Source organism: Ornithorhynchus anatinus, chromosome 3 (assembly GCF_004115215.2).
Source record: "Ornithorhynchus anatinus isolate Pmale09 chromosome 3, mOrnAna1.pri.v4, whole genome shotgun sequence".
NCBI lineage: Eukaryota > Metazoa > Chordata > Mammalia > Monotremata > Ornithorhynchidae > Ornithorhynchus > Ornithorhynchus anatinus.
The window spans coordinates 119142467-119206588 of NC_041730.1; the positions used below are offsets into that span (position 1 = coordinate 119142467).

General features: G+C 42.9%; 1 protein-coding gene across 2 annotated transcripts; it reads right to left on the reverse strand.

The window, feature by feature from the left end:
* Positions 1-11204: 11204 nt before the first annotated feature.
* SAMD8 (sterile alpha motif domain containing 8) lies at positions 11205-60728 on the reverse strand. 2 transcript variants are annotated; one of them, XM_029060234.2, is made up of 6 exons: positions 60619-60728; positions 27818-28410; positions 20263-20358; positions 17762-17879; positions 16355-16505; positions 11205-16196 (listed from the first exon to the last, which is right to left on the reverse strand). In XM_029060234.2, the coding sequence occupies exons 2-6, from the start codon at positions 28390-28392 to the stop codon at positions 15892-15894; spliced, it is 1245 nt and encodes a 414-aa protein (XP_028916067.1). In that variant the 5' UTR covers positions 28393-28410; positions 60619-60728; the 3' UTR covers positions 11205-15891. The 2 variants fall into 2 exon arrangements, with proteins under 2 accessions (XP_028916067.1, XP_001505871.1); XM_001505821.5 differs by lacking the exon at positions 60619-60728 and adding an exon at positions 30878-31000.
* Positions 60729-64122: the final 3394 nt, after the last annotated feature.

A 64122-nucleotide genomic window follows, 5' to 3' on the forward strand; every position in this document is an offset into this window, starting at 1 on the left:
TTCTACCAGGCTCAGAGAAAAAGATTCTGATATGCAAAGGGATCCCGCGGTCCTGGAATGCCCTCCCTCCTCACCTCCGCCAAACTAATTCTCTTCCCCTCTTCAAAACCCTACTTAAAGCTCACCTCCTCCAAGAGGCCTTCCCAGACTGAGCTCCCCTTTTCCCTCTGCTCCCCCTCTACCCTGCCCTCCCCTCCCCTCAGCTAAGCCCTCTTTTCCCCCCTTTCCCTCTGCTCCTCCTCCTCTCCCTTCCCCTCCCCTCAGCACTGTACTCTTCTGCTCAACTGTATATATTTACACTACCCTATTTATTTTGTCAATGAGATGTACATCACCTTGATTCTATTTATTTGCTATTGTTTTAATGAGATGTTCATCCCCTTGATTCTATTTATTGCTACTGTTCTTGTCTGTCCGTCTCTTCCGATTAGACTGTAAGCCCGTCGAAGGGCAGGGACTGTCTCTATCTGTTACCGATTTGTCCATTCCAAGCGCTTAGTACAGTGCTCTGCACATAGTAAGCGCTCAATAAATACTATTGAATGAATGAAAAAAGAAAGAGAAGTTATAAAACCCTGAACCCTATCCCAAACCGGCAGCCCTGTTTCCAAACCATCACCCTTAAGATAAGGTTCCTCCTCCTCTGATCCCTAAGGCTAGAGTAGATTTCTTTCCTACAACTGCTCATTCTACAAGGCTCGGAGAAAAAGGCTCTGATATGCAAAAAGAAAGAGAAGTTATAAAGCCCTGAACCCTATCCCAACCCGGTGGCCCAGCTTCCAAACCACCACCTTTAAGATAATAATAATAACAATGTTGGAATTTGTTAAGCACTTACTATATGCAGAGCACTGTTCAAAGCGCTGGGGTAGATACAAGGTCAGCAGATTGTCCCACGTGAAGCTCACAGTCTTCATCCTCATTTTGCAGATGAGGTAACTGAGGCACAGAAAAGTTAAGTGACTTGCCCACAGTCACACAGCGGACAAGTGGCAGAACCGGGATGTTTCCTCCTCTTCTGACCTCTGAGGCTAGAGTGAATTTCTTTCCTGCAACTGCTCATTCTACCAGGCTCTGAGAAAAAGGCTCAACGGGACCCCAAAAAGGGCTCCATTAGGCAAACATTCCAGGAACAGCAAATTCTCTCCCCCTACTCCTTCAGACTGTGGGCAGCCAGGGAAGACAGTCTGTTCTGACCGTGCAGTCTAGTGGAAAGAGCAGGGCTCTGATCTTGGTTCCAACTTCCTTGTTTCTCTGGCCTGTTGAATCAACCTCCCAGTATCTCAGCTTCCTAATTTGTAAAATGGTAATAACACTTGCTTCTCCCTCCCTTACTGGGATGTTGAGAAGACACCACCGATTGATTGATGTTAAAGCGCGTTGGAAAAATAAAAGTGCTTTACAATTTCCAGGCACAGCTCTCTCTAGTTATTGCCGCATCTCTCTCCTACCATTCTGGTCCAAACCCCTTGAGCTGGCTGTCCGCACCTGTGGCTTCCATTTTCTCTCCTCCAGTTCTCTTCTTGACCCTCTAGAATCTTGCTTCTACCCTCTTCACTGCACAGAAACAGCCTTCACAGCATGGCTCAGTGGAAAGAGCATGGGCTTGGGAGTCAGAGGTCATGAGTTTGAATCCCGACTCTGCCACTTGTCAGCTGTGTGACTGTGGGCAAGTCACTTAACTTCTCCGTGCCTCAGTTACCTCATCTGTAAAATGGGGATTACCTGTGAGCCTCACGTGGGACAACCTGATCACCCTGTATCTACCCCAGTGCTTAGAACAGTGCTCGGCACATAGTAGGCGCTTTACAAATACCAACATTATTAAAGGTCACCAGTGATCTCCTTCATGCTAAATCCAACAGCGTCTACTCCATCTGAACCCTTCTTGACCTCTCAACTATATTCAACTGAAGACCACCCCCTTCTCCTGGAAACATTATCCAATCCTGACGTCACAGACACTGTCCTCTCCTGGTTCTTCTATCTCTGTGGCTGCTCATTTTCAGTCTCTTTCGTGGGCTGTTCTACCTCCCACCCCTTAACCGTGCAAGTCCCTAAAGGTTCAGTTCTGGGACCCCTTCTATTCTCTATTTAATAATAATAATAACAATGTTGGTATTTGTTAAGCTCTATGTGACGAGCACTGTTCTAAGTGCTGGGGGAGATACAGGGTAATCAGGTTGTCCCTCGTGGGGCTCACAATCTTAATCCCCATTTTACAGATGAGGTAACTGGGCAAGTCACTTAACTTCTCGGTGCCTCAAAGTCACACCCAATTTTGGATTGGATTCACACCCAATCTCTTGGAGAAGTCACTAACTCCCATGGCTTCAACTCCCATCTCTATGCAGACGATGCCCAAACCTACATCTCCAGCCCTGATTTTTCTCCTTCTCTGCAGTCTCATATTTCCTCCTGCCTTCAGGACATCTCTACCTGGATGACCTGCCTACACCTCAAAGTTAACATGTCCAAAACAGAACTCCTCATTTTCCCATCCAAACCCTCTCCTCCACTTGACTTTCCCATCACTGTAGACAACACCATGGTGTAGTGGATAGATCATGGGCCTGGGAATCAGTGAGTTCTAATCTCTCCTCCGCCACTTGTCCGCTGTGTTACCTTGGGGAAGTCACTTCACTTCTCTGTGTTTCAGTAACCTTATAATAATAATAATAATGTTGGTATTTAAATGCTTACTACGTGCCGAGCACTGTTCTAAGCGCTGGGGTAGATACGGGTCATCAGGTTGTCCCACGTGAGGCTCACAGTTAATCCCCATTTTACAGATGAGGGAACTGAGGCACAGAGAAGTTAAGTGACTTGCCCACAGTCACACAGCTGACAAGTGGCAGAGCCGGGAGTCGAACCCATGATCTCTGACTCCGAAGCCCAGGCTCTTTCTACTAAGCCACGCTGCTCGAGACCCACAAGCCCCACGTGGCACAGGGATTGCTTCCAACCTTATGTGCTTGTATCCATCCCAGAGCTTAGTACAGTGCCTGGCACATAGTTAGCGCTTAACAAATACCATTATTATTATCCTATCTCACAAGCCAATAACCTTGATATTACCCTTGATTCATCTCTCTCATTCAACCCACATATTCAATCTAACACCAAATCCTGTCGATTCAATCTTCACATCACTAAAATCCACCCTTTCCTCTCCAACCAGTCCACCTCCACATTGTTCCAAGCATTCATTAAAACAATCCATCATTCGTATTTATTGAGTGCTTACCATGTGCAGAGCACTCTACTAAGCACTGGGGAGAGTACAATATAACAGAGTTTGGTAGATGTTCCCTGTCCACCAGGAGCTTACAGTCGGTCTAGAGGGGGAGAGATATATTAATATACATTAATTATGGATATATATGTGAGTGCTATGGGGCTGAGGGAAGGGTGAGTAAAGAATGAAAATCCAAATGCAAGGGAGATGCAGAAGGAAGGGGGAGAAAAGGAGATAAGGGCTTAATCAGAGAAGGCCCCTTAGAGGAGATATGCTTTTAATAAGGTTTTGAAGCTGGGGAGAGTTACCTGTCGCATGTGAAGAGGGATGGCATGCCAAGCTAGAGGCAGGTCGTGGGAGAGACGTCGGCAACGTGATAGAAGAGACGGAGGTACGTGAGTAAGTTGGCATCAGTGGAGATAAGTGTACCGGCTGGGTTGTAGTAGGAGAGTAGCAAGGTGAGGTGGGAGTGGGCAAGGTGATGGAGTGCTTTAAAGTCAAAGGTAAGGAGTTTCTGGTTTACGCAGAGATGGATGGACAACCACTGAAGGTTCTTGAGTGGGAAAATATGGACTGAATGGTTTGTAGAAAAATGATCCAGGCAGCAGAATGAAGAATGGACTGGAATGGAGAGACAGGAGGCAGGGAGGTCAGCAAGGAGGCTGATGCAGTGATCAAGGCGAGATAAGACAAATACGTGGATTAACAGGGTAGCAGTTGGGATGGAGAGGAAAAGGCAAATTTTAGTGGCATTGTGCAGGTTGAACTAACAGGATTTGGTGAGACTGAATACGTGGGAAGAATGAGAGAGATGAGTCAAAGATTAATTAATGTTGGTATTTGTTAAGCGCTTACTATGTGCAGAGCACTGTTCTAAGCGCTGGGGGAGATACACGGGGTAATCAGGATGTCCCACGGGAGGCTCACAGTTAATCCCCATTTTACAGATGAGGTAGCTGAGGCACAGAGCAGTGAAGTGACTTGCCCACAGTCACACAGCGGACAAGTGGCAGAGCCGGGATTCAAGCCCATGACCTCTGACTCCCAAGCCTGGGCTCTTTCCACTGAGCCACGCTGCTTCTCTGATAACACCAAGGTTATGGGCTCGTGAGTCAGGGTGGATGGTGATGTTGTCTACACTGATGGAAAAGTCAGGGGAGGACAGGGTTTGGATAGGGAGATAAGAAGTTCTGCTTTGGACATTTATTCCATTCTATCCCACCTTGACAGTCGCATCAGATTCCTTGCTGACTTCCTGTCTCTTCTCTTTCCCAACTGCAATCCCTTCTTCATTCTGCTGCCTGGATGATTTTTCTATGAAACCATTCAGGCCATGTTTCCCTGTTCCTCAAGAACCTCCAGTAGTTGCCTATCAGTGGGCAATTCAAGGCAGAATTTGGCCCCTCCTATCTTACGTCACTGATTTCTTTCTCCAACCCAGCCCACACACTTTGCTCCTCTAATGCCAACCTATTCGCTGTACCTCGATCTCATCTATCTCACTGGTGACCTCTCGCCCAAGTCCTGCCACTGGACTGTAATGCCCTCCCTCCTCATTCATTTATTCAATCGCATTTGAGTGCTTACTGTATGCCGAGCACTGTATTAAGCGCTTGGATTGTACAATCAGCAACAGAGAGAGACAATCCCTGCCCAACAACGGGCTTTATTCACTTGTCTCTCAGCCCTGCAGCACTTATGTACATATCCATAATTTATTAATTTATGTTAATGTCTGCCTCCCCATCTATACTGTAAGCTAATTTTGGGCACGGAACATGCCCACCAACTATGTTATATTGTACTCTCCTGAAGACTTAGTACAGTGTTCTGCACATGGTAAGCACTCAATAAATATAACGTTTAGGCTGCGAGCCCGTCATTGGGCAGGGATTGTCTCTATCTGTTGCCGAATTGTACATTCCAAGCACTTAGTACAGTGCTCTGCACACAGTAAGCGCTCAATAAATACTATTGAATAAATGACTGCATCAAATTCTTATTGCACTGGAGAACATATGCCTATGGAGGGTGTTCCCATATTTCAAGAGAACTTCTGCCATTTGCATTCAGTGGTATCTATTGAGGGTATTTATTGAAAAACACTGCATTAAGTATTGGGGAAGAACGCAGTTAAGAATAAAATTTGATTCCTGGGTCTCACAGGGCACTCAATCTAGGACAGGGTCTGTTTGGAAGATTTACAAAGTCTTAAGGAAGTTACAAACTTTTTGTGGACTAGTTATTCCTTTGTACTCCCCGCACGGCCCATTTACATGGAAGGATTAACTCTGGTTTTCCTCTTTCCCCCCCTCCCTTCTTTCTTTGCATCCATTCAACAACATCAATACTATTATTATTATTCCATTTCCAACATTAACGGGCCAAGGCGAGTAATTTGGGGCAGCACAGAGAATGAGCCAGTATTTCCTGGTCACATTTGGTATTAGCTTAACCCTGTTCACTATCACAAAATGAAAATCCAGGCTCCATCAAAACTTTAAAATAAAACAAATGGTGCCACCTGAATTAGATCAAAATCTGTCTCTCCCCACTCTAATCCTTACTTCACTTTGCTGCCTGGATCATTTTCCTAAAAAAAATTCCATCCACGTTTCTCCAATCTTCAAGAATCTCTATTAGTTGCCCAACCATCTCTGCATCAAAAAGAAACTCTTTACCATTGGCTTTGAAGCACTCAGTTTGTCCCCTCCTATGATTTTCTATTACAACCAGGTCCGCACACTTTGCTTGTCCAATGCCAACCTATTCGCAGTACTTCATTCTTACCTACCTCCCCGCTGACCCCTTGCCCAGTGTCTTCCTTCTGGTCTGAAACTTTCACTGGCTTTGTATTCAACAGACCACGACGCTCCCCACCTTTAAATCATTATTAAAACCACATCTTCTCCAAAAGACCTTCTCCAACTAAGCCTTCGTTTCTCCTACTCCCTCTCTTTTGTGTTGCCTATGCTCTTCGATCTGTACATTTTCAGCACTTGACATTCGCTAAAGCTTCAGCCCCACAGCACTTATGTATGTATCCGCAATGTATTAAGCTCGCTGTGGGCTGGGAGCATGTCTACCAACTCTATTGGACTGTACTGTTCCAAGCATTCAGTACAGGGCTCTGCACACAGTAAGCACTCAATAAATACGGCTGAATGATCAAATAATCCTTGGGGATAAGCCCCATGACTCTTTCTTGGCCACACAGTCCTCATAATAATAATAAAAATAATAATAATGGTATTTGTTAAGCAGTGTGGCTCAGTGGAAAGAGCACAGGCTTGGGACTGAGGTCATGGGTTCGAATCCCGACTCTGCCACTTGTCAGCTGTGTGACTGTGGGCAAGTCACTTAAGTTCTCTGTGCCTGTTACCTCATCTGTAAAATGGGGATGAAGACTGTGAGCCTCATATGAGACAACCTGATTACCCTGTATCTACCCCAGCACTTAGAACAGTGCTCTGCACATAGTAAGCGCTTAACAAATACCAACATTATTAAATACTAAAATCAATGAAAATTGCTAAGCCATGGAACAAGGGAACTGAGCGAATGATAGGCTACATTGAAAATAAAAACTGTTCAACCTTTGAAACCATTTTATTTTCTCACTGGTGTCCTTAGGAAATGAGTTTCCAAAAAGACATAATAGTGCTAATAGTAGCCGCAGTAGTATTTATTGAGCGCCTACTTGGAGCAGTGCTTGGGTGCTTGGGAAGTCCAGAAGATAGAATAATAATAATAATGATGGTATTTTGTTAAGCACTTACTATGTGCCAAGCACTGTTCTAAGCACTGGGGTAGATACAGGGTAATCAGGCTGTCCCACGTGGGGGTCACAGTCTTAATCCCCATTTTCCAGCTGAGGTAACTGAGGCACAGAGAAGTTAAGTGACTGGCCCAAGGTCCCACAGCAGGCAAGTGGCAGACCCGGGATTAGAACCTATGTCCTCTGACTCCCAAGCCCGGGCTCTTTCCACTAAGCCACGCTGCTTCTCAGAGAAGTGACATGTTCCCTTGCCCACATTTGTTAAATTTGAAAAAGAAATGATTCGATCATTGGAATCTGCACCTTAAGACCTCTAAAGCACATCACATTTAAGTAGCCTTTCCTACTAGAGTTCCAGGTTGTGACAATGTTTAAGAAAAAACCCTGGCATGTCCTTTGGAAATAGTCCAATGCCTCAGAAACAACTGGACGTGGACCATATATCAATGTTTAAGAAAAATCAAGATTTTGATTAGACTCCAAATTTTTTTATTTTCATTTTACTATATTTGCTAAGGGCTTACTATGTGCCGAGCACCATTCTAAATACTGGGATAGATACAAATTAATCAGGTTGGACACAGTCTGTACCACGTGGGGTTTACAGTCTAAGCAGGAGGGAGAACAGGTATACAATTCCCACTCTACAGCTAACAGGCACAGAGAATTTAAGTGACTTTTCCAAGGTGGCAGCAAGTAATTTGTGGAGGCAACATTAATAATGTGCCAAGCACTGTTTTAAGTGCTGGGGTAGATAAAAGTTAATCAGGTTGGATATTAGAACCCAGGAGAAGCAGCACGGCTTAGTGGAAAGAACACAGACTTGGGAGTCAGAAGACCTGAGTTCTAATTCATTCATTCATTCACTATTTATTGAGCGCTTACTATGTGCAGAGCACTGTACTAAGCACTTGGAATGGACAATTCGGCAACAGATAGAGACAATCCCTGCCCACTGACGGGCTCACAGTCTAATCGGGGAAGATAGATAAAAACAGTAGCAATAAATAGAATCAAGGGGATGTACATCTCATTAACAAAATAAATAGGGAAATAAAAATATATACAAATGAGATGAGCACAGTGCTGAGGGGAGGGGAAGAGAGAGGGGGAGGAGCAGAGGGAAACGGGGGGAAAGGGGATTTAGAATCCTAGTTCTGCCACATGGCTGCTGCAAAACTCTTAAATTTTGTGCCTCAATTACCTGACCTGTAAAATGGGGATTAACTCTTACTCTCTCCTGCTTAGACTATGAGGCCCATGTGAGGCCAGATTAATTTGTATCTACCCCAGTGCTTAGCACAAAGTAAGCACTGAAGTACCACAAGGATAATTATTGTCATAACTTGGTCCTCTGACTCCCAAATCTGTGCTTTTTTCCACTAAGCCACACTGCTTCTCTAGGAATTCATTCATTCAATAGTATTTATTGAGCACTTACTGTGTGCAGAGCACTGTACTAAGCGCTTGGAATGGACAATTCTGCAACAGATAGAAACAATCCCTGCCCACTAAAGGGCTCACTAGGAATCTTCAGATATCAATATCTGCTTCTCTAGGAATCTACAGAAAAACACCTTCTTTAGTTGTCAACTTTCTGAAGATGAGATTTGATCTCACCAAAGGCCCTCAGACTGCATTCCCAGTGCCAACAGCCTGCAGATGAAGATCCGGAATTGCTCCTTTCGGAAAATCTCGTCTTGAGTTTCATTTGATTAGCCCTCCTCTTAATGAAGGCTGCTGGAAGCACAGTGAAAAATAGAAACTGCAGTCTTGTGCCTTCAGAGTTGACTTTAAATTTGGGGAAGGGAATTGGACTTCGAGGCCCATAACTTATTACTCTTTTAGTGATCATCTGACATAGTAGAAAACAATTATTCTCATCTAGTACTAAGGCATTTTATTATTGCAAAAGGTTCTTAAACCATTTTCATTTTTTCTTCATCATCACACAGTGAGGTGTGCTTCTCTGAGAGACAGTAAGGCATTTTGTGATAAAGTTTTTCTGTCAGGGAAAGTTCTACACACAAGCGCTCATTTCTAAAATCCAGAAATGAGCTTAAAAACAGTTAACCACAGTAATTCAACACAAAGCATGGGTCAAAAGTGCTAAAAGCTAGATCTGTTTGGTGACTGGAATTGCTAAGGCAAGCAGGAATAACTTCAAGTACTGCTGCTCTCCTCTGAGCTTCTCTTTGGTCATTAGTCATTACAGAGAAGCAGCGTGGCTCAGTGGAAAGAGCACGGGCTTTGGAGTCAGAGGTCATAAGTTCGAATCCCAGCTCTGCCACTTGTCAGCTGTGTGACTGTGAGCAAGTCACTTAACTTCTCTGTGCCTCAGTTACCTCATCTGTAAAATGGGGATGAAGACTGTGAGCCCCACGTGGGACAACCTGATTCCCCTGTGTCTACCCCAGCGCTTAGAACAGTGCACTGCACATAGTAAGCGCTTAACAAATACCAACATTATTTATTATTAGTTTGCAGCTGAGTTTAGAAGATGACTTCCTCCAATGACTCCAACTTAAAACACATAAAACAAATTACCCAAATTTTCCTGTTCCTCCCCAAAGTATCAACACTCCTGAGGACTGGTCCCATCTTCTCTAGACTGTGAGCTTCTTATGGTGATAACAACAACAATAATAATAATGGCATTTGTTAAGCGCTTACCATGTGCCAGGCACTGCATCAAGCACTGGAGTGGATTCAAACAAATCGAGTCGGACACAGTCCCTGTCCCACATAGGACTCAGTCTCAATCCCCATTTTACAGATGAAGTAACTGAGGCACAGAGAAGTGAAATGACTTGCCCAAGATCACACAGCAAACAAGTGGCAAAGTGTGATCAGAACCCATGACCTTGTAGAGAAGTAGCATGGCTCAGTGGAAAGAGCACGGGTTTAGGAGTCAGAGGTCACGGGTTCTAATCCCAGCTCTGCCACCTGTCAGCTGCGTGACTTTGGGCACGTCACTTAACCTCTCCATGTCTCAGTTACCTCAACTGTAAAATGGGGATTAAGACTGTGAGCCCCACGTGGGGCGACCTGATTCCCTTGTATCTACCCCGGTGCTTACCACAGTGCTCGGTACACAGTAAGCGTTTAACAAACACCAAAAATAATAATATTACCATTATTATTCTGACTCCCAGGCCCATGCTCTATCCTTATGTTCTTGTGAGGGAATGTGTCTACCAACTCTGTTGTACTCTCCCAACCACTTTGTATGGTGTTCTGCACACAGTAAGCACTCAATAAATACGACTGATTTTCCAAAAAGAAAATATATTGGGTTTAAAAGCGTGCCACCGATAACTTGTCCCATTCTCTTCCCCCTTGTCCAGCAGAGAAAAATCTCCTGGAAACCCCTTCTGGGATTCTCCCTTTCAACTATGCTAATGCCTAGCTGAAAGAAGCATTTTGAAATCATGACTACCAACTCTGTTGCACTGTACTCTGACCAGAGTTCAACACAATTCTCTGCACACAGTTAAGTGCTCAATAAATCCCCTTGGTTGACTGATTGTTTGATGGCCTCTGCTGGAGCAGCACTAGGAAGATGTTGTGGAAGGCTGGGAATTAGCTCGGCCAAATCAGCTGATCTTTGGCCCATCTTGGTCTGGTGGAAAGAACTCGGGCCTGGGAGTCAGAAGACCCGGGTTCTAATCCCAGTTTTGCCCCTTGTCTGCTGTATGACCTTGGGTAAGTCATTTACCTTCTCTGTGCCTCAGTTACCTCATCTGTAAAATGGGGATTAATACTGTGGGGACTATGTGGGACAGGGACTGTGTTCAGCCCGATTATCTGGTATCTTCTTCAGGAGTTGTTGGGTAGGGACTGACTCTATTTGTTGCTGAGCTGTACTTTCCAAGTCCTTAGTATAGTGCTCTGCACACAGTAAGTGCTCAATAAATACGATTGAATGAATGAATGAATGAGTACAGTGCCTGGTGCAGAGTAAGCGCTTACACACACTTCCCCACACAAAAAGTTGTGTCTGTTTCCCACCTTTTAGTCCCATCTGGGCCAGTGATGGGAAAGAAGAAGCTGTGCCCAACATTCATCTTTGTGTAAATAGATAAAAGGATTCTAGCTACAGGTGCTCTATACTAGTCAGAACAGCTAGTATTCTTCTCAAAAGAACAGTAATGCAAGAGCTATTTCAGTAAAATAAAAGACTTTAACCAGACTTTCAAAGGTTTTATTTTTAGTGCTTTTAAATATTTGTTTTAATACAACAAAGATATAAAATAATATATTAATTAAATCTGGGTTTAATTTTAGAGTCAAGACAATATTTATTTATTTACAATACTGTGCTTCAAGGTACGCTGTCATGGGTATTTTTACACCTTCAAGTAACACTAGTTTCTCTGAGGAGTGGGAGGGAGGCATTCGGAACGAGTGCAACCTTCAAAATGAAATATTTACATTTTAGTTGAGAGTAGCTCCCGCAAACCCTTTTGAACACCAGCTTCCGTGTCCTTCGTTAGTACAACGTACATCGAATGACTCCAGAGTTCCAACATTTTACTTGAATGATGAATGGCTAGAAAACTGTTAAATGGCAATATTTTAACATTACTACCCACTCACCGAGCTAACGGTGGTTCAGTTCTTCAGCCTCCACCCGGCAGCGTTTTAAAAATAGACTAAGATTGGGAGGCATTGAGTTTGAAACATGAACACTGCATCCTAATCTCAGCATCTCTCCAAGCACCAACTATGAGCGCCGTGAAGCAATTTACACCGCGATACACAGTTCTCAGAAGAATGCTTCTTAGTGTTGTTCTGTTGGTTTCGGTCAGAAGGTGTGGTAAGGAGCAGCCTGTTAATGAGGGCCAGTGAAATACGATTTGGAAGAGTAAGCCTACGCTTCTTCTAGGCTCAGTGAAAAATAACCAATCATATTTCATTCACTAGAAATTGGTAGGCCTTGGAAACAATATACACAATGAACCTAATCTTTTCAAATCTTAAGAAACAACATAAAAGCATTATAATTTCTCACTGACCAGCTGAGTCACCTTGGCTCTTGATGCCCAATATCACATTCCAGTTTGCTCTGAGGTAATTCAATTTCCAAGCCTTTATCCAACACAAACTGCTACAGCTGCCTAGTAGAATTGGCATTATAACTGGCATATTTTGTTGGCTTTGAGAGTGTTCAAAAAAAACCAATACTGTTTAGAAAACATCAAGATATTGATCCTAACATTCCTTAAATAATTATCTTTTAGGACTGACAGATGACTGAAAACAATTATCTTCTTAAACTTCTTACAGGATGGAATAATTAATGAAAATAATTATTTTGTTAAGTGATACCTCAAGTCTATAAAGAGATCACTGAAGTATTAAATTTAGTTGATTAGCAAATTAAAAGAATTTGTTAGATGCTCAGGCATTTTCTAATTAGTGTCACAAAAAAGTAACTGTGATAGTTACTTTTTGTTAAAAACACAGTAGCGAGTTAGTGTTACAGATGCTACTTTAAACAGAAAATATCAACAGATTTCCTGAAAATCTATTCTGTTTAAAGTACAGAGATCTGTGCAATGAATCCACACGATACTCTGCTCTTCTCACGCCTCACTTTTTCAGGGCTCTTTTGAGCCACGCAACAACACATTTGCAGTCAGTGCTCACGCGTGCTGAAAGATTTTAAAATCTGCAAGCGTACCAACGATTATGGCAAGTTTCTGGTTGGCGGAGTTTCCTTTTTCAACCAATATTCCTTCAACTTTCTCTTCCCAAGGCAAAGTCTCTCACTGGTTTCAGTTTTTAAAAGACCAAAGTAGCCAGAGAGGCATGATATTTGCTTGGTTTCTGAATTCTGGTTCCCTCAATTTAGTTCTAGAGGTCCTGGCAGTGGGAAAGAGGAACATTTTCAGAGAGGCACAGTGGGGCTACCTTGAGGAATGGAAAAGGTTTTCCCCAAGCAAATATCATCCCAGTACTTGGCACTGATTTCCCTCACAGCTCCTCCTTCTCGGTCACTAAGTGTCCGTAGTGGTGAAAACACCATCCAGGCTGAGGCAGGCGGCACTGAGCCCCAAAACTGCACACACGAACTGCAGATGAGATGTAAAATCTCTCTTTTAAATCCCAAAAAGCAAAATCTTTTGCCTCTCCTTACATAACACCTCCTTGGAACTGTCACGAAGGAAGTGTGCAATAGGGAGGAATTCTTGGTGACCTAAGTCCCTTAAAGTCACAGTAGTAGAATAAAACGAAACAATGGTAACGACCTAGCTGTGCAGCTTTCCCTAGCGAGACCAAAATGTAAACATCAGTATGCAACCTTAACTTACGGTTTGGGTCTCAGCGAGAGAAAGGAAAATATCTCTTACAAAAGCAGGAAATTTCAGGACAAAAAAGTAACAAAAATTTAAATTTCACATTGAAAAAGCCAAAAGGGATTTTGCCTCAAAGTATTCCAGGAAAGAGACTTTGAGATGATCACTTTTGTTTATGTAAACAGTGTCTTGTAATAATTTTTTACAATAAATGAGAAGCCTTAGCTTATATTTTGCTTCGACAGTAGCAATGACTACATGCAAGACCAAAAACTGATTTCACAATTCTGACAGCTAATTAATCCAGCCAGCAGTCCGGGGCTCGGTGCTCTCAATGTCAATGGCTCTGCAAAGTTAATTGCATTTTTGATTTCTATTTCTTTCTATCCTAGAAAGCACACGAAAGAAATGTGGCCAACTTTTAGGAAAAATTTATCACACTTTCAACATAGCTGAATTAATGTGAGGGTTTTTTTTTTTTCCACAGTTGTCCAAAAGCAAGAATCTGGTCTTCCCTAAGTGACACTATTCCTATGTTCCCAAGGGGTACGTGCACATCTCCTCTGCCAGCCATAAAATAAAGCAAGATCACGACCACCCTCTGACCTCCAGGGTAGGAGTGGGTCCGGTTTAATATTAGCGAAAGGAGCCATCATTGTTCCCCCTCATCCTAAAGCTGACTCAATATTTTTGAATGAAATGCTAGCATTTTTGTCCCCAGCACATATTACGATTTGCAATCTAAGATGTTATAAGTGGAAGTGTCAGACAATGGAGCATAATAAAGCTTAAATTAGCTTGGTTCCACATACAATTTCTCACCCAGACAGTCATGCGTGAACTAACATGGCAGTTCCTAACTCAGAGTTCAAAGCAGACCCAAATTGAGGTCATGCAGTACTAGATGAAAACCTTGCAGATGAAAGAAACATTACCCTTTTCTTGCTATTCATTCTGGAAATTCGGAAGGTTATAAATAAAATGTAGTAAATTAAAGTGCTAAATGAAAAGATGTTCTAGTGCAGATCTAGTGGCCTCATTTGGGACCTCAAAAAATATATCAAATCCAGCACTGCCTCAAATTTCATGAGTTTAAAAAGGAGAATTCGATGGCACAATTAAGATTCGATGTGAAGAAGCTTGGTAGCTGGACAGGGGATGAGCCTGCCCCCAGAGGACTTCAAATTCTAGATTCAAATTCCAGTTCTCCAGTCCCAACCACAAATCAGGATTGTGGAAAAAAAAAAAAGTGGCTAATGGGTCACAGAAGCTACATGACTCAGAACACTTAACTTCTAGTGTTGTAAACAAGCAGCTTATTTTAATTTGCTGACTGCTAAAATAAGATTATGCAGGCAGAGTTTATATACAAGTTTGTAAAATAAAAAATCTGGTCCATGTTCATATAATATGGAGACTTGCTGATAATGAATAAATTGGTATTAGAAATTTCAGGGTCCTCCCCTTCCCCCAAATTAAAAAGCAAAACAATTTTTGAAATTTACTATTATTTCTTTTCTGGGGGGAGAGGGAGATGGGAGAAAGGAGGGGGGAAGGCAGGGGAAAAATACTACATGCACGCTTCCCCAGATAAACGGCACATAAAATATTTCACAATAGTACTAGAAAGCCCTATCTTGTTAATTAAATAACCTACCCAAATTATATATACATACATACGTATGTATACGTATATATATATATATAGGTTTGGGTTGCCAATTTTATGACAAAAGGATCAACACAAAGTTTCCAGGTGGCTGTACCACCAAAATTAGGCCAAATTAATTTTCAGTAACTGTGGCTATTCTTCCCTCAAACATCTACTGAAGTGCCACAAGAAGGCCACAAAATGGAAGGAGGAAGGAGGTTACTGTTTGATCCCTTTATGTAAGCTCTGGTTACAAATGCCAGTGCTGTCCCTGACAAAAATTGTACCTGTCAGAGGCAAGTGATTTCTTCTTGGCATTCTGTTTACCTTATTCATTGCTCCTCTTATTTCTCCTACTTTCAGAAATCCTGGTGCGCAGTTATATATTTTTCTTGGAGCTGGTGTTTCAGAAAGCACACATTTCTCAAAATGTTAGCCACTCTTAGGGGTTTCAAATTATAAAACATGCACAGATCATTTTAAAGGCTGAGTATTGCTCAATTTTTTCTTTGAAGAAAACCAGCATCTTCAAAAAAATATTAGGTGATGTTCTTGATAGAAGTGTACCAGGAATCAGCAGAGATCCCTTCAATCAGAAAAGCAGCTTAATGTTAAGTTTAGTGAACAGATATTAAACAGGCACTGGTTACATCCTGCCCTCAGGCCTAACATAAACCTGACTAAAGGATACAAACTACTTAAGTTTCTGTTCAACTGAGGGAACATCTACTTGAGGCCCTGGATAGTCTAGCCTTACTTATTACAATCACAAACTTATAAAGCACAGGAAGCAGCGCTTTGGGAATGTTCAAGCCAAGAAGCAAGGCATCTGGAGACAATGTGCGGAGAAAAAAAAATAATGGTACGCCTAATGTTTACTTCTTGAGGAGATTAAATCACGACTCTTTTACAGGGCCATTCTTCATCCAATTAACCGTTTCATTATTGCTGGTTTTGCGAAAGGCCAACAATACTCATTAGGAACTGTACCATTTACATTGCATTCAAAAAAGGAAAACATTGGGAACCAAATCCTTGCTCTTCTACTCTGCTGATATGCTCTGGTATTGGCCAGCGTGTGATAATACAAAAAGAGTCTCGTGGTGATATAAAACGCGATAAACACATCGATCGAGTAATGTTCATGTGCAGCCAAAATGAAGAAGATTCCAAAGAGGTTGAGGACCCAAGATAAAGTGTGCAAGAAGTTCCAGCTCCTTGGTGTATCTGGAAAGAGGACAGAGAATTTTGTTTAAGACTACGTGCACTGAAGCCAAGGCCTCAAAGGCCAGGAAATTCACAGAGAGGGCTTAGCATTTGAGGTCCCTCAGGGCTCTCACTGGCGACTGCTGCACTATAAACGTAGAGGAACATCGGACACTTACATTCCGTAACGAAGAAATTCAGCATAGTCAGGACAACGGTATGGCCACTGAACATGTAATCTCCACAAGTGTGTACTCCAGTTAGGGTCATGCCAAAACCACTCCAAATGGCGAAGGCTCGATGAAGTTTCTCCCACACGTTGCCATACAGCTAAGATTTAAAAAAACAATGAATATGCATTACTTCAAGCGCTCCTCTGGGGCAACGAGATGGAGAAGTGCAACCGCTCTCAGTGAAACTCAGCAAATACTTGATATGCAGTAACAAATCACTCGCTACCTCTCCTATCCCCTCAATTTACCTTTTAAATTTTTGCCCCGAATCTTATGGGTCAATAACTAGGTGAGAGCCCAACTACTAGAGCAGCAGTGGTACACTGGGCAGATTTTAACAAATCCTTCTTTAATAACTAAATGTTTATGAATTCCAGGCATTACAGAAAGAGAGAGACCTATTAGTTCATCTTGTTAACCTACATTGGGGTAGGGTGGAACTATCCCGAGCAGCACACATGATTGTTCTCTGCATTCCTATCAATCCCTTTAGGAGGCCACACCTAATTAAATCTCTCAGCAACCAGACAGTTTCCTTCTATTAAATTCAGCCTACATTTTTCTTTTATGTCACATTTTCCCTAGTTATATCAATTAACCTGAATCACCTTGAGCCACTCCTTTTCTCCTTATATTTAACCTCCTGCCCCATGATTCACTTTGAAGTGAGGTTCTATAAATTGGGGTTTTGTTATTAATCTCCATCGCTCCTGTTGGCTCTTCTTGTAATTCCAGAGGAGCAGTAGGAGGAAGATTTAGGAAAAAACACCCAATGCATTATCCTGAATCACAGGACAAAGAAGTGGCCTACCCTCTCCTAAACACAAATGAAGTAAAAGTAGACAGGGCCCTTATATGCTTCTCATATGCCCTGGTTCTTTCAAAAACACTTATATATTCTGCTCTATTTCCCTTTCGTCTTTCTCTAAGAAGCAGAGGGAGCCCCGAAGAGAGACGACTAAAGACTAAAGTAACAGAGTTAGTGCATTAAAACATTTTGCACATTTAAATGGGGGAAGGGGTGTCACTCACTATTTTATTCTTCCGTTAAGAACAAATCAGTGGTAATGGCCCTAACTTTTCTCTTCAAATTCTAGTGCTGATGGAGAAATGGCTCAAATAGGGGCAATAACAGCGATTTGTGTTCTCAAACCAGCCCAGTGTACGTATGTTCTGCTCAGCAGTGAACCTGGTCTTAGATTTTCCTGTCACTTGGAGATTTTCGGTAAATGCCAAAAAGCACAGCTAGATTTACTAATGTATTGGGGGGGGCCCTTAAATTTCTAAAGCTAACAAATATGTACAACCTGCAATGTCGACAAAAAATATGACATAGAAAAAGCACCACTCTACCTTCCCAGAACACTGAAGGTGCTGTCCAGGCACAGAGAGGGAAGTGACAAACATGGTGAAGCAGCGCAGCAAGAAGACGGTACCCATCAGGCTGCAGAGCCTTCGCAACAGTATTGATCTATGGGAAGCACATCAGAAAGGAATATCAACTCTCCAGGAATTCAAAGTACACAGCAAATGAACAGATACGGAAGCAGCATGGAGTTGACAGAGCCTGGGCCTGGGAGTCAGAGGGACCCGGGTTCTAATTCCGGCTCCATCGCTTGGCTGCTGTGTGACCTTGGGCAAGTCACTTAACTTTTCTAGGCCTTAGTTACCTCACCTTTAAAATGGGGTTGAAGACCATGAGCCCCAAGTGGGACATGGACTATATCCAACCTGATCGGCTTGTATCTACCCCATTGCTTACTGCAGTGCCTAGCACATAGTAAGTGCTTAAAAAATACCCCCCCAAAAAACCCCAAAACAAAATAAAAAACCACAAACCACATTCCTGGATATGCCAGATCATTTACTAATAATGACTGTGGTATTTGTTAGATGCTTACTATGTGTTGAGCACCAGGGCAGATACAAATAGATTAGATCAGACACATTCACTGTCTCACCTAGGGCTCAGGGCCTAATGGGGAGGGAGGACAGTTATTTAATCCCCATTTTCCCTCCCTTTTTTCAGATGAGGAAACTGAGGCAGAGAGAAGTTAAGTGATTTCCCCAAGGTCACAAAGCAGGCCAGCTGCAAAGCTGGCATTAAAAACTGCTTGAAACCCAAGCCTGTGAGGAGAGGTAAGGTGAACACAGAATTGAAGCAGATTAGGTTTGGGTGGTCCAAGGCTGGACTCCTCTTCTTGCATTGTGTATTTCTCAGAGGAAGCACCCAGAGGGAAGGGGGTGCTAAAAAGAACATTTAAACAGATGAGTCCCTTTTTGAGAACTGAATTAAGAAGCTACTGGGAACTTCAGTGGCCTCTCAGTACCCCTCAGCCATTTGGTGGGGGGTCTGGACTCAGACCAGCATTGCTCGATGCCTACTGGACTAGGGAGGACTCAAGTTGGGTCCTGAAAATTTGCTCTTTCAGTGCTCTATACTTGTCACCTTCAAAAGTCTAAGAAGCACCTGTGCCTCCAGAGATTTCCAAACCTGCATACCGGTTAACGATGCAGGTGTCTGCTCAAGAGAGGTTCGGTTCCTGTGTTCTCTTTACTTGGACTTACACTTTAAAATACCACATTTCAAGATGAAGAGATAGATATCCTTCAAATAAAATTACTGGCTTAATCCTTGAGAATAGGAGAAATCAGACAGTAGAACCGGAGACTTTATGTCCAAAGCACCATTTCTATCCCCATCTGCTTCCTCTTTCCAATTACTCTTAGAGAGCCTGGCAAGGACACTTATCATGAGCCTCATCTCTTACTTGTCGCCTAGGACTGAAAGACACCCTCTGTCATCTGAGAGACCAAGATTTGAAGTCAGGGGCTTCAGAGTGAGGATAAGAGACCATGACTGGTTCTCTAAACCAAGAAAATGTCCTAGTGCCGTGCTTGTTTCTAAATTAACTGATCTCTCAAGACACCTGCTCCAGATTTTCTTTTTCTTTTCAGCTTGCTCATACCCTGTATTTTTCCTTCATTCCCTTATTCAGATTTCATAGAAGGGCAAAGGGAGGGCCAAAGAGAAGAGTAATAAAACACACATAATTCAGCAACTTCCCCAGTTATAGCACGGCTGAAATTGCCACACTGAGGGATTGTGAGTGAATACACAAAAAACAGTCCCTGCTTCAAAAGGACACCTCAGAGCAATGAACAGATCCTGCTTCTCCTAGACCTATCCTATATCTTTAGTAAGAGAACATTCAGGCTGTTGGAAAAGTAGAGGGAGTAGGAGCCTGAACCCAGCTTTTTTTTCTTATGGTGTTTGTCAAGCATTTACTATGTGTAACAAGCACTGTTCTAAGTGCTGAGGTAGGAACAAGTTAATCAGGTCAGACGTAGTTCCTGTCCCCATATAGGACTCACAGTCCAAGTAGGAGGGACAACAGGTACTGAATCCCCATTTTGCAGCGGTGTAAACAGAGGCACAGAGAAATTAAGTGACTTACCCAAGGTCACACTGTCGCTAAATCCTGGAGCTGGCATTAGAACCCAGGTCTTCTGGCTCCCAGGTTCATGCTTTACCTAGTAAGTTACACTGCTTTCCAATTATAACTGTACCCAAACTCCACACAGTAGTCATTGAAAGCTGACTGCTCAAAATGAAGATATCATTCAGGGTACATCTCTATTAGCTTCCTCCTAAGCTCCTCCACTTCCTCCATGTCTCAGAGGTGCATTGAGATGACACAGGGATAATCAAAGAAATACAATGATCACAGAGAGAAAGAGGAGAGAAAAAGTTTTCATGAATTCTAGGTTACCTGAGCCCAAATCAATTTCCTATATCGGGGAGTGCCTAAAAGACCACAAAAGGCAGAACTTGAACTGCAGTATGTAAATACCTGTGCTTGTGAAGGAGGAGAACCAACAGCCAAATATAGCAGAGAACCACACCACATACTTCTGTCATGGCAAAGGCCCATGGAATCCTAGGAACACTTAAATAGAAAGAGAAAAAACACTGAGTTGCAAGACTGAAAAGAATGTGTGACTAGAGCTGCACAAAAAAATTTAAGAAATCCAATCTTGGTCAAGATTTTTTTTTCAACTTTTTAGCGAGATGATTCTAGAATCTATGGAAGAAATCATCAGATAGGTAAAATGACATTTTTGGAACAATTTTCTGCATCTTAAGTTTTATAAAAAGCTGATAACTGCTCTTTGAACTGCAATTCCTGTCAATTAAATGTTTTAAATTCAATCATTAGCATTCCCAGTACACAGTCATAGAAACGATGACTTTAAGAGGTTGTCTAGCCCATATTCCTGTTTCCAAACAGGAAATTAACTCAACAGGTGCATAAAATACTTCATCACTAAGGAGCTAAGTGACCTAGAGTCAGTCCTTGAGATATAAAAGACAGCTAACTAGATTCTCCATGCAGACTTGTGACAAGACTGCTGGATGAGAGGTTTTCTGCCCGGTCCTGTTCTTTCATCCCCATTCCACCACCCCTTGGAGCACTCACTCCCCTCCCCACACCCCTTTTTCCTCCATCTGACTCATAGGCTCATATTAATTCCTTAGACCATCATATATTGGGTCTGAAGAAGACCCCAACGATTGGTACTCAGCATTGGTGTACACACTGGATGGGGAAACACCACCTCTAGACTGTATGCTCACTGTGGGCAGGGAACCTTTCTGTTTATTATTATATTGTACACTCCCAAGTGCTTAGTACAGCGCTTTGCACACAGTAAGCGCTCAATAAATACAACAATGATAGAATAAACAGCAGGTTCCGCTGCTCATGGTGGGAGTACACTGCTCCATGACCCCAGACCATATCTGATTTCATTTTCCAAGGGAGATCCTAATGATTGCAACAGATTTGTGTATCTTTCTCAACAACGATGTACAAACCTGCTAAAGACACAGTAGGGTCTATTGCTTTGGGGGCATTCATTCATTCAATTGTATTTACTGAGTGCTTACTGTGTGCAGAGCACTGTATTAGGCGCTTGGAAAGTACAATTCGGCACCAAATAGAAAGAATCCCTACCCAACAATGGGCTGACTGGGATACCCTGGGCTATGGCCACAGACTGCACCCAGACGAAACCTTAACCAACCATCTCGCCAGGGGTGCTGTTGGCTTCCAGAGGGCTGGGGAAGAAAGCGTGAATGGCTCACCGAACCATGACCACTAGTGAGAAACAATTTAAGTGAAAGTCCTACTAATGGTGGGATGCCTCATCCTTGCATGCAAAAAAAGTTCTTCACGAGTAGGCTTAAGAGGCAGCATCACCACTTGGTGGGGCCATAAATGCACTGCTCACTCCAAATGGGGAAGGGGACTAGAAAACACCCCCTTAAAAATTGCCTGCCTCAACAAGAGTAGGGCTTTCGTGAACAAAAGCTTTGTATGGACAGAGAGACAGGGAGGCAAAAGAGAAAACAGTGCCGGGCATTTCAAACATTACAATGACCCAACAAGGAATAGCCTTTCTGTGTGTCCAATGTGGTGGGACTTCACTGTCACCGATGTCGTCTTCTAATACAAAAGACTATATATATTGGGACTGTAGATAACTTGGGGCTACTTGAAGTCACTACTCTGGACCTAGGAAATCTGAGATGGCTATAAGTTCCAACAGAGTGACGGACAGCCTTATTTATATCAATCAAAGTGATTGATTTGCACTTGGCAAAGTCCAACAGAATCATTATACATGATCCCTGCCTTCAAGAAGCTTATGATCAAAGAGTGGAGATACCCATTTAAATTAGAGATAGGATGAAGTGATGACAGTAATAATAATAATGTCACTATTAAGCACTTTACTAAGCACTGGGATAGAGTATACAAGATATGTACCTAAAGGCTATGGGGATTATGAGTATTTAAATGGTTAGGTGCCACTATGTAAGAGGCAGTTGGGGGATATGGTGTAGGGAAATTGGAAAGTCATCAGGGTGGCTTCTTGGAGAAGACTGGCTTTCAGAAGGACTTTGAGGATGAGGAGAAACCATAGTCCATGGTCTGTCAGAAGGTGGAGGGAATTTCAGGCAGGTGGTAGTGTGCGGGTAAGAGGTTCGTGGCGAGATTGATAAGAATGACACAGTGAATAGGTTGGTTTGAGAGGAAGGAAGAGTATTAGCTAGGGTATGGTGAGAGAAAAGAATGTGTAAGTAGGAAGGAGAGAGCTGAATGAATGCTTGAAATCAATCAATCAATCAATCAATCAATCGTATTTATTGAGTGCTTACTCTGTGTAGGGCACCGTTCTAAGCGCTGGGAGAGTACAAACAATATAACAGATACATTCCCTGCCCACAATGAGTTTACAGTCTGGTTCATAAATAAAAGCAGCCATATACAATTATAAAGTTATAATTTTATAAATATTTATTTATATTTAATGTCTATCTCCCCCTCTATGATGAGGAATTTCAATTTGATGCGGAGAGAAATGGGCAATTACTGGAGGTTTCTGAGAAGTTGAGCAATGTGTACACAGCTGTTTTTTTTAAAAAATGATCTGGGCAGTTGAGTGAAATATGGGAGAGACTGGAAGCAGAGAGATCAGCTAGGAGAATGATGCAGCATTCAAGCCAGGATATTACATGGTGACCACCCGAACAGACAAAAAGGGGAGGACTCTACAAATGTTTTGGAATTATTTTAACCTGAATGCTTTACCTGAAATCAGAACCACAAGATGTAAATTGGTCATAGTGCCACCCAAACTACTCTACCTGCTAAATACTGGTTTTTCCCTTAATAAATGTGATGGTTTCTCAACTAGAGTGATTTTGGTGAGTGTCAAAACTCCAATGGCTTTACCTAAACACTGCTTTATTTTGGGTTTTTTTGCTTGAATTTACTGAGGTTATCTCCTCCTGAATATCCTCTAGTTTCCTGACTAGTCATAAGACAGTGTTTTGTGCCAGCAGTGAAACTTAAAAAAGGGCAATGTTCTCAAACTATATACTGACCCTACAAATACACAGAATGTAATCGTAAACAGCAGGAACTCTCAAAGTTCAGTGCTAACACCAGTTTACATACTCAGAGATCAATTGGGAGAGGGAGTTTACTCCCTGCAAATCCAAGTTTGCAGATAAAACTAAGCTTTTCCACATGATGAAATTTTATCACAAGATGATTTCCAAGCTGGGAGAGAGGGCAGAAAGGTTGTAATTGAGGTTTAGTTTAAGGGCGGGGCAAGGCATGAGGGGAAAAAATAATCCAACCAACTCACATGGTGATGAGTGAGAACTATCAGTCAGTCATCCCTCTGGAAAGGGATCTTGGGCGTCCATACAGTGTTCCCTGAAACTGTTGTTCCACTGAGTGGTGATGGCTTAAAGGGGTCAAAACAATGTCGGGCATTGTTTAGCATTGCTGAATTTGCCACAGTATAAAACTCCATAGCACCTCCTCACGTGGAATACTAGATAGGATACTGATCGCTGCATCACGGGATAACAAAATGGAACTGGAGAAGGTACAAAGAAGGGAATGGAAAAACTTTCATAAAGATATAGTGACTCAGTCTGGAAAGATGAAAACAGACTGAAACCTACACAACCATAAAGGCTGGAGTCACAAGAAGCAAGGGTTTTTTTTTTTTTTTTCCCTCCCCATATCAAAATCCCACATCAGAACCACTGGGCTCCTTGAAGATCACGGGGCCAAGACAAACAAAAACAAACGGCTTCCTTGCATAACAGGTTTAGGTAAGCCTAAGGAATTTGTTACCATTAGAAATTGTGCAGGCAAAACCCACAAAGCGATATATTCAGGAAAGTTTAGATACATTCGAGAATGGGAATTTAGGAAATAGAGGGAAAAGTTAGGGATATTTGAAGTCTTGATAAGGATTTGATTTGATTCAAGGGTGATTGGCCTTTAAAATAAAGGGAAATAGGCCTTTAAAATGGGAAAAAAATAGGTATGGAGGAAGTGCATTTCCAACCAACTGGCTGGATATCAAGGAGGGCAAACAACAGCTAAGTAACACTGGTGCCCCGCTGTTGATGTAGAGTTGCCCTTTGGTTCGAAGACGACACTCCCAATGGGGAGACTGTTTCCTTGAGTGTGTCATACTAAAAATCTCTTGCACATTTCAACACTGTACATGTGAAAACATTAGTACACCTTCCCATTCCGGTTTTAGCATTGCTAAGACACTGACAGTCAAGGAGGGAAAAGAATATCCTACGACCAGCAAGACACATGCTTCAATTGCAGAAGCAGTGATGCTTTGCACAGAACTGAGGTGTTCTCCATCCTGACCCACGGCTCTTTCCATTTGCTGGCTCCAACCTTAGACCGTAATGGAACTATTAGCCAATATTATTTCTACAATGTGGCACAACGTGGGATTTCCTTGGCCGCTGCAAACATCAGTAATCCATTTTAGGTTAAGGTGATCCCTAGTGTCACCAATTCTTAAAGAGGGTTAAGTGAACCACCCATCATTCTGGCAGAAAGAATTAAGAAACTTGCTTCAGGTCTCACAACAACTTGGTGATTAATGCAGTATAGAAGCCAAGACTCCTAGGACTCAAGGTTATACTCCAACCATAATCTCTCCCCAAGGTCAGAAGGTGGTAAATGAGGCACATAATTAGCCTCTACTAGTCTCCATCAATTGCTATCAAAGACAGTCAGACATTCTCTTGGATAACCAGCTGAGAAAATGGAGCCCAAAGAGTACAATGGTCTATTCTTTTGCATCTTTCAGCAGATGTTCCAAAAAAACAGAGACAAGCTGTGACAAACCCCAAGAAATCCAAACAGAGATAAGGGAAGTTACTTATTCAAAGAAAATACTGTAATTTTCCACTGCTCCACTGCGAAGGGGAGAAACAACAGAGAAAATGGAGGGCGTAAAAACGATGCTTTTTGATTTGTGGGTTTTAACTTTTTAAATTGTCACCAATGGCTACACCAGTGAACACCTCTGTTGTTCAGTGATCCTTCCTCTTTTCATGATAATAATACCTGTGGTATTTAAGCGCTTACTATGTGCCAGGCACTGCACTAAGCACTGGGGTGGATACAAGCAAATAGGATTGGACACAGTCCCCGTCCCAGGTGGGGCTCTCAGTCTCAATCCTTATTTCACAGATGAGGTAACTGAGGCCCAGAGAAGTGAAGTAACTTGCCCAAGGTCACACAGCAGACAAGTGGTAGAGCTAGGATTAGAACCCCTGACTTTTTACCTCCAAGACCCATGTTTTATCCACTAGACCATGTGCTGGCAGGAAACCCACATGAGGCTCTGTCCATGGGGAGGTACCTCCTATTAGAGCAAAAAGTTCCAGCTAACAAAAAGCTGACTACGACCCAAGATCAAGGCTAAGGTGAAATTCCAGATAAGATCAGATTGAGAGGCTTCCAATTTGGGGGGAAGAAAGTTATTCAAACTGGTCCTTCAGAGAAAAGAACATAATTTTCTAACCTTAGCATTGGCTAAATAAAAGATGATGAAAATCAAACTAGCAGAAGTGTTTGGGTGCATAAGTTTGCTTTCTGGTTTGAGTGGGATTTAAAACTGGTTGTAGTTATCAAAAAACTCGCCCCCTCCCTTCAAGGTTCCACCCTGATTTGAAATGACACGCAAATTCATATATATGTATATATCAATGATTCTATTTATCTATTTTGATGGTATTGATGCCTGTCTACTTGTTTAGTAGTTGTCTGCCTCCCTCTTCTAGACTGTGAACCCGTTGTTGAGTAGAGATTGTCTCATTTGCTGAATTGGACTTTCCAAGTGCTCAGTACAGTGTTCTGCACACAGAAAGCATTCAATAAATACAATTGAATGAATGAATTAAATTGAACCACCTGTTTGAGGTATATGTGAAAGCTCTAATGTTGCATATACACTCGGTTGACTTCAGAATAAAATGGGGGATTACTTATCAAGACCTCTTGCATCACCAATATCACTTTTTCTAGTGGCACTTAACTGAGGATGGAATGAAATATCATCAGATTGCACAGTGGAGGCCTGCGGACAATAATGGCATTTTAATATCTGCCCTTCTTCGCTGATCTATCCAGCTCTCTCCCCACTCAGATTGTCTGCTCTTCCACATTTTATTTTCCTTCCATATGCTGGCTACGAGCTATCAAAATTAATTTTCTTGAATCATTTCTCTGAATTGTAAGAACAGAGTATATTCCATTTGATTGCAAGTGGACTGAGAACAGCGAAAAGAGTCTATTCCAAGAGATTCTGCTATGAACGCATCTTAAAAAGAACTCAGCTGTCAGGAGAGCCAGGAACACAGGTTAATATATGGGATGTTTGCTACTATTTTTATCATCTGGGTTCTACAAACTGCTAGGGACAAGGAACAGATTTCCAAAAGCTATGCTGAAGTTAGTGAAGCAATACAAAGATATTTTTCTTAACCCGTGTTGATATTCTTCTTAACCCATGTTTGTGTCTATTTGGTTCTTTTAACCGGTACTTTACTTTTGACAGACACCGGGTCTCCTGCACATTGTGGAGGATTAATAAATCCAAAATCAAGTAAATGGTATAATGTCCTCAGCACAATGAAATTTTCACAATATATACAAACTTCTGCTCCTCTTTTCAAATGAAAAAGGCTCACTTCTGGCAAACCTTGTACTGGTTTTGACGTTTCTAGAAGTGATTGTTGCAATTTTCTGGTACAGTTCATCTGTGAGCTCTGATCCCTCAGTTTACCAATTCTTTGGTAGGGAACGTCACAGAAGTTGAATAATCACTTAAAGGTTCATCTAAAGCTAGAAGGTACTTATTGGGGCACCAAAGATTTTCCTGGGTTTTTTTGGGAGGGGGGGGGGATATTAGGCAGTAGGATTCCCAATATCCTGCAACTATATAGTTCCGACCTAGCATTAATCTCCGGGGTTAGGCTTATTCTTTCAACTAATAATAGTAGCAGTGTTATTTATTGGGCACCAATTGGAAGCAGTGCATAGTACCGAGTACCGGGTGCTTGGGTAAGCATAACAGAGGCAGGACACTTTCTCTTATGGAATTTCACTCTAATGGAGAAGGTCAGAAAAAGTTTGAGTAAATACTCTCCTTGGCTGTCCAGGGAAGAACAGGTGTATTTCAGTTCACTTTTAATCTTTGTACAATAGGGAAAAAAAAGCCTATTTTTTCTCTGCCTGCTCTCCCCTTACAAAGGCAGTTTCATTTGCCTGGGATAAATCTTAGTGCCCTAGTGACAATAAGAAAATGGCTATTTCAAGGATCACTGAAAAATTCAAAGGAAGACACTCTTCAGCTATCATCAAAGTGATCTGCAGGCTCTGAATGAGATATGTTAACGATTATTACAGTCATTTTCGTCTTGGCTCAATTACTTTCCAAAAATCATGAAGACAATTTTTTTTTTTTTTTTTTTTTACAAAACCAGTAACTCAGGATACTCACCTGTCTAGAAATATGTCTGGTAGCGGTGGATATGTCTGCATGTCTGGCACTCGTTCATGAACTATAACCATGATGAAAGACGTAAACCCAAACACTATGAAAACATAGACGCAACTCAATATTGTCTTCCAGTACTCTGGATCCAATCTTCGAACGATGTGTTTGTTTTTCCCATTCATATACTGGTACTGATCCGAATTCAAATCGGTAATGGGTCCATCACAGTCACGGGGAAGCTCACCATTACAAAACCAGTCTGAACCCTGAAGAGAACTGATGCAAGGTGTCAGGGGACCCACACTGTCACTATTGTAGCCCATCTCCTCCAAAACGTCCATATGCTGTTTCTGCAATTTGCGTATTGACAGCATTAGCCTTTTGATGTCCCCCAGTACTTTGATTTCCAGGGGAGGGGACCGCAGATCAAATTCAGTCAATGTCAGTAGTGTGATCCCATCAAGTCTGTGTTTATTGCATAAGATGTCCACATACTCGAAGAAGCCTTCTTCCTTCAACCATTTGGCCACATGCTTAGTTGTCCAACGGCGAATGCAAAGTTGGTTGTGACCCGCCATTGTGTTGTTCTTCAGTGCCTAGGAAAGAATAGTAGAAAACAAATTCAATACCAACTCAAAACCCTCCACAAGAAGAAACAAAGACACGAATATATATATATATATATATATATATGCACTTATATGAACAAATGTTTGAGAAATAGCAGGGCACCCAGTTTTATTTGCTTATGGAAGGGAGGGTAAAGATAGCAAAAATGAGTTACATAGTCCTTCCTTAGCCTTCTTATATAATGGCTATTTGTTCATATAATACCTGTAGTATAGTAAAACAAATGCTTTTCAAACAGCAAAGGCTACTGCACCAAAAAATTTCAGAGAATTATATTTCACAAATGGCTTTTCCAATTTTGACAGCTCCCATTTTAATTATTGGAGCGACATAAGATACACAGGACACTCATGCATAGAACATCGAATTTCTCATATCAGATATATTCAAAACAGAAAATTTCTTCCCTGAAAGCATTATGTGAGGTATCTTCTAATATAAAGAATATATGTATATGTAAATAAATACACATATTTATATGTGTGTGTAATACATATATACTCATACCCCCCCCACACATATAATATTACAATTTGCTCCCTCTTAGCCTCTCAAACCAATTGTAACAACTTCTATCTGCAAGAGGTTGTCACAAGGTCTAAGGCCTCTAAATAAAATGTAAATTGGATGTTCGATACCTTCTAAGTGTTACAGATTCCACTGAATTAGGCATTTTTAAAATAATATCGTTGGATCCTTAATGGCCAGACACCAGTGGAAAGAGCAGGGCTCTAGGAAGCAGGATATGTGTGTTCTACTCATAGCTCTGTGAGGAGGAGAATGCTTGACATAGATGTGCCATCAGTCCTCTAGACTGATGCAAAACAAGAGGGGATTGTGGACAAGGAACGATCTGCTACTTCTGCTGTTTTGTACTCAAGCACTCAGAACAGTGCTCTGCACATAAGTGCTCCATAAATACAACGGATTGAATGGTGCAAGTTTCTGACCAAAGAACCACGTGGGGCATTCTGCGAGGTGGACTGACCCTACAGAAATTCTGGATAACGGCTGGCTATTGTGGGCAATGAAGTCTGCAGCTCTGATGGGATGAAGTACGATCACAAAGCTTGGGCATTCTGCTTGCAGTCGGTCCCACACACCAAAAGGTTTTTGTGTGCACTATGCCATGTGCTGCAGGCTGCCTGCCAACATCCCCCACCCCACTGAACTCCATACCCAAGTGGGAATATGACTGGCAGAGACAAGAAAGTGGGAGTGGTGCACTAGGACTATCGACAATTCCCTTGGGCAGATTCTCATTCCCAAAAAAGGACTGAGGCTGGTCCACTGCTCTTGACACAATACTCCACCATCCTCACTGACTGGACATGTTTTATATGTTGCAGGAAAGTCACTTATCCTAACCAAAAAAACCCACCTTACCTTCACTTTTCAACGACCTAGATCTCTGAGGAATTTGAAGCTTTCTATTATTATAACTACCCTATGTTTGGAGTTTACCCATTTTCATCTAGCATTTCATCTTAATTCCCAACAATGGACAACACCCAATGTATGGGATTGCAAATGAGCACAATCCAATTAAATTTAGCATTCTTACTGGGAAGGTAAAGCCAAGCAAAACCAAGGATAGGAATTTTAGACCACATAAACTAACTGAAAATATTAACCTTATTTGGGAAAAGGCTGAAAAGAGCACCTAAAGACAAATAACCTCCAAGAAGTCATAAAGCCGCAGCTTGGCTAAGTGAATAGGCCTGGGAAGCAGAAGGACCTTGGTTCTACTCCCGGATCCACCACCTGTCTACTGTGTGACCTTGGGCAAGTTTCTTCCCTGCTCCGTGCCTCAGTTACCTCATCGTAAAATGGGGATTGAGACTGCGAGCCCCACATGGGACAGGGACTGTATCTACCTTCATTTGCTTGTATCCACCCCAGCACTTGGTACAGGGACTGGCACATAAAAGCATTTAATACTATTATTATTATTAAAAACAAGTCATTTTATGTGCTACTGAAGTGGGTAAATAAAACGAGGCAAACAAAATACATGGCTAACTGGAAAAATCAAAAGAGGCTATCACAGAGGGGAGAGAAGTCATCCCTTAAAGATCAGTAGCCTCATTCAAGTAAGGAGAACAAGAAGGGTGAAAAAGATAGGCGCAACCAGGAAATTTAGGCATGGAGCTTGAAAACCACCTTGCTAATGGAACCAAAGTTAACAGTAACCATTAGTCGAATATATGAAGAACAGGAACCAGAGGGACCACTGAAAGAGGATAAAAAGGAAATAGCTGAAAAGCTCTACTAAGGAAGAGGTCCTGGAGGTACATACAGCCTGACTGTTTTGCAAGCACGGTGCACGCTCAATAAATATCACTGACTGACTGATTCTGAGTAACAAACACGTCAAAAAAACGGTGCCAATTTGTTTTAAAGATCCAGGATGTTTTCAACCAAATTGATTACCTAAGTTCAAGCAAAGTCACCAAGGCCAGATGGCATCCCCAAGCTTTCTGAAGGATTCTGGAGGGAAAGTTGTACAGCTCTTGGACAGAGTGGGTTTTCTCGCCAGAGAACTGACGGATCACCCCTGCAATCCAAATCCTAGGGATGAACAAGGGATGATCTTGAGAATTATTGCTGGTGAGAATAATTTCTTACTGGGAAAATTCATAAAGTCTATAAGCAAGTTTAAGATCCAAGGGTACTTAGCAAACACTAGCTGTTGGAGGAAAGTGATACAGTTTCTTCATGCTGCATTAATGAAGTGTTTTTTTGAAAGGGTTATTAAATCTGTGTCAGGAGATAGCCAATGCACAAAATATAGTTAGGTTTCCAAAAGGACTTTGACAAAATTCTACCTACAAAGCTTTTTAAGTCATCAATCTGGCAATGATATTTACCGACCACTTACTGTGTGCAAACCACTGTACCTAGTAATCCTTGGGAGAGTACAATATGAGTTGGTAGAAACAATCCCTAATGACACAGAGCTTAGAGTTTAAAGAAGGAGACAGACAAAATAAATTACAGATATGGAAAACAGCAGAGGAGGAGCAGCATGGCCTAGAGGAAGGAGCATGGGTCTAGGAGTCAGAGGACTTGGATCTAATCCTGATCTGCCATTTGTCTGCTGTGTGACTTCCAGCAAGTCACTTACTTCCTCTGTACCTCAGTGCAATCACTTGCAAAAAGGGAATTTAGTACTTGTTCTCTCTCTTACTTTGTGAGGGCAGGGATCACATCCACCAACTCTACTGTAGTATACTTTCCCAAGCACTTGGTAAAGTGATCTGCACACAGTAAGTGTTCTATAAATACCATTCCATAAATTCTATTAATTGACTGACTGAAATGCAAGACTGCAGAGATGGAAGCAGTGTGAAGCAGCGTGGCCTACTGTAAAGACCACAGGCCTGGGAGTCAGGAGACCTGGGTTCTAATCCTAGCTCTGCCATTTGACTGCTATGTGACTTTGGGCAAGTCACTTCACTTCATTTTTCAAAACTTTTCAAGGTGTTAAGCACTTACTATGTGTCAGCCACTGTACTATGCACTGGGATAAATACAAGCTGATCAGGATGGATACAGTCCATGCCCCACATGGGGCTCACAGTCTTAATCCCCATTTTACGGATGACATAACAGGCACAGAGAAGTTACAGAACTTGCCTAAGGTTACACAGCAGACAAGTGGTGGACCCACGATTAGACCCCAGGTCTTTTTGACTTCCAGGCCTGTGCTCTCTCCACTAGGCCACTCTGTGCCCCAGTTGTCTCAACTGTGAAATAGGGATTAAGACTGTGAGCCCCATGTGGGACAGGGACTGTGTCCCACCTGATTACTTTGTATCTAACCTAGACCTCAGAACAGGGCTTGACACATATAATAAGCACTTAAATACCATGATTAATTAAGGAGAAAAGCTGGGGCTAGATTTTTTCATTCTGTCACAGATGAAAAAGTGGTAAAAGGATAGAAACCAGAGTGATAAACGGCCACCTTTTATGAACATAGAAGTGATGACAGAGGAGTCCCCCAGGACTACAACAGGCTATGGGAAATACAGAGTGAAATCTCTAAATCTCCCAATGATACTAAATTCTTCAGAGGATAGGGAGAAACTTCAGGAATAGCTCATAAATCCAGATACATGAAGTAGCATGGCTCAGTGACAAAAGCACGGGCTTGGGAGTCAGAGGTTCTAATTCCACTCTGCCACTTGTCAGCTGTGTGCCTTTGGGCAGGTCACTTACCTTCTCTGTACCTTAGCTGCCTCACCTGTAAAATGGGGATTAAGATGATAAACCTCACGCGGGACAACCTGATTACCTCGTATCTCCCCCAGCGCTTAGAACAGTGCTTGGCACATAGGAAGCGCTTAACAAATACCATCATCATTATTATCATGTGTGGGCAGAAAAGGGGCAGGTAATCTTCAATATAAGCAAATGCAAAGCAATGCAGCTAAGGGAAAAAACCCTAAATTACAACTACTTTCAAAACCCTGAAAACCCCTTGGAGATCTCGTAAGCTGTCCCCTCAAATCATTGCGTGATTCAGTGTGCTGAAAAAGGGCCAACAATATTCTGGGCCTCATCATAAGGGAATAGAAAACGAAACTAGAATTGTAGCTCTGATATATAAAATTATAATATGTTTAACTGGGGTACAACATTCATTCATTCATTCAATAGTATTTATTGAGCGCTTACTATGTGCAGAGCACTGTACTAAGCACTTGGAATGGACAAATCAGTAACAGACAGAGACAGTCCCTGCCCTTTGATGGGGTTACAGTCTAATCGGGGGAGATGGACAGACAAGACCAATAGCAATAAATAGAATCGAGGGGATCAGCATCTCATTAAAACAAAAGCAAATAAATAGAATCAAAGCGATGTACATTTCACTAACAAAATAAATAAGGTAATGAAAATATATACAGTTGAGCAGATGAGTACAGTGCTGAGGGGATGGGAAGGGAGAGGGGGAGGAGCAGAGGGAAATGGGGGAAAAGAGGGTTTAGCTGCGGAGAGGTGAAGGGGGGCGGTAGAGGGAGTAGAGGGAGAAAGGGAGCTCAGTGTGGGAAGGCCTCTTGGAGGAGGTGAGCTGTAAGTAGGGTTTTGAAGAGGGGAAGACAATTAGTTTGGAGGAGATGAGGAGGGAGGGCATTCCAGGACAGCGTGAGGATGGTGGCCAGGGTCGACGGCGGGATAGGCGAGAATGGGGGACGGTGAGGAGGTGGGCGACAGAGGAGGGGAGCCTACGGAGTGGGTAGTGGAAAGAGAGAAGAGAGGAGAGGTAGGAGGGGGCAAGTTGATGGAGAGCCTTGTAGCCTAGACTGAGAAGTTTTTGTTTCGTGTGGAGGTTGATAGGCAACCACTGGAGGTTTTTAAGAAGGGGAGTGACATGCCCAGAGTGTTTCTGCAGTTCTGATTGCTGCATCTTATAATCAAAATAAACTTGGAAAAGGCACCAAGGGAAGGGAACCAAGAAGGGAAGGGAACCAAGGCACCAAGATGATCCGAGGAGTGCAGTAGCTTCCAGATGATGAGAGAATGAACACAGCTTGCTGTTTGCCACGTTCCACACCACCAGGAGGCCATTTGAAGGCAGCTGCTCAAAATAGTCAAAAAGAAAGTCTTTTCCACAAACAGATGGCAAATACGTCTTAGAAAGTCAAAGAGGCAGAAGATATTAATAGCAGGTGGAAAACTGAGTACATTTTATGACAAGAAGTCACAAGAGGTCCTCCAAAAGTGGTAGAGGGAAAGTAGATATATTAGAGCTGTGGAAGGCTCAAGAAGGGTCAGATTCCATGATGAGTTAGTCAAAGGAAGATGAAAACTCCAACTCAACAGAATTAGATCATTCAAAGTCCTGGAAACAGTCATTTAAAAGTTACTGTTCACTACGGTAGAAGCTCACACCCAGGAAGATACGCAACTGATTATAAACTGCTTCACTGAATCAGTCAGGTACTACAGGCAGACGACAAGTCTCCAGGAGACTGAAGGGATGGGACAGTATGAACCGGGGAAGCCACTCACATAACCTTAAATTCATATTAAACAGAGATAAGAGCGGGAACAAAATACTGTTCCTTAGGGCAGCCGATCACCAACAATGCAGTGAGAGATAAGGAGACAGAAAGCGGAATCAATGTTAGCACATCCTCTGGAAAAACCGTCAGGCCAAGTGTGAAGCCAGTGTGATATCTGGCTCCAGACTTAACTAAAGGTCTACAGAACTGTACACTGTCCAGCCTTCTTTATGGGCACAGGCATTATATTTGGTTCCTTGAGCAGTTCTACTAGCACTCTCAATATCAAATGGCAAGATGAGATCATGAACAAAGAAGTTCTGGGATATAGTCTCTCAAAATCCTCACTTGCTCAGCTCAGTCTGTGGTATTTACTGAGTGCTTCATTCATTCATTCGTATTTACTGAGCGCTTACTGTGTGCCAAGTACTGTTCTAAGCACTTAGGAGAATACAACAGAATTGGGAGACATGTTCCTTTCTCATAAGGGGCTAACAGTCCAGTGGAGGGGACAGGCATTAATATAAATTATGGATTTGTAAGCAAGTGCTGTGGGGCTGAGGCTAGTACTAATCATGTTGGTATTTGTTAAGTGCTTACTACATGCAGAGCACTGTTGTATGCGCTAGGGTAGATACAGGGTAGTCAGGTTGTCCCACGTGAGGCTCCCAGTCTTAATCCCCATTTTCCAGATGAGGTAACTGAGGTCCAGAGAAGTGAAGTGACTTGCCCAAAATCACACAGCTGACAGGTGGCAGAGCCAGAATTAGAACCCATGACCTCTGACTCCGAAGCCTGAGCTCTTTCCACTGAGCCACGCTGTTTCTCTAAATAATGTTGGTATTTGTTAAGAGCTTACTATGTGCAGAGCACTGTTCTAAGCGCTGGGGTAGATACAGGGTAATCAGGTTGTCCCACGTGAGGCTTACAGTCTTCATCCCCATTTTACAGATGAGGGAAATGAGGCACAGAAAAGTTAACTGACCTGCCCACAGTCACACAGCTGACAAGTGGCAGAGCTGGGATTCGAACCCATGATCTCTGACTCCCAAGCCCGGGCTCTTTCCACTGAGCCACGCAACTGCTTAAAGGATACAGACCCAAGTGCATAGGTGACACACAAAGGGGGGGGGGGAATCAGAAAAATGAGGGCTCAAATGGAGAAGGCCTCTTGGAGGAGATGTGACCTTAATAATGCTTTGAAAGTGGGGAGAGCGGTGGTCTGATGAATAAGGAAGGGGAGGGAGTTTCAGGTCAGAGGGAGGACATGGGAAAGGAGTTGGCGGTTGAGATAGATGAGATCGAGAAACAAAAAGCAAGCTGGCACTAGAGGAGTGAAGTGTGTGGGCTGGACTGTAGTAGGAAATTAGTGAGGTAAGGCAGGAGGGGATGAGTTGATTGAATGCTTTAAAGCCGATGGTAAGGAGTTTCTGTTTGATGCCAGGCTGCATGGGAAACTTTTGGAAGTTCTTGAGGAGTTGGGAGATTGGACAGAAATTTTTTTATAAAAATGATGCAAGCAGCAGAGGGAAGTGCGGACTGAAGAGAGACAGGAGACGGGGAGGTCAGCAAGGAGTCTCATGCAGTAGTCAAGGTGGAATTTAAGTGCTTGGATCAGCATTGTAGCAGTTTAGATGGAGAGGAAAGGGTGGATTTTAGCAATGTTGTGAAGGTAGAATTGAGAAAATTTAGTGATGGTCTGGATATGTGGGTTGAATGACACAGCTATGCTACGTGAGCTACATGAGGAGAATGAGCTCCAGCAGCTAAACTCAAACGCCTACCATAAGGAAAGTTGAAATTTGGAAACTGAAAGCAGAAGCCAGAGGAAGCATTTTAAGGACAAGGAAGAACAAAACTTCAAAAAATGCTGCAACTCAGCTGAAAACTAGGAGTCAATTGCTGAGGACAGACATGCACGACATCAAAAAAGGAGAATCTCTCTTCAAGCAAAAGCTTCACATAGAATGAAAGAAGAGGCAAAAGGACAAAAAAAGTAAAGGCTGGGCAAACATTAAGCACAATAAGGGATGCTTTTTTTAATGCCCAGTGTGGTCAGGCCTGTGGATCCCACATTGGCCTTTTTGCCAACAATGCGCTCACAGGTAAACTTCACCATTAGCTGTGACTTCTTCAAATGTGAAGGACAACTACAGATTCAAGGGCAAAATTAAATGTCACATCTGTAACTAAAAGGCTGGATATTAAGGGTGGTACTGGTGAATGGACAATGATGGGAAGCAGCGTGGCTCAGTGGAAAGAGCCTGGCCTTCGGAGTCAGAGGTCATGAGTTTGACTCCCGGCTCTGCCACTTGTCAGCTGTGTGACTGTGGGCAAGTCACTTAACTTCTCTGTGCCTCAGTTCCCTCATCTGTAAAATGGGGATTAACTGTGAGCCTCACGTGGGACAACCTGATTACCCTGTATTTACCCCAGAGCTTAGAACAGTGCCCTGCACATAGTAAGCGCTTAACAAATACCAACATTATTATTATTATCCTACCCAGTATGGAATTTCGGATGCTTTTAAACTTGAAAACTTCCATTTCCATTCCTACTATGAGAACTCGTAATGCTTGCCTTTCTGAGCATATTCACTTAAAGATCAATAATAATAAATAATGATGATAATAATGGTATTTGTTAAGTGCTTTTTTCTGTGCCCAATAATGTCCTCAGTATTGGGATAGATATACTACAATCAGGTTTGGACACAGTCCCTGTCTTTCAAGGCACTCAATCCTACAGGGCAATCGATCACAAGTACCAAAGGAGTTTGTTTGACGCAACATACACTTTACAATATACGACAAGTGACTTTACAACAGACCCACAGACCTTGCTGATAAATTGTACCTTGTAGAAAAATGCTCGAGTGGCTGCAAGTGAGAATTATTTCTCAATCTTTTTTTAAAAAATCCTTGATTTCAGGGACCTATAATTCTTTTGTGTTGAAATGATGTGCTTTTCCTTTTTGAAACAAAAGCTTTTTAGTGCATTCATCCACTGTAGTGACAGAAACAATTTTAATTCTTCAAGACTGAATTAACACCCACCTGTCTAATGTGAAGCTGCATTTAAAAATCAAGGTTTCTAGCACACTCCCGCTGAGAAAGATGTATAGCTAGAAATAACTTATAACCACTCACCTATCATAGTATAAAAATCCTATCCCATGGGTATTTAATTTTTCTATTGTAATACTGTACCTGGAGTTTATTCTGCTTTCAGTAAATGGGAACCTAAAACTAAATGTACTGCAAATGCATTTGTTCATTAATGTTTTTCACATCAAAGTGATTACATTTTAACTCGCCCTGTCAAATTCTTTCAAACTTGCTTAAATTTAAAACCCTCATTTCTCCTGAGCGTTTTCCAAGTTTTGATTTTAATGACTGCAGTTAAAGTGACTGTTCCTGAAAACAGAGCAAAGCTCTAGCTGAATCCAAGCAGAGACAGCACCCCTTGAACAAACTCCTTCTGTCACTGGGCAAGTATAGAAATGCCCTCCAGTTTGGAGACAGCGCTGCGATGGGAAGACTGAGTCACGAACTCACTAGACTATAAGGTCCTTGTGGGCAGGGAATGTGTCTACCAACTCTGGTTTATTGTACTCTCCCAAGCTCTTAGTACAGTGCTTTGCACACAGTAAGCGCTCAGTAAACCCGATCAATTGCTTAATGAACATGAGGTGTCATGTTTCATTCATCCTGGATGTGCCCCTTTTCTGAACTCTTGCCATTCTAGGTGAATACTGGTCAGACACCCATAATTAAGAGGGGATAGGTATAGTTTACCACCAGCAGACTAACGGGTTTAATTATGTTTTAAGTAGTAGTGAAGGTTTCTACTAAGCTATTGACTTCTGGACCCAGTGGTACAACATTGTGAGAGAGAAAAACTGCAGTGTGGCCATAGAATAGAATATCTCTAGGACTCCTACAGCAACAGACACCCCCATGCCCAATTTCATTTTATTAGCCATCTTTGAATACAATACTCAGAGTGGATTGTGGGTTACTTGTTCTCCCTCTTACTTGGACTGAGTCCAATGTGTCCAACCTGATTATCTTGGATGTACCCCAGCACATAGCATAGTGCTTGGCACATCATTTTTTGTTTTTGCTTTTCTTAAAATTTTAAAATAGTATTTGTTAAGTGCTTACTTTGTGCCAGACATTGTACTAAGCATTGGGATAGATACAAGCTAATCTGACTGGTCACAGTCTATGCATAGAGCTCACAGTCTTAACTCCCTTTTTACAGATGATGTAACTGAGGCACAGAGAGGCTGTGACCTACCCAAGGTCACACAGCAGACAGTACGATTGAGTGACTGACAAGTCCCAGAGTCAGGATTAGAACTCAAGCCCTCTGACTCCCAGACTGTGCTCTTTCCATAAGGTTACAATGTTTCTCGATAAACAGAGTCACAGTACACCATAAGTACTTAAATACCATCATTATTATAAATGCTAATGCATCAAAGGAGTCTTTTATTTTTTCCTGCAAAACACTGAATAATGAAAAATGTACTGCAGTCCTCATCAAAACTAGGCACACCATAGCTGGAGGTGGAACATACACAAGGCAAGGTAGTTGTTTCAGGCACTCCCTGATTAAATTTTCCTTTCCACAGGTCTCCTTCCAACAAATATCTCAGCACTTTTGCACCACCTCAGTATTTATGCATGCATGACCTCCATTAGCACTTTTGTACATATCCCTATTTAGCACTTCTTTTTCCTAAATATAAATTATGCTGTCTCCTTCCCCCGTTAAGACTGTAAATCCCTTGAGGGCAGAGGTTGCATCTTCTACCTCTACAGAAGTTTCATCTCTGCACATGCTAGGATCTCTGGACAGGCATACATTAGCAAATTACCCACATAACTCAAGCCCCTAAATTGATTTTGGCTTCAATTATCCAGATTCCTCATATAGAAAGCACCTAAGACACGCCATAATAATAAAATATCTGGAAAATTGAGGACGGTGGATATTTGCACCCGTGGCTGTTTCTGGGTTTAACTAAGATTATTTTGTTGTCTATCAAATAATAAACCTTCCTTTCTAATAGGAACAAACATTTCAGAAGGGATTCCCTGGGTCAGCACCATTCCCAGGAGAGAGAGTTTAAATCCACTCCAGGGTTTTAATTATTCTGTTAGGAATTACCAGGTAATAATTTTTACTGTTCCATTAGGTGATATTTAAGACAGGGTCTCCCTTTGCCAATCCATCATTTCTTCTCTCCTTACTTACCTCTTGCCTGCCCAAAACAAGCAAACGTATTAAGCAGCCATATAAACACATAGTGACTATAGTTCTTCAGCATACTCCGAATATTGCATCATTCCCTCTAAATGTTTACTCTAGTACACATCCATTCAACTCCTACCACTGATCCTTAGGGCAGTTTTCAAAATACACTTCCACCTAATGTGTATTCACCTTGAGCTATTTCAGGCCTGGGGTTTCTCAAGTACAGGATGTATTGATGTAGATATTTAGGGAAGAAGGTGGAATGCTAAAGCTAATTTTCACTAATGATTCCATTATTTTTCTTATTATGAGAAGCAGCATGGCCTAGTGGATAGAGCATAGGCCTGGGAGTCAGAAGGACCAGGGTTTTAATCCCAGCTCTGCTGCTCTTCTTCTGTGTGACCTTGGGTAAGTCACTTAACTTCTATGTGCCTCAAGACCTCATCTGAAAAATCGGGATTAATATTGTGAGCCTCATGTGGGCCACGGATTGTGTCCAACCTGCTTAGCTTTTGCATCTACCCCAGGGCTTAGTAAAACGTCTGGGACATAGTACGTGCTAAACAAATACCTTAAAAAAAAAAAAACATAAACCCAGATGGTTAACTCTCTTTCTAGCCCCTACTCTATTCATGCTCTTCCCCCAACATCCTTCCTGACTTCCCAAGAACATGCTTCCCCAATACTGTAATTTACTATCAGAATATTCCAGTTCACTCCCATCCTTATGGTATCATTCCTGAGATTTTTCCTTTGGCTCGGTGTGGTCCAATTTTCACCCTCTTTATAAGCTGAATCTTTCCTTCTTAAATAATTTAATAACTTAACTCATTTCCCCTAGCAACCCTCAGCTTACTCACAACTTGGTCTTTAACTAACAAACAGGCTTTGAAGTTTCCTATTCAGCTGCCAGAAGTTACGAGTTCTCACAGGGAAGAAACCTCCTCAAAGCCTCCCAGCCTGCTGCAACACCATAAAAAATATGACATCTTAGAGCAACCAGCTGCATTATCTCAGGTCAGAACATGCTCTCTAATTATACACTACATAGTTTCAGGACAACACAAGTCGCTATTTGGTAAGGAATATAAAAACCTGTAATTTCAGGCTATAGTAAGATGATATTACAAAGCTTTACAGGCAATGTTTTTTAAGCATTGTCATTTGGAATCTCACCTATTTTTCCTGTCTAAGCCTATGCTGATGTGATAGAACTCCACTGTTAAATTACTTGGAAGTTATTAATATCAATGTTCTCTCCTCAAAATAATTGAGTGATTTAACATATTAAGGAAGTTATTTGCTTTTTTCCACATTTACAAATACCTTAGTTTTCCCAAATAAGCAGTAGGAAAGAAAAAGGGACTTCAGGGACCTAAAAATTAGTTTCCTGACCATTATACACTTGGTTAAAAGGCTCACATATTAAGAAATTTTGAGCTATATTTCCAGTATCTGTAAGAGAGGCTGGTTAAAAAAGAAATCTGCTAAACAAGTCGTTCTCGAAACATTTTAACATAAAGTATTCTTTAAAAAAAGATAGGACTTTAAAATAAGTCTAAACATAATAGTATTTTTTGAAATCTAAAATGTAACCTAATCATCAAAATAAGAACATTCATTCATTCAATCATATTTATTGAGCTTACTGTGTGCACAGCACTGTACATGGAGCTTGGGAAAGTACAAACAACAATAAACAGTGATATTCCCTACCCACAAGGAGCTTAAAGTCTTGGGGGGGTCGGGGGAGAAGACAATACAAATATCATTACTGATAGGTACATAACTTCTGTAGGACTGAGTGGGGGGAGGAGGAAAGGGAGCAAGTGAGGGCGATGCAGAGACTAGTCTGGGAACGCCTCTTGAAGGAGATGTGCCTTCAATAAGGCTTTGAATGGGGGGGAGTAACTGTCTGTCGGATTTGAGGAGGGAAGGGAGTCCCAAGCCAGAGACAGGATGATAGTGATGGTATTTTATAAGCATTTAAAAAGTGCCAAGCACTGTGTTTAGGACTGGAAAAGATACTAAATAATCATATCAGACACTTTCCTGCCAACATGAGGCTCACAATCTAAGAGGGAGGGAGAATGAGCATTGTATTTCCACTTTAGAGATGAGGGAATTGAGGCACAGAGAAGTTACTTGCCCAGCATTAGGGAGCAGTCAGGAGGTACAGCTGGGATTACAGCCCAGTACTCCTGATTTCCAGACCCCATGTCCTTTCCACTAGACCTCACTACCTCTCTCAAAACAGGAAAATATAAAAATAGTCAAATAACTGACAATTTAACAACCGGAATTGAATTGGCTGTGACGGTTCCTGTCCTAGATATTATCAGAGTCTAAAGATTTCTGGATTATAATTCATTTGCCATGTCCTAAAGAGTTAAAAAAAACAAACCAGATCAGTCAGTGGTAATTATGAGTTACTTTGAGAGCAGAGCATTTTACTATGTACTTGAGAGAGTACAATATAAAAATGTTGGTAGACATATTCCCTGCCCACAAGAAGTTGACTGTCTTTTTTTTAATTTTTAATGTCTGCCTCTCATATTAAAATGAATTACAGACGGGGAAATGGCAGGATTTTTAGGATATGTACATAAATGCTGTGGGGCTGTGGTCAATCTGATCTGTTTGTTTCTCTATTCTTCCACCTGTAAAACTGGACTAGTATCTGTCCTTTATTTATCTCAGAGAGGATACCGTCCCTGTCCCACACGGGTCTCAGAATCTGTCACCTCCATTTTACAGTGAGGAAATTTAGATCCAGAGAGGTTAAGTGATTTGCCCATGGTCAGGCAGCAGGCCAGGGGCAGAGCTGTAACCACAACCTGTTACTTCTGACAACCAGGCTCATCTCTTTCCACTAGACCAAGTGGCTTCCTAGAGAGAAAGCGAAATTGCTCTCTCCAATCTAAGGGACTCTGGGAGGCTTTTTTAAACTATAATTCTAAAACAGGCAAATAATTGTTGACTCTGCTTTGTCTTAAGGTTTTATGTCATAAATGAGGCAAAGAGGAATATTTGTAAGCTCAAAGTCTCCAAATTGCCTGAATTTGATTGGATGAATTTGATGAATGTGGCATTTCATTGGCTCATTTCTTTCATGCTCTTCTGAAATCCATAATTTGATCAGTGAAGGAAAAAGAAATCTCTTTTTAATTACTATCATACACTCAATCTGTTTCAGATTTCAGTAGTTACCATTATTCCAGTTGTAGAAACACAGAGCTCTGCACACAGTAAACGCTCAATAAATACGATTGAATGAACAGCTTCCAATTCCCACATCAATATCGTTCATTAAAAATGTTAAGCTATTCTGTTTTAGAATAGGATGCTTTTTCCTACTTAATTCACACCTGGCTATTAACATTATATGACACACTTCTGCTTTTAAATTAACCACAAGAGGTTATGATTTGCTATCTTAAAATGGGATTAATTTTCCTTAAATCAACAGTAATTTATGGCACATTATGTACGTGGCACTGTACCAAGAGGTCAAAATGCAGATTAAAAATAAATTGCTTTCTCAAAACATATTGTTGTTGAGATATCAAAGGTCAGTACTAACAGAACACGACTAATGGAACAATCCATGCCTACAGGAACTGACTACCAACCGGCACTTCTCCTTGTTTCCAAACCCTGGACAATAAGGGATACAGAGGAGAAAGCAGTTGACTGTTTTGGTTTAGATGAACAAAAAAACTTTCTCCTTTTATTCCACTTCAATATGAAATTTCACCAAATATGACAATGACTCAACAAAGTCAACCTTACTACCTCTTTTAACTGTGCTATTTTTTTCTATAAGATAATGCTATGTCTTCTGGAATCCAAGGCAAAAGGAAATTCAACTAGTAACTTATCATGAAGAAGTCAATTTAATTCTGTATCAATTAATGGTAATTATTGAGTGCTTATTCATTCAATCATATTTACTGAGTGCTTACTGTGTGCAGAGCACTGTACTAAGCGCTTGGAATGTACAATTCGGCAACAGATAGAGATAATCCCTGCCCAACAATGGGCTCACGGTTTAAAACGGGGAGACAGCAAAACGAAACAAGTAGACAGGCAATAATAATGGTATTTTTTATGGGTTTACAATGGGCCAAGCACTGTTCTAAACACTGGAATAGATACAAGGTGAGCAGGTTGCCCCACGTGGGGCTCACAGTCTTCATCCCCATTTTACAGATGAAGTAACTGAGGCACCGAGAAGTTAAGTGACTTGCCCACAGTCACGCGGCTTTCAAGTGGCGGAGCCGGGATTAGGACCCATGACCTCTGACTCCCAAGGCCCTGCTCTTTCCACTGAGCCACGTCGCTTACTTACTAAGCACTTGGGAGAGTACAACAGAACAGAGTAAGTAGACATATTCCCTGCCCATAATGAGCTTACAGTCTAGAGGGGGAGACAGACATTAATATAAATGCAGCGAAGACACTTTATATTATATTTATGAGCTTTTTATTTTAATAAAAATGTTTTTAACACTGCCACACCTATGTTTGCAAAGAGTGTCTCTCGACAGGCAATGTTTAGAGGCTTTCAACTCACCCTCATATATTTTTTCATAGCATATGACATTTCATAATGCATGCAAATTCAGTGTTCTTTACATTAACTTAAAAATAATAATAAAGGTGGTATTTGTTAAGCACTTATTATGTGCAAAGCACTGTTCTAAGCGCTGGGGGATACAAGGTGATCAGGTTGTCCCACGTGGGGCTCACAGTTTTCATCCCCATTTTACAGAGGAGGGAACTGAGGCACCGAGAAGTTAAGTGACTTGCCCAAAGTCACACAGTTGGCAAGCGGCGGAGCCAGGATTAGAACCCACGACCTCTGACTCCCAAGCCTGGGCTCTTTCCACTGAGCCACGCTAACAGGAAGAGCGCTCCTTATGAGAAGGGAATGCGGCTACCAACTCTATTATATTGTACTCTCCCAACTGCTTAGTACGAAGCTCTTCACACAGTAAGCACTCAATAAATATGACTGACTGATATGACTGACTGACAGGGCTTACAACTGGACTGCAAAGAGCCCGCGTCAACAACCTATCTTTCACCTTTCCTGCCTCAGCCACTTTCCAGACTTGTTGGAGCTCTGCCTTGTTTCATCCCCACCCATTTCTGACATCACCTACACGCTATCTCAACTGGTGATTACACAATTAGTGATAGTGATTAAGAGGGAGCAGTGTCATAAAGTGATTCAGGATTGACTCAATATTCCAACAGTTCTACTGGCTACTGTGTGACTTGGAAAGGTTATCTTTCCAAAGATTTTGGTATTCTTTCCACAGGATCAAGTGGGATCAAAGATCCCACACTTTGGCTCAATTCCAGTAAGGCAAATACATTATGCTTCAATTAACATGTTCTCCTATTTTTCAAGTTATAGCATACTGCTTTGCTATATCTGCCATCTCTGTACATCTTTATACCTCAGGGCTTTGACAATAGCTTTTGTTTAAATACACAAGTGGAGCATTTTACTTTTAAATTTTTTCTCACTAGTATTCTGTAGATAACCCCATTTTGAGAAAATCTGTGGTGTTGCAATTGGGAAATCATGTCAACTGAAATCTGAGTAGATCCCAAAAACAATCACTCTGAATCAGGTGCCTTCAAAATATCAGAAAAGTAGAAAACTGAAAGAAAAGGAAATGTTCTACTTGAATATTCAAAAAATTTACTGTCAAAGCCTCTAACCTTTTTCCTACACAATGGGTTATAGAGACAGTGAGAGAGTCAAAGAAAAATAGAATGAAGCAAAAATAGAATGATGCCAAGACAATACGGGAGAGAAGATCAAGGAGAAAGAGAAATGATAATAAAAAGGTTACAACAACAAATGGGGCTGTCCATTTTTTGGAAATATGTGTCTAAAGCAAGAGGCCCTTCCTTGAAGGGAAAGAAATGTTTCTCCAGGCCAAATATATACATATATTTATACATATATACACATACGCACACATACACACTTTCAGAACAGGAACAGGAATCTTCTGACAGATTATATGCATAATTACATTTAAAAGCTAAGAGTCCTTATGAATAAGAAATCCAAACCAATCATTTTGCAATTGAATACATTACATAAAGTAATATAAATTGCAATAAAAGCTTTAAATTCTACATTGCTTGGTTTTGCTGTTCAAGCCCTCCTTTTCATTGAGTAGTGTGGTAAAATTCCTCCAAAACAGTTTTACAAAACCTCTAGCTGAATGCAATCTTAGGTCAAATTTATTTTTATTATAAGCACTACACTTTCACAAAGCCTGCCTTGCAACAGTCTCCTCTCACACATTAAAGAATATGCTTCAATATCCACAAAAGATAAACTTAATTATTTCAAGCTAAATGTATGGGAAAGAAGAAAGGGAATTATTTGAGAGGCACGAACGTTTATTTTATACATTGTAAAACATGGAGAGGCCTCTGCCACTATAATAGAATCTTAATGAAAACAACCACACAGTTTTCTGAGTACATATTCCATGAACTTCTATGTAGCCTTGGATCAAGAATTGAAATCAACAGGACCTCAAAAAAATCCACTGTGAAATGGCAGACAAATCTAATATAAACAGTAATCATTCTTAAGGAATATGCTAATAGCCTAGGTAAACAATAATAATAATAATAATGTTGGTATTTGTTAAGTGCTTACTACGTGTAGAGCACTGTTCTGAGCGCTGGGGTAGATACAGGGTAATCAGGTTGTCCTACGTAAGGCTCACAGTCTTAATCCCCATTTTACAGATGAGGTACCTGAGGCACAGAAAAGCTAAGTGACTTGCCCACAGTCACACAGCTGCCAAGTGGCAGAGCCGGGATTCAAACCCTTGACCTCTGACTCCCAAGCCCGTGCTCTTTCCACTGAGCTATGCTGCTACTGATAAATAGAAAAAGGAAAAAATACTAGTCTTTTAAAAAATGGGAATTCAAGAAATATTATGGAATCTTAAACCAGGTAGTTTATTTTAATGCCTGGAGAGACTAGGGCTCAATTACTGTTCTACCCAAATCATGCCCCAAAAGCCTACTTCCCATCTTTGAAAATGGGCAGGGGTGGCACTAGAGTTGTGTGCCCATGCAGTTAGTTGCTCAGGCTCCCAGCCCTGCTTCAGGGTTTGAACAGAAGTCCTTCCCCAGACAAGGGGGAACAAGGTGATTTAAGGAGCAGAACTACTCAGCACTGGCTTTTTTTCCCTTCGGTATTTTTAAGTGACTGTCAAGTTTCATCCACCCTTCAAAACTAATTTACAGATTAAGTGGCTGGGGTAGAAATATCACGAATTCATAAGGTAGAAATGATTGCAGAGAGGTCTTCTAGGTCTTGCTTCCTGCAAGGAATACCCTGAGACAGCCCACCCTGTCAGTTGTCTACTCCACTCTTGAAAATATCACAGGAAAATTCCACAATTTTCTTTCATAAGTGAGGCAGATGAGGCATGCCCTAACTTCATTAGGTCTTTCATATAATATGATTATTAAAGCATTAAAAGAAATATTTTTAAAGTGGATAAGGATTGCCTGGAAAAATACACAGTACCATATAAAATGGTGTAATACCTAAATTGGGCAGGAATGAGATATAAGTGGAATTTCACTTTACTGTTTCCATTTACAGTACTATTACCAAAAATAATATTAAACTGCCAATTCCTGATATCTGGGGAGCACCTTGTTTTACTTAAGGCACACTAAACAAAACCTGTAGGTTGAAATACATAAACAATTAGAGAACGTCCTAGGAAATATTTCTTGGGGATGGTGGAGTTGGGGGGAGGGCAGTGACTATCAAAGTCCTTTAAGGGGGACAGACCCAAATGCACAGGTAATGCAGAAGCGAGGGTGAATAAAATGGTAAATTGAAGTCAGGAAAGGCCTCTTGGAGGACCTTGATTTTAGTAGGGGTTTGAAGATGGGAAGAGTGGTGGTATGTTGGATATGACAGGGAAGGGAGTTTCAGGCTGAGGAAGAATGTAGGCAAATAGTTGAGGTACAGAGAGCAGACAGGCATTAGAGGAGTAAAGTGACTGTGCTTGGCTGTAGTAGAAAATAAGTGAGGTATGGTAAGAGGGGGAGAGCTGATTGATATCTTAAGGCTACTGGTAAGGAGTTTCTGATGGGGGAGCGGATGGGCAACCATTTAAGGTTTTTGAGGAGTAGGGAGAATGGTTGAATTTTTATTTTTTTTTTTAGAAAAATGACCCAGACAGCAGAGTGATATACAGACTGAAGTGGGGAGAGACAGGAGGCAGGGAGGTCAGTGAGGAGCTTATTATAATACCTGAGGCGGGACATAAGTGCTGGGATCAGTGTGGTAGCAATTTGACAATGAGGAAGAGGTGGATTTTACAGATGTGGTGAAGGTATTAAGTGACAGACTGAATATTCAGGTGGAATGAGAGAGATGAGTTGAGAAAAATGCCAAGGTTACAGGCGTGTGAGACAAGGAGAATGGTGATGCTGTCTACAGTGTTTGCATTCAGAAGATGAACAGTTTTGTTTTAGACGTGTTAAATTTGAGGTGTCTGTGGGACATCCAAGTAGCTATAAAGCAGCAGCATGGCTCAGTGGAAAGAGCCCGGGCTTGGGAGTCAGAGGTCATGGGTTCGAATCCCAGCTCTGCCACTTGTCAGCTGGGTGACTATGGGCAAGTCACTTCACTTCTTGGTGCCTCAGTTTCCTCATCTGTCAAATGGGGATGAAGACTGTGAGCCTCACGTGGGACAACCTGATTACCCTGTATCTACTCCAGCGCTTAGAACAGTGTTCTGCACATAGTAAGCGCTTAACAGACACCAACATTATTATATATAACGACAACTGTGGTATTTGTTAAGTGCTTACTATGTACCAAGTACTGTGCTAAGCACTGGAGTTTATACAATATGATCAGGTCCCAAAATGAGCTCATAGTTGAAACAGGAGGGAGAACAGGTACTCTACGACGCCCCAACTCATGCCCTTTCCACTAGGAATTACTACTTCTCCTGAGATGCCCTGATTGATACTCATGAAATGTTTCTAAAAAGGTGATGGAAACCATTTTTTGTTGTTACTCTTTGGGAAACTCTTCTCTTTTAAGCCTTAATACAGTAGCAGTTTGATTGCATTACTATGCTGTTTGCATAGAAACAAGTTAATGAAGAAGTGGTTAATGCCAGTTAGCCGAGTGACAAGAGTGAGGACATCTAAATTCTTGATTCAGTTTCATCATGATTGATGTCAAATTTCTACAGCTGAGCATTTTCACATGGGCACTGAGAAAGTATATTTTTAAAATACATATCGTATGAAAGCCCCATCTAGACTGTAGTAAGCTCACTGTGGACAAGGAATGTGTCTATTTATTGTTATATCGTACTCTCCCAAGCGGTTAAATACAGTGCTCTGCACACAGTAGGCACTCAATAAAAATGACTGAATGAAGAGTTCCCTGGGAAAGGTACTACAAAAATCTGAGGTATTATCATGCAATTATAACAATAATAATTACAGCCTTAAGTGCTTAAGTACTAGGTTCATGAAATGGGTTACAGTCTCTGTCCCACAAAGGCTTTTTTTGAGGATTTTGAATTGTAACTGAATAATCAATCGGTATCAAAAATATCCGAGCACCTGTATTTGGATAATAATAATGGTGAACAGGGAACGTGTCTACCAACTCTGCTGCACTGTACTCTTCCAAGTGCTTACTACAGTGCTCTGCACACAGTAAGTGTTCAATAAATGCCACTGATTACGTGGTAAGTGCAGGAGTAAATACAAGATAATCAGGTCAGATGTACTGTCTGCCCCACATGGGGTTCACAATCTAACAGGGAGAGAGAATGGGTATCTTAACCGTGATCTTTCAGATTTAGGAACTGAGTATTTACTGAATGACTGTTGTTATAATAATAATAATTTTATCTGTTAAGGGCTTACTATGTGCCAAGCACTGGGGTGGATACAATACAATCAGATTTTACTAGATACAGTCTATGTCCTTCATGGGGCTCACACTCTAAGTGGGGGCTCATAAGAAATAGAATAAGAGGCATGGATTGAACTGATAAAAACAAAAGCACTATACTAGGCACTTAATGGTGTAGTGGATAGAGCACAGACCTGGGAGTCAGAAGGTCATTCTAATTCTAATCCTAACTCTGCCATTTTCTTGCTGTGTGACCTTGGGCAAGTCACTTCACTTCTCTGTGTCTCAGTTACCTCATCTGTAAAATGGGGATTAAAACTGTGAGCCCCATGTGGGAGAGGAACTGTGTCCAACCTGATTACCTTGTATCTAATCCAGTGCTTAGAACAGCGCTTGCCACACGGTAAGCGCTTAATACCATTAATAATATTATCAAAAAAGAAAAAGATATTCTCTCTGTTCCTAAGTTACGCATAACAATTATTTGCAAAGTAAGCGTGGCTCAGTGGAAAGAGCAAGGGCTTGGGAGTCAGAGGTCATGGGTTCGAATCCCAGCTCTGCTACTTGTCAGCTGGGTGACTGTGGGCAGGGCACTTAACTTCTCTGTGTCTCAGTTACCTCATCTGTAAAATGGTGATTAAGACTGTGAGCCTCATGAAGGATAACCTGATTATCCTGTATCTACCCCAGCGCTTAGAACGGTGCTCTGCAAATAGTAAGCACTTAACAAATACCAACATTATTATTATTATTAATCGGGAAGGTCAAGTGCAAATATATACTCAAAAATGTCATTTTTAACTTAAAATTTTACTAGTTTAATAGTTTCCTAAGGGTCTTTCTATCCAAACTAAAACTTTATTACCTTTCAAAGAACAAACTGATCTACTAGTGTTCTAAACTATGCTAACACCAATAATAACACAGTCACAATTCAGGCCGATGCAGAAAACCCACAGCAGGCAAGAACAACATGACCTTCAAAATGAGGTTCTCCTAGGAAAGGGCAAACTAACATTAACTGGATTAACGACATTTTGAAGATAAGAGAGTGACAGCTCAACAACAACAAAGGAGGGAAAAAAAGCATGAATTCGTGTTGGCTGCTGACTTTTCTGGTCTTGCTACTTCAACGCAGGATTTCAGGTATTTACTGCAAATTTGGTAATATGTTGGAAAATTCTTTAAAATGCTACTAAGTATCAAGCCAGAGAAAAAAAAACATGGGCAGTCAATCTTTTCTTGATTACTGTAATTACATTACCACACAAGAGACCAAAATGACTTTGAATATATCATTAGACCATTTTTTCGAAGAGACACAAGGATGCTCCTAAAGACTGCAGTAATTCCTCTGGATCTGTTCCACGCTACAGCAGCAAAGAGCAGTTCAGTCCTCCTTATATGCATCTTCATCTGATCCACTTAACATCCTTGGAGTTTAATTTGGATGGGTTATTTTTCACTCCCTCAAATAGCATGTAGCACCTCTACTAGTTGCATGTCATTTCGACATGCAGATAACGGGCTGATCCAATGATCTGAATTTGTTTTCCAAACCCACTGTTAAATACCTACTAGATGATCACAGTTTAATGTTAAGTGCACAGAGGCATATACAAGTGTGCCCCCACAAATCAATCAATGGTATTTATTAAGCACTTATTGTATGCAGAGCACTACTGACTGACTGTCTGACCAGAAACTCAACAGTGCCCTGCACTATGCACTGAACAAAATGGGTGCACACTACATAGTGGTTGATCACATCGACTCCTAAGTATCTATTACATCAGAAAGTAAAAAGGACTCACATCCAACTCCAAAATATTTGAACCTGGGTTGTGTAATAACTCCGCTAGATGGGATCAATCATAAAAAGGCACACTAAATTGAACCGTTACTAAATTAAGAAACAAAATAAGCAGGATAATATTTTTCTCTAAGGAAACCATATGGCTGCACTATATTTACTCAGGTGTCGGAGTCTAAATTTTCAAGTCTCCTGGGTAAAAAGCATGTTTAATAAGCAAGCAGTAAAGAAAAATCCCTCCAGTTTATATATTCACAAGTCAGTGGACAAAGGAGAGGTTCGTTTGAAAGCAGAAACACTTAAGCTGCAATCTGAGGCATTATCAGTGGCACGCTCAAGGAATTATCAATTGTTTACGGTCAGAGTCTGGGCACAGGAGCATACCTCCCCTCTCGGGAATTTCCCACTCCTATTTGTTTTCACATTTGTTACTCTTAATATACAAGAACTTTAAAGGATGTCCTAATGGATAAACATTTTAGGTGTGAAGGATCATACTGATTTTTAAGCTATTAAAAAGTATTTTTTCAACTATGTCTTGTCTTATGCCGTCGAGTCGTCTCCAACCCACAGCGATTCCATGGACACCTCTCTCCCAGAACGCCCCACCTCCATCTGCAATCATTCTGATAGTGTATCCATTGAGTTTTCCTGGTAAAAATTTGCAAGTGGTTTACCAGTGCCTCCTTCCGCTCAGTAAACTTCAGTCCCTGTCCTCGACTCTCTCCCGTGCCACTACTGCCCATCACAGGTGAGTTTTGTCTGGTGGCAGATTGCCTTCCACTTGCTAGCCATTGCCCAAGTTAGGAATGGAATGGGAGTTTTCCTGGTAAAAATATGGAAGTGATTTATCAATGCCTCCTTCCGCTCAGTAAACTTCAGTCCCCGTCCTCGACTCTCTCCCGTGCAGCTACTGTTCAGCACAGGTGAGTTTTGCCTGGTAGCAGATTGCCTTCCACTTGCTAGCCACTGCCCAAGTTAGGAATGGAATGGATATGCTACTGCTTGACTCTCCCTCCCATAGTTGAGACTGATACAGTACTAGAAACTTTCCCGGCACGACCCTGAGAGGGGTTTTAAACTATACTTGGATTCTATTTCAACCAGGAAACGTACAGGTAAGGGAAGAAAAGGACACGAGATAATCAAAACTAAAAAAAAGCCATTGCCCAGAATTCTGACTCTCGTAAATTTTCCTCCTAATCTAAAAGATAACAATAAGCCTCACAGGCATTCCAATCATTAGAGTAATTGACAGGTCAAGGGTTTTATAAATATTTGTCCACTCTTCAAAAATCTCCAATGGCTGCCCATCCACCTACACAAACAAATATCCCTTACCACCAACTTTAAGGCACTCAACTTTCTCCTACCTTATACTTCACTGATCTCCCACAATAATCCAACCTAAACACACCACTCCTTTAATGCCAACCTACTCTCCCTAACTCAATCTCATTTTCTCACCACCAAGCCCTTACCCACATCCTCCCTTGAGCCTAGAATTCCATCCCTTTCATATCCAAAAGTCCACCTTCAAAACGCTCTTATTTTCACAAGTACCTCAATCTCATCTATCTCGCTGCTGACCTCTCACCCATGTCCTGCTTCTGATCTGGTACACCCTCCCTCTTCATATCTGACATGCCTGATATTACTATCCCCACCTTCAAAGCCTTACTGAAGGCACATCTCCTCCAAGAGGCCTTCCTTAAGCCCTCATTTCCCCTTCTCCCATTCCCTTCTTTGTGGCCTGACTTGCTTCCATTATTCACATACACACACACACACACCCAGGGTTTAAGTACATATCCATCATTTATTTATTTACATTACCGTTTGTCTCCCCATCTAGACTGTAAGTTCCTTGTGGACAGGGAATATGTCTGTGATACTGTTGCACTGTACTCTCCCAAGTGCTTAGTTCAGTGCTCTGCACACGTTAAGCACTCAAAAAATACAACTGATCTTCTCCAGGAGGACTCTGACTAAAGCCTCATTTCCCCTATCTGCCCTCCTCTCTGCTTATGTACTCACTCACTCTGCTCACTCTTACTTTACCTTGTCACTCTCCTACTATAACCCAGCCGGCACACTTCAACTCCTTTAATGCTAACCTTCTCACTGTAGCTAGATCTCATCTATCTCGCTGCTGCTCTCACCCATGTCCCACTTTAAGCCTGGAACGCCCTTCCTCCTCAAATATGACAAACAATTGCTGTTTCCACCTTCAAAGCCTTATTGAAGGCACATCTCCTCTAACAGTCCACCCCTAAGCCCTCCTTTCCTCTTCTCTCTCTCCCTTCTGCATCACCCTGACTTGCTCCCTTCATTTATGCCCCCACCCCCCAATCCCATAGCATACCTGTAATTTATTTATAAACGAACTTAATTCATTCAATCTTATTTATTGAACACTTACTGTATACAGTGCTTGAGAGAGTACAACAGACACATTCTCTACCCTTAATGAGCTCACAGTCTGAAGGGAGAAACATTAATATAAATACATTACAGTTATATATATCTACACATATGTGTTTGGGGATGGGAGGGAGGATGAATGAAGGGAGCAAGTCAGGGTGATGCAGAAGGGAGTGGGATAAGAGAAGATGAGAAGAGGGCTTAGTCAGGGAAGGCTTCTTGGAGGAGATATGCCTTCAATAAGGCTTTGAAGTGGATGAGAGCAATTATATGCTTGATATGAGGGAGGGAGGGCATTCCAGGCCAGAGGTAGGATGTGGGTGAGAGCTCAGTGGTGAGACAGACGAGATCGAAGTACAGTGAAAAGGTTAGCATTAGCAGGGTGATGTGAAGTAGAAGAGTAGCAAAGTGAGGTAGGAGGGGGCAAGGTGATTGAGTGTTTTAAAGCTAATGATAAGAGTTTTTGCTGGATGCAGAGGTGGACTGGCAACCACTGGAGTTTCTTGAGGAGTGGGGAAATGTAGCCTGAACGTTTTTGTAGAAAAATGATCTGGGCAGAAGAGTGAAGTATGGACTGGAGTGGGGAGAGACAGGAGACAGGAAGGTCAACAAGGAGACTGACAGAGTAATCAAGGTGGAGCAGGATAAGTGACTGGATTAAGATCTGCAAAGTGTAATGCCACCACCTTTGACATATGTTCAAAGGCCAGGAACACATTTCTTTCCTTGCTAGCATGTAATCCTAAGGTGGGGTAGACCGGGGAAAGAATAATAATAATAATGTTGCTATTTGTTAAGCACTTACTATGTGCCGAGCACTGTTCTAAGCACTGGGGTTGCCCCACATGAGGCTCACAGTCTTCATCCCCATTTTACAGATGAGGTAACTGAGGCCCAGAGAAGTTAAGTGACTTGCCTAAAGTCACCCAGCTGACAAGTGGCGGAGCGGGGATTAGAACCCACGACCTGTGACTCTTAAGCCCGGGCTCTTTCCACTGAGCCACGCTGCTTCTCTAAGAAGGTAGGGAACGCATTGGGCTGCAGCATCTGGCTGTGGCTCAGTCACTTCTAGTTCTCCCAGAGCTTCAGTGTTCTATCCCACATCAGTCATCCTCTACTCTGCTCTCCAGTATCTTATGCCCCAACCCCCAGGTCCCCTGTCAGAAGTCATGGGTTCTAATCCCGGTTCCGCCGCTTGACAGCTGTGTGACTTTGGGCAAGTCACTTAACTTCTCTGTGCCTCCGTTCCCTCATCTGTAAAATGGGGATGAAAACTGTGAGCCCCACGTGGGACAGCCTGATCACCTTGTATCCCTCCAGTGCTTAGAACAGTGCTTTGCACATAGTAAGCAATTAACAAATATCACCATTATCATTATTATCTCAGGCACCCAAAGGAGGCAGGGGAAAACAGAAAGCAGTGAGAGTTCCAGCAGGAGCAGTGTGGCAGGCAAATCTGGAGGGACTGTCAAGTGTTATTTCCTGACACCCATGCCAGAAATTTGTTTTCTGTGTCGAGAGGCCTAGTTTCCACCCTGTTATGTGTGCCTGACCGACCTTGTCCTATTTTCTGCAGGTTTAAATGCTCCTCTTGGGGTCAGTAGAGCAATGGGTCTTTTAACAAAACACCTAGAGTAACAAGCAGGGGCACGCTGAACCCCAAGACTCCCCTCAATGAGTATTGTGCCTGGCACATACTAAGCGCTTAACAAATGCCATGATTATTATTATTACTATACCTTTGAGAAACACTTGGGAGAGCAGCATGGCCTAGTGGATAGAACATGGGTTTGGGAGTCAGAAAGAGTTGAGTTCTAATTCTGGCTCCGCTACTTGTCTGCTGTGGGATTTTGGGCAAATCATTTAACTTCGCAGTGCTCAATTACCTAGTCTTTAAAATGGGGATGAGACTGTGAGCATTGTAGGGGACAGAGACCGTGTCCAACCTGAATATATTTATCCCAGCAGCTGAGAATAGTGCCTGGCACATAGTAATCACTTAACAAATACCACAAATGTTATTATTAAATTCATTTTTAATTTAAAAAACAAATATTTTGAAGAGAAATACAGGATTTTATTCAACCAAAAAGTATCTTTAAAATTTAATGCTGAACTTCTATTTGTAAATAAACCAGATTGGATGAGAAAATTACAGATGTGTTTTTAATGAAATTAAACTTTATAAATCAGTTAACAATTTGAATAACTAAGCTGGAGTGATCACTGCCTTTGGCCAAATCCATTAAAAGAATGAGATTTGAAGGAAAGGCATTTTAGTCCTCTTCAAAAGAGCAACCCAGTGCATGGAAAAAATGGTCTCATAAACTATTTTAAAAACAAGCTCCACAAGAAAGCTTTGTTCAGTATTTATCCAAATCTGGACTACTGGCTAGCCAGTCAGTTTCATATATAGTGATTTTAGCATTCACTAACAAGCCAGGATGTGGCTAAAAGCAGTATTGACTAGTGGAAAGAGCACGAGCCTGGGTTCTAATTCCGACTCTGCCACTAGTCTGTTGGGTGATCTTGAGCCACTTAACTTTTCTGTGCCTTAGTTTCCTCATCTGTAAAATGGGGATTAAATCCTTCTCCCTCTGTCTGTGAGCCCCATGTGGGGCGGGGACTGTGTCCAACAGATTACCTGATATCTACCTTGGAGTTTAGAATGGTACTCGATGCACAGTGAGCGCTTATTATTATTAAAAATACCTGGAGAAGATAAGGACAACCAAGGTCTCCATCCAAAAGCAAGGCTTTCTCACTTTTCAGATGAACCTCCCATGCCTAGAAAAATACTTTGAACGGGGAGCAAAGACCTCAGGCTCCAAGATCTATACTCTGCCGCCTCTTTGTTGAGACGAATAACAAGGAATTCCACTTTCCCAGAACATCGTCCATTCAAGATTTTCTTTCACATTATATTCATAATTCGATCTCCTGGAAAACAGTGGAAAGTTTCACTGTCAGCTGCGGTGAATTCTGAAATACACTGTGGTCTTCCAAGACTGTCATAATGTAAGTGCTTAAACATAATTCTGAAATGTGACTACTCACGTCTCTACAACTGGGCAGTAGCAACTGCAATTAACGGCTTTAGATAAGTAAACCTGCATGCCCCACACTGGCATCATTTTCCCTGCATCTTAAAATCTTGGTAGAAAATGCTTTTAACGGCCAAACTTTATATCCATTCCAAATAATGACTGTAAAATCTGACAGAGGGTAATAAAGTTAGAAAAATATCAGAGTGACTGAAATTGTTTGTAAAAGGGCTACCTACTTAATAGATCACTCAGCCTCAAAATCAGTGTGAACACCAAATTGGTATTTCTTTGACAAAATGCTTCAAAAGGGTCCTTTCTTCAGTCTGTTTTTTAAATAACAATTTTTCCTCACTAAGTATCAAAAAGAAATCACAACCAAACTGTCCTTTAGTTCACATTGGTGGACATTTCCTCACACTTCATAAAATAACTTAATATTTCTTAAGCACTCACCTAGAGCATGATTCCTATCATTTCCACGAAATGGTTTGATTTAAAAAAAAATAAAGCTGTCACATCACTTGCCTTGAATTTAAAATCAAGCAGTAATTTATTTCAGATTATTAAACTGCGAGCCCACCCCACAGTTGGATACAGTGCTTGGCACATAGTAAGCGCTTAACAAATACCATTATTATTATTAAATGTTGAATACCTTGATCATTTAGTACAGCTCATTATTAATACAAAGCCTAGCTTGACTAATCTTACTGGACAGTAGCACTGATAGAAAAAGAGGATTTGAAAACAAACTGGAAAAAGTCTCTCCAAAATAGAAAATTTGGAATTGCTCAAGGAATAAGGCTCATAAAACCATTCTCTTCCTTGTACCAAAGTGGCAACATGGCTCCTCACATGACCATAATTTTTCCAGCACAAGCATTTTGGGGACAATGCCTCTTCCTATTAAAACAACCCAGAGTGTTCAACTGCCTCTTTCTTGTTCCCTCAGCTGAATACACGGAGCTTCTTTCTCAATTGTTTTTCTGGATTAATCACTCTACAGAATGTAGAGTGCCTGGTTGTGATCTGCAGTACTGGACTTGAATAATGGCAATGGCACTTTCATCAACCTCAAAACATTATGAACCAACAGACAGGCTTTCCTCCTTCAGATCCCATAAAAACTGTGAGAAAGGGCCAGAAGTAGGCTGCTGGATTGTTATGCCTTGCGCTCCACTGATCAAATTCACAGGATGAGGTAGTAAACCTTTCTGTCAACTCTGAAGTCTCCACGCTGAGGTCATCCAATCCCTTTACCAACCTATCTTCCACAGACTTTGAATAAATTTATGGAGGGAATCAACGACAAAGTCAAGGGAGCAGGGAAGAGTAAAATAGCCATCTTCCTCTCCGGGGATGGCTACTTCCTCCGGTGTCTGTTCAATCTCTTTTTGTGTCACCTCCACCGACCGCACGGGCAAGTTCATCAGCTCCCTAAACCCTTAAGTGTGGTCCCACGCACCAGTCGGGTAGCTGAACTCCATCTGGGCCTCTTCAGCATTCACCCCCGAAAAATCCCAAGCCTCTGAGTACAATCCAATAAAAGCTTTGATAAACACAACCACTCATTTCTACGATTTGCTCGCCCTGACCAGGGAATCTCATAGCCAACAGTCTACCCTGTCGATCCCCTCTAGGTTGTAACCTCGTCGTGGGCAGGGACGGTGTCTGCTGATTCTGTTGTACTGGATTCTACTAAGGGTTTAGTACAGTGCTCTGCACACCGCAAGCGCTCAATAAATCCCACTGATAATGATGATGATGATGAACACCCCTGCCCATACCCTCACCATGGTCTTTATTCCCTACTAAGCCCACTTTCCCTCAGCTCCCAAACCTTCCCGTCCTGGACCTTTCCCCTAGCCGGGAATGTCACCCCTACCCCACTCCTCCCTGAGCAGGGTTGGTCCACGGCCTCCCCTCCCGGCTCTCAGCTGTTCCGAGGGCCCGGGGACCACGGGGTTGGGGGGTGGCCGTCTGTCCAGAGGGTCAGGGAGAGCGGGGGGCAAGGCCAGGATGTGGGAAGGCGGAGGAGGATTAAGAATTTAAGCCACGGGAGCAGAGATTCCTCATCTCTGCCTAACCAGGAAAACCAAGGCTCCCCTCTGCCGTCCTTGGCCTCACAAGCCCGCTCCCTTCAGCCCACCTTCATCTCACAACCCTGCTCCCCTTAGCCCACTTTCGCCTCACAACCCCCTTCTAGACTGGGAGCCCTTGGTTGGGCAGGGGTTGTCTCTGTTGCTGAATTGTACATTCCAAGCGCTTAGTGCTCTGCACATAGTAAGTGCTCACTAAATACTATTGAATGAATAAATGATTGAACCCTGCTCCCCTCAGCCCACCTTCGCCTCACAACCCCCTTCTAGACTGTGAGCCCTTTGTTGGGCGTGGGTTGTCTCTATCTGTTGCCGCACTGTATATTCCAAGCGCTTAGTACAGTGCTGTGCACATATAAGTGCTCACTAAGTACTATTGTATGAATAAATACGATTGAACCCCCCTCCCCTCAGCCCACCTTCGCCGCACAACTCCCTTCTAGACTGTGAGACCTTTGATGGGCAGGGGTTGTCTCTATCTGTTGCTGAACTGTTCATTCCAAGCGCTTAGTACAGGGCTCTGCACATAGTAAGTGCTCAATAAATCCTACTTAATGAATAAATACGATTGAACCTCGCTCCTGTCAGCCTCTTGGGCCCGCTCCCCTCAGCCCACCTTCGCCTCACAACCCCCTTCTAGACTATGAGCCCGCTGATGGGCAGGAGCTTGTCTCTATCTGTTACTGAATCATATATTCCAAGGGCTTAGTACAGTGCTCTGCACCTAGTATGTGCTCAATAAATACTATTGAATGAATATGATTGAACCCCGCTCGTGCCAGCCTCTCCGGCCTGCTCCCCTCAGCCCACCTTCGCCTCACCACCCTGTTCCCCTCAGCCTACCTTCGCCTCACACGCCCTTCTAGACTGTGAGCCCTTTGCTGGGCAGAAGTTGTCTCTGCTGCCGAACTGTCCATTCCAAGCGCTCAGTCCAGTGCTCTGCACATAGTAAGCGCTCAGTAAATACGATTGAACCCGCTCCCCTCAGCCCACCTTCGCCTCACACCCCCTTCTAGACTGTGAGCCCTTTGATGGGCAGAGGTTGTCTCTGCTGCCGAACTGTCCATTCCAAGCGCTCAGTCCAGTGCTCTGCACATAGTAAGCGCTCAATAAATACGATTGAACCCAGTTCCCCTCAGCCCACCTTAGCTTCACCATCCCTCTCCCCTCAGCCTCTTGGGCCTGCTCCCCTCAGCCCACCTTCACCTCACACCCCACTTCTAGACTGTGAGCCCTTTGATGGGCAGAGGTTGTCTCTGCTGCCGAACTGTCCATTCCAAGCGCTCAGTCCAGTGCTCTGCACATAGTAAGCGCTCAATAAATACAATTGAACCCACTCCCCTCAGCCCAGCTTCGCCTCACACCCCCCTTCTAGCCTGTGAGCCCTTTGATGGGCAGGGGTTGTCTCTGCTGCCGAACTGTCCATTCCAAGCGCTCAGTCCAGTGCTCTGCACATAGTAAGCGCTCAATAAATACGACTGAACCCCGCTCCCCTCCGCCCACCTTCGCCTCACCACCCCTCTCCCGTCAGCCTCTTGGGCCCGCTCCCCGTCTCACCTCCCTCCCGGCTGCGCCGCTCCAAATCACTGTCGGTCTTCACTGCCCCTCCGGGCTGAGGAGGAGGAGGAGGAGGAGGAGAAAAAGGAGGGGAAGGAGGAGGAGGAGGAGGAGGCGGCCCCAGGCGGGGGCGGGGCGGGCGAGCGGCGGGGGCGGCTACTCGCGGTCATGGCTCGGGGCCTGCTTGGAGCGCGGTCGCTGTGGCGGAGCCATCCGAACCGGAACTGCTTCGGGGGGGGGGGGGGGGGGGGGGAGGGGAACCAAATTAAGACCGGAAGAGGCGCTAGAGCTGGGGAGGCCGGCGGCGCCGCCCTACTGCGCATGCGTTCTGGGTGGTTGTCGGGGGAGCGGGCCCAAGAGGCTGACGGGAGCGGGGTGGTGAGGCTAAGGTGGGCTGAGGGGGGCGGGCCGAAGAGGATGATGGGATAGGGCTTCGATTCGACCGTAAGCCCGGCCAAGGGCAGGGACTGTCTCTATCTGTTGCCGATTTGGCCATTCCAAGCGCTCAGTACGAGTGCTCTGCCCATAGTCGGCGCTCAATAAATACTACGGAATGAATGAATAGGGGTTGTGAGGCTAAGGGGGGGCTGAGGGCCGAAGGGGCTGACGGGAGCGGGGTGGTGAGGCTAAGGGGGGCTGAGGGCCCAAGAGGATGATGGGATAGGGGTGGTGGGGCTAAGGTGGGCTGAGCGCCGAAGAGGATGATGGGATAGGGGTGGTGAGGCTAAGGTGGGCTGAGGGCCGAAGAGGCTGACGGGAGCGGGGTGGTGAGGCTAAGGTGGGCTGAGCGCCGAAGAGGATGATGGGATAGGGGTGGTGAGGCAAAGGAGGGCTGAGGGCCGAAGAGGATGATGGGATAGGGGTGGTGAGGCAAAGGTGGGCTGAGCGCCGAAGAGGATGACGGGATAGGGGTGGTGAGGCAAAGGTGGGCTGAGGGCCGAAGAGGATGATGGGATAGGGGTGGTGAGGCTAAGGTGGGCTGAGCGCTGAAGAGGATGATGGGATGGGGTGGTGAGGCTAAGGTGGGCTGAGCGCTGAAGAGGATGATGGGATAGGGGTGGTGAGGCTAAGGTGGGCTGAGCGCTGAAGAGGATGATGGGATAGGGGTGGTGAGGCTAAGGTGGGCTGAGGGCCGAAGAGGCTGACGGGAGCGGGGTGGTGAGGCTAAGGTGGGCTGAGGGCCAAAGAGGATGATGGGATAGGGGTTGTGAGGCTAAGGTGGGCTGAGGGCCAAAGAGGATGATGGGATGGGGTTGTGAGGCTAAGGTGGGCCGAGGGCCGAAGAGGATGAAGGGATAGGGGTTGTGAGGCAAAGGTGGGCTGAGGGCCGAAGAGGATGATGGGATAGGGGTGGTGAGGCAAAGGTGGGCTGAGCGCCGAAGAGGATGATGGGAGCAGGGTTGTGAGGCCAAGGTGGTCTGAGGGGAGCGGGCCGAAGAGGCTGATGGGAGCGGGCATCGATATTACTAATAATGGTGATATTTGTTAAGCCCTTACTCTGTGCCAAGCACTGTTCCAAGCACTGGGAGGGATACAAGGTGATCAGGTGGTCCCATGCGGGGGTCACAGTCTTCATCCCCATTTTCCAGAGGAGGTCACTGAGGCCCAGAGAAACGAAGTGACTTGTCCAAAGTCACACAGCTGGCAAGCGGTGGAGCCAGGATTAGAACCCACTAGAGAAGCAGTGTGGCTCAGTGGAAAGAGCCCGGGCTTGGGAGTCAGAGGTCAGGGGTTTGAATCCCGGCTCTGCCGCTTGTCAGCTGTGTGACTGTGGGCAAGTCACTTCACTTCTCTGGGCCTCAGTGACCTCATCTGTGAAATGGGGATTAAGACTGTGAGCCTCATATGGGACAACCTGATTACCCTGTGTCTACCCCAGCGCTTAGAACAGTGCTCTGCACATAGTAAGCACTTAACAAATATCAACATTATTATGATCTCAGACTCCCAAGCCCAGGCTTTTCCCCCTGAGCCACACTGGTTATTGAGCGCTTACTGTGTGTCGAACACTGTACTAAGGGCAGACTGGCGGGCTGCAGGAGGCCTGGTCGAGGGAAAGAGAAAAATAATAATAATGACGGCATTTGTTAAGTGCTTACTATGTGCCAAGCACTGTTCTAAGCGCTGGGGAAGATACAAGGTGACCAGGTTGTCCCGTGTGGGGCTCACAGTCTTCATCCCTGTTTGACAGAAGAGAGAACTAGGTACCAAGAAGCAAAGTGACTTGCGCAAAGTCACACAGCCGGCAAGTGGCAGAGCTGGAATTTGCACCCATGACCTCACTCCCCAGCCCATGCCCTTTCCATTGAGCCGTGCTGAATCTAGGGGTGGGGACAGGTTGGGAAATAAGGGGAGACCCAAACTGTAGACCAGGCCCCCAAGAATGGCCGTGGATGGAGGAGGATCTAAAAGACACTGATGGGTTAGGACATCTATGGTAATAATAATAATGTTGGTATTTGTTTAGCGCTTACTACGTGCAGAGCACTGTACTAAGCGCTGGGGTAGATACGGGGTAATCGGGTTGTCCCACGTGAGGCTCACAATTAATCCCCATTTTACAGATGAGGTAACTGAGGCCCAGAGAAGTTAAGTGTCTTGCCCACAGTCACACAGCTGACAAGTGGTAGAGCCGGGATTTGAACCCATGAGCTCTGGCTCCTAAGCCCGGTCTCTTGCCACTAAGCCATGCTGCTTCCCCACAGGTAGTGATGCCTGCCTACTTGTTTTGTTCTCTGTCACCCCCTTCTAGACTGTGAGCCCGCTGTTGGGTAGGGATTTTCTCTGTTGCCTAATTGTACTTTCATTCAATAGTATTTATTGAGCGCTTACTATGTGCAGAGCACTGTACTAAGCACTTGGAATGTACAATTCGGCAACAGATAGAGACAATCCCTGCCCAATGCCGGACTCTGCACACAGTAAGCGCTCAATAAATACGATGGAATGAATGAATGGATACCTCATCTTACTGATTTCCTACTAATAATGTTGGTATTTGTTAAGCGCTTACTATGTGCCAAGCACTGTTCTAAGCGCTGGGGTAGATACATGGTAATCAGGTTGTCCCACGTAGGGCTCACAGTCTTCATCCCCATTTTACAGACGAGGTAACGGAGGCACAGAGAAGTTAAGTGATTTACCCAAGGTCACACAGCTGACAAGCAGCGGAGCCGGGATTATAACCCGTGACCTCTGACTCCCAAGCCTGGGCTCTTTCCACTAAGCCACGCTGCAGCCCAGCCCTACACTGGGTTCCTCTAGCACCAGCATAGAATGAAGTGAAATGAATGAATAAAAGGAGTTTCAGAGGGCCGGAATCAGTTTGGTTTTCTTTATGATGTTTTGTTAAGTGCTTTATGCCAGATGCTGGTCTAAGCGCTGGGGTGGGTGTAAAATAAACTGGGTGAACACAGTCCAAGCCTCACATGGGGCTCGCGGTCAGTTCTTTAGGTACTACTGTAGTTTCCAGAGACTTACAGTGTTAACGTCAACGCGGTCCTT

Excerpts from the sequence above, each read along its gene's own strand:
- SAMD8 (XM_029060234.2), bottom strand. The coding sequence starts at position 28,392 with ATGGCGGGTCACAACCAACTTTGCATTCGCCGTTGGACAACTAAGCAT. Across the intron at positions 17,880-20,262 it reads CTCCTCCTTCACAAGCACAG|ATCAATACTGTTGCGAAGGC; the intron begins GTATTTACATAC and ends TGCTTCCCATAG. Across the intron at positions 16,506-17,761 it reads ACCTTCAGTGTTCTGGGAAG|CTGTATGGCAACGTGTGGGA; the intron begins GTAGAGTGGTGC and ends TTTAAATCTTAG.